This window comes from Phaseolus vulgaris, chromosome 8, assembly GCF_000499845.2.
Source record: "Phaseolus vulgaris cultivar G19833 chromosome 8, P. vulgaris v2.0, whole genome shotgun sequence".
NCBI lineage: Eukaryota > Viridiplantae > Streptophyta > Magnoliopsida > Fabales > Fabaceae > Phaseolus > Phaseolus vulgaris.
The window spans coordinates 61604360-61671355 of NC_023752.2; the positions used below are offsets into that span (position 1 = coordinate 61604360).

General features: G+C 31.6%; 6 protein-coding genes and 1 long non-coding RNA gene across 7 annotated transcripts in view; 5 read left to right on the forward strand and 2 right to left on the reverse strand.

The window, feature by feature from the left end:
* Nucleotides 1-1878, forward strand: part of LOC137826923 (uncharacterized) — an 8785-nt gene extending 6907 nt beyond the window's left edge. The window contains exon 2 of the long non-coding RNA XR_011083623.1: nt 1572-1878. This is a non-coding gene — a long non-coding RNA (uncharacterized lncRNA). The remainder of the gene's footprint in view (nt 1-1571) is intronic.
* Nucleotides 1879-14074: 12196 nt separating this feature from the next.
* Nucleotides 14075-15783, forward strand: LOC137826921 (F-box/FBD/LRR-repeat protein At5g53840-like). Its single transcript, XM_068633078.1, has 3 exons — nt 14075-15105; nt 15221-15379; nt 15469-15783. Exons 1-2 carry the CDS (start codon nt 14110-14112, stop codon nt 15356-15358), a joined length of 1134 nt encoding a protein of 377 aa, XP_068489179.1. The 5' UTR covers nt 14075-14109; the 3' UTR covers nt 15359-15379; nt 15469-15783.
* Nucleotides 15784-34383: 18600 nt separating this feature from the next.
* Nucleotides 34384-40082, forward strand: LOC137824208 (trigger factor-like protein TIG, Chloroplastic). Its single transcript, XM_068629735.1, has 13 exons — nt 34384-34763; nt 35434-35517; nt 35887-36015; nt 36617-36705; nt 36909-37095; nt 37466-37556; nt 37666-37820; nt 38275-38367; nt 38460-38552; nt 38929-39009; nt 39111-39260; nt 39476-39571; nt 39846-40082. The coding sequence occupies exons 1-13, from the start codon at nt 34464-34466 to the stop codon at nt 39921-39923; spliced, it is 1626 nt and encodes a 541-aa protein (XP_068485836.1). The 5' UTR covers nt 34384-34463; the 3' UTR covers nt 39924-40082.
* A 51-nt stretch (nt 40083-40133) lies between these two features.
* Nucleotides 40134-44039, reverse strand: LOC137824209 (phosphatidate cytidylyltransferase 1-like). The gene is made up of 11 exons (XM_068629736.1): nt 43890-44039; nt 43317-43570; nt 43062-43213; nt 42621-42762; nt 42011-42167; nt 41720-41767; nt 41553-41639; nt 41312-41440; nt 41168-41224; nt 40657-40740; nt 40134-40463 (listed from the first exon to the last, which is right to left on the reverse strand). Exons 1-11 carry the CDS (start codon nt 43965-43967, stop codon nt 40383-40385), a joined length of 1269 nt encoding a protein of 422 aa, XP_068485837.1. The 5' UTR covers nt 43968-44039; the 3' UTR covers nt 40134-40382.
* A 6532-nt stretch (nt 44040-50571) lies between these two features.
* Nucleotides 50572-55333, forward strand: LOC137823965 (65-kDa microtubule-associated protein 1-like). Its single transcript, XM_068629365.1, has 10 exons — nt 50572-50765; nt 51413-51500; nt 52258-52461; nt 52562-52813; nt 52933-53148; nt 53400-53555; nt 53633-53944; nt 54282-54369; nt 54491-54639; nt 54828-55333. The coding sequence occupies exons 2-10, from the start codon at nt 51429-51431 to the stop codon at nt 55125-55127; spliced, it is 1749 nt and encodes a 582-aa protein (XP_068485466.1). The 5' UTR covers nt 50572-50765; nt 51413-51428; the 3' UTR covers nt 55128-55333.
* A 1947-nt stretch (nt 55334-57280) lies between these two features.
* Nucleotides 57281-60178, forward strand: LOC137827289 (protein HOMOLOG OF MAMMALIAN LYST-INTERACTING PROTEIN 5). Its single transcript, XM_068633576.1, has 6 exons — nt 57281-57550; nt 57688-57788; nt 58132-58241; nt 58573-58648; nt 58786-58926; nt 59037-60178. Exons 1-6 carry the CDS (start codon nt 57457-57459, stop codon nt 59949-59951), a joined length of 1437 nt encoding a protein of 478 aa, XP_068489677.1. The 5' UTR covers nt 57281-57456; the 3' UTR covers nt 59952-60178.
* Nucleotides 60179-65023: 4845 nt separating this feature from the next.
* Nucleotides 65024-66996, reverse strand: part of LOC137826667 (indole-3-acetate O-methyltransferase 1-like) — a 4559-nt gene continuing 2586 nt past the window's right edge. The window contains exons 3-4 of the mRNA XM_068632734.1: nt 66578-66853; nt 65024-65794 (exon numbers count right to left, since the gene is read on the reverse strand). Coding sequence (XP_068488835.1) covers nt 65438-65794; nt 66578-66853 — 633 coding nt within the window. The 3' untranslated portion in view covers nt 65024-65437. The remainder of the gene's footprint in view (nt 65795-66577; nt 66854-66996) is intronic.

The following is a 66996-nucleotide window of genomic DNA, read 5'->3' on the forward strand; positions in this document are numbered from 1 at the left end:
GATAATATATATATTACTATCAAATATTATATCACAAAAATATATCTTTTCACACATATTTTTAAAACGAATATACTTTTACACCAATTTTTTACTTACTTTTAACAACTAGGTAACACATATATAATTATTGTTTAAAGATAGAAAAAAATAAAAGTTTCACAAATACGATTTTGACTATTTTAAAATATAAATAAGTAAAATATTTATATATACTTTAGTTTAATATTAAAATATTTATATAAACTTTTAATTTTAATAATAAAATATTTAAATGTCATTTTAATTCTAACACTTCTACTCTAATATTTTTATTCATCCTTACAAATATTACTAATTTTCAATATAAATGTTGTATATTTTTTCAATCAATGATTTTGAATTTTATTTATGTATAGAATAAAAATTAATAAACTGAAAAATATATATAATTATTTCAAAAATAATTTTTTATTATTTATTCTTTCACTTTATTATATATATTTCAATAATTGAATAAGAACAAAAATAAAAATATATATGAACTTTGTTAATTCGTATTTGTCTGTATATGTACAGTGTGTAAGGCTAATCAAAATTCAGAAAATATAAGACGGTAAACAAGTCAGGTGTCATTCAAACTATATTTTAAATAGATAAAAAAAATTGTATGATATAATCTTATATCACAACTAATATATTATTGAATTATTTTGATAATTTAAAAAAGTAAATAAAATATTTAAAAAAAAATTAAGACACCAAATTAATTTTAACTTTTAAATATAGCTATTTAAACATAAATTTTAACACGTGTAAATGTTTTAATAAAATAATATTTATTTTTTAGTTTTATTAAAATTGTAATTATTTTTTTTTTTCTAAATTCTTTTGAGCCATAATTAAATTGATCATGTGAAATCAGGTTTGCTTCAAATTATTAGATCACGCATAAAAGATACATTTGAAAGTGTGAAGGAAGAAAAAAAGGAAGTATGAACAAAGATAAAAATTGAATGAATTAATTGAATTTGAACTTTGTATCTAGACATAAAGAAAAAAAAAAGTATTTTTAAGAGAAATAGGAGATTAAAAGGAAAAAATATTGCAACTTTTGTATTTAAAGTTAAATAGTATAAACACAGATAAGAAAAATAAAATAAAGATGAGTACTCATACTCAAATATAGATTTATTATTGATAATAATTTTAGATTGTGTGAGACTAAGATATGGGTACAATAAGTAAATAAAATACAAAAGATATTACTAATTTAATCTTTTAAAGATTGTGAGTATCTTCTCTAAAAGAATTAACACAGTTAATTTAATGTCACCAATATAAAAAAAGTCAATATTAAATTAAAATTTATATAAAAATATTGAACTAAAGAATTATTTTTTAAATTATTTTTATTAATAATTACATCTTTATTTTCTAGGTTTATTTGTTAAATATTTTTATCACATAGAAAACAAAATATAATAAAAAAATCAAAATAAAAAAATTGAATTTTTTTGAGATAAAGTTAAAAATAATATTTGTTAATAAAATGATACGAGAAAAAGTAACATGTAATCTTACAAAAATAGGTATCTGAGGAGCAGCGAAGCAAAGAGAGAAGAAAATTCAGAGAAATGAAGAGAACAAACGTCTCACCCTCGAGAAGAGAAGAAACTCTGAGCTCAGCAAAAAAGGAAACAAAAAGTAAGAGTGGTGGAGTAAATAGGAAGACAGACTTTTACCTTATGAGATTATCTATCAAATACTTTCTACTCTAGATGCAAAATCGGTTGTACAAACAAGTGTATTAAGTAAGCGGTTGGGGTATATTTAGGTTTCCTTACTCGTGTTTAACTTGGATGATTCATCATTTAAAAATTCTTTATTTTTTTAGGATTTCTTAGATAACTTTATGTCTGATACAAATTCTTTCACCAATGTTTTCAAACTTAGTTTAGAGTGTTATAATGACCTTAATGATGGATAATTGGTAGATTCCATCATTGATCTCGTTATTGATACACAATTCATATCCAAAATCATTCAGGTTCTTACAATCCTTGTTGAGTGTGTCGTGACAAATCTTTATAAACTTTATGTGTGTCATTCTTTCATTATTCTCTACTCCCCAACTTACCATGTCTTGGATATATCAGATTTCATAGTTAATGAGATGATTGATGATGACTCTGTAATCGAGTTTGTGACACTAAAATTTGGATACTACGACTTTGATTTGTATTATTTTTTCACTTAGATTAATCTTACCATTGTATGAAAGAAATACAAAATTGATGTAGATTGAGAATTTATATATATATATATATGAATGAATTGAAAGTATTAAACTAATCGATTAGTTAATTAAAAAGTAACTTAATTAAATTGAATGATTAAAATATATATTTTAATTTTATTAATACTTTTTTATTTTAACATTGTGATTATTTAGTTGTTTAATCTTCTAACTAACCAATATTCAAATTATGATTTTAATAGTTGAGATAGTGATATTGATTTACCTTTATCACACTCTATTTTCTATTTCTTTTAGTGTTCTATTTTATTTATTTAGTCACTTTGAAAAACAAATAATTTAATGTAACATTAATTTTTTTTAAATAATTGAATATACATTAAATTAATATTTAAATTTATAGACAAATTTTAACTTCATCTAAAAGATTATATATATATAAAAAATATAATAATTTTATAAATGTGATTTTGACTATTTTAAAATAAAGTATGAGTAAAAATATTATATAAACTTTCTTTAACAGTGAATATTTATATGAATTTTTTCATTTAATATAAAAATATTTATATAAAATTTTAATTTTAATAATAAAATATTTATATAAAATTTTAATTTTAATATTAAAATATTTAGGTTTTATTTAATTCTACCACATTTATTTTAATACATTTTTTTCCTTACAAATATTACTAATTTTAAAAAACTAAAAGATTAAATATATTTATTTTTAAGTGGAAAAATACTAAAATCAATGCACAAAAATATATATTTTAAAGTAATTATTTTAATGTTATACATATTTAAATCAACCTTTATCATTAAAATTAATTTGATCACATATATTAATTAAATTAACATTTCAAAATTAATTTTATAAAAATCAAAACCTAGTACAATTTTGTACAAACAACATAAGTCTCTAATAACTCATGTATCATATACTTATAGAATAACTCTTCTTCCACTGTTAATTCATTAAATTAATGAAACATGTAAGATTAGGCTAATTAGATCTCTGCTTTTAATAAAATTAGTTTTAAACTGGTAAATGTGACTAATATATATGTGTGTCAATTTACTTTCATTGTAAAACTTAACATGCATTAGTAAAAAAATTAGGTTAACATTAATTTTTTTATATATATTTTTAATCAGAAATTTTACTTTTCTCACAATAGAATTGCACGACACCAAATGTTTCATTTATAAAAAGAATTATCATAATATTGTTTCAAGAAAAACTTGTATCAAAAGAAATGTTGTATATTTTTTCAATCCATAATTTTGAATTTTAATTTATAGAATAAAAAACAATAAAACTGAAATATATATATATATATAATTAATTGAAGAATACTTTTTATTATTTATTCTTTCACTTTATTCATATATTTCAATCAATAATTAGTAACAAAAATGGAAATATATATGAATTTTGTTAATTTGTTTTTTTATGTAACTGATAAATAGGTCAAGCCTGATTCAACCCATCTTTTAAAATAGATGAAAAACTTGTATGATCTAATTTTATATCACACTAATATATTATTGAGTTATTTTGATCATATCTTTTGAAGAAAAAAAATTAAGATAATTCTAAATTTAAAAAAGTACATAAAATATTTAAAAAAAATAAGTTACATCAAATTAATTTTAATTTTTAAATATAATTATTTAAACATAAATTTTAACATGTATATATATTTTAATAAAATAATATTTATCTTTTAGTTTTATTAAAATTGTAATTATTATTTTTTCTAAATTCTTTTGAGTCATGAATTATGTCAAATCTAGTTTGCTTCAAATTATTAGATTATCCATCAGAGATACTGTTGAAAGATTGAATGAAGTAATTGAATTTGAACTTTGTATCTTAACATAAAGAAAAAAGTATTTTTTAAGAGAAAGAGGAGTTTAAAAGGAAAAAAAAAATTGAAAACTTCTTGCCTAAAGATGTATTGTTGTTTAGATAAAAATCAGTTTAACTTTATATTCTACTCTCATCTTCATTTAAAAGGTGACTTAGAGGTTTAAATTAAGGACCAGTTAAGTTAAATGGTATGAACACACAAGATAAAAAAAAATATGAGAGAACAAGACTAGAACCCTGCAGAACACTTCTTGTTGTTGCAACCTTCTCGTCTTTCTGGTCTCACGGTTAGGCTTCTTTCGGCTGGATCTTTGATTTGGACACAATGGGAGTACTTGCGAAGACACTCTGACGATCAAGTCAGTCCAAGAGCTAGGTATCAAAGGAGTAGGGAGTGAATAGTTACCTCGAGTGTTGTGTCTCTCCCTCTATTTATACTACTATAGATGAGTTTTGACTGTTATGGGTCTGCTTTTGAGTCCAGTTGGAGGCCCAATTGCCCCTTAATCATGTTTTACGTTTAATCTCGTTTATTCTCGTCTAATTACGTGTCTGGCTGTAATTCTTGTCGGCTAGTCAGTTATCCAGCCATCCGGTAGTACATATGCCCCCCAGACTCGAATGCAGTCAACGTAATGTAGAGTCTGATGAACCTGCAGTGTTGCCTCCAAAAGATTTTTGTGGCCGACAGGTCGCGTAGCCGGTAGCTAATGTGAGTGAGTAGCTTAGCGACTTCCCATGTTGTGTGCCATATGTCCGAGAGGGCGAGTGAGGAATGGTCACTGTTCTCGAGGCGCGTGAACGTAGCACAATGTAAGGGGTGGAATCTTGCATGATCTGAACCGTTAATTAGGAGTTGATCTAACGATGGGGGATAGTTGTGACGGTTCACCTTCTGCTTTTTCGTTACCTATAAATAGTGGTGGTAGTGTGGCATTTTCTTCTGTGTGATCCGTGAGCTAGCTCTGAAAGCTCGAGGGTCGAGTTATTGGTTCTTGCTATCTTGACTTATCAAGTGAAAAGTCTTTCGGAGGTAACAATGTATTTTCTTTCGGTTACCAGCTTATTTTCGTCTGTGTCTGAGGGTGCGAGCAATAGGGGGTCATTGGCCACAAATGTCGTTTCTAGTGATGCCGAGAATGTGGAAGGTTCTTCTCATGTAGCCGGTCCTCTGAGCCGAGAGCATACGGAACCTGCGGTGTCTTAGTCGAGTGGGTATGAGGGTGAAGAAACCCGAGAGGCCGAGTATTTGTGGGTCAATGAGAAAGTTCATGAGGTGTTTTCGGAGTTCACAAAGGTTTCCATGCTCAAAGATTTTGTGGAGAGTGTAGATATTGTGTTAGAAGGTGTGCCTAATGGTTCTTTCGCACTTCGTAGGTGTCGAGAGTTCGAGACCGTTTGTTTGGGTATAGGGAAATAGCGTAAAGATTTATTTTATTTTTACTCATGTTTGATTTCGGACATTGATGTCCGCTTTCCTTTTGATAACTTCACCATGGAAGTGTTTTGCATCTTGAACGTAGCACCTTCGCAACTGCATCTGAATAGCTAGGCTTCGCTCCAGGCCTTTCGATTGTTGTGAGGTGTTAGGAGTCAAGGCAACCGCCATGTCCTTTTTACACTTTTTTGGTACGAGGCCGGATGACCGAATAGGGTGGATGTCTTTGGTTGGTCAAGCGAAGAATAGCCTCTTTGCTCCTTACACGACTTCTTATAAGAACTTTAAAGGTAGTTTCTTTAAGGTTGTCGTCGAGGAGGAAGGTCGACCGTTCTTCTTTGACAGCGAGACTCCTAGGTTCCCATTCTATTGGACAAAGGATCCAACGCGCTTCAATGTATGGTCGAGGTCTCTGATGACCAATGACGACCTAGAAGTGTTGTCGATATTGGACCCACTTCCACGCAAGATTCTGACCCGGCCTCTCGTTCGTGCCTACTTGTCGTCTGATAAATGTGCTGATGTGGAAGGTATGTGTTTTTACTCGTCTCAGCGTTCGTTTCATTATGACTAACTTATTCTTTTATCTCGTTCAGCTATAATTGCAGGCTTGGTACCGCCAGGTGGGAAGAAAGATTACTTTTGGGAACTGCGTTTGAAAAGGCAAGCACGAAAGGCCGAGGGAGGAGATGTGTCGGGAGGATCGGCAATGCCGATTGCCGAGGCCGCTATTCCCCTCACCACGGTGCCTGCTGCTGAAACCAATCGTCCTCCCAACCCAAAGAAGAGGAAGGAGGATCATGGGAAAGATCGTGGCAAATCCTCTCGGCGTCACGGGGATCGTTCTTCCTCGGGGAAGTCTCCCAAAAGAGGTCGAGTGGCCGGCGGGTCGAGTTCAAGTGACCCCGACTTCCTTGGTCATGAGCTCAACGTGGCCGAGAAGGTCACCGTCAAGCTGAACCCTTATCATCAAGACGCGTACCTCTCGGTGCGCCCTTCCCAAATGCACGACACGTTTATGGAGTTGTGCTCTCGGACTCTCGTCCTCGACAAGCGAATGACATCGAACTTAATGAAAAGGGATAAGAATATTGCCAAAGTGGAAGGTCTCCGAGTGAAATTGGATGAGTCGACTTCCAAGTTGCAATCGGCATTAATCGAGAACACCAACCTCTCGGCTCGAAATCAAGGCTTGGAGGCCGAGATGAAGAAGTGGAGGGAAAGGTGTGAGTTGGCTGAGAAGACAGAGAGAGAGGTCGCCGACAAGGCGGATGAAGAGATACGGGACCTAAAGGAGAGCATCTCGGATATGGCATTGACCAACCATAGGTCCAGAGAGAAAATATATAAGTTGTTGAAGAAGCTAGAGGTAGCCGAAGATAGCGTTATAGAAGAACACGAGCTCGACTTTAAGAAGGCTCTCCAACAAGCGGCTTTCTTCTACAATGTTCCCTTGGACGAAGGGAAATTTGATGTCGATAAGGACTTCTATGAGGGTCAGCTCATGCCGATAGACCAGATTCCGAGCTTTACTCAAGTAGAGGTCCCGGCTCCCCCAACAGCTTCTGAGGTCGAGCACATAGAGTCTAATAGCTAGTTTTTTTATGTATGGGTCATGTGATTGACTTTTTGGTTCTTGTAAACATGTGACCCCTTTTTGTGTAGACAATACGGCTTGCCGGTTATTTTGGATGTCACTTGAATGACAAGTTATTTTAATTTTCAGTACTATTTTTTGTTCTTTTTCTCTTGATCTCTTGGTAGTGTACATATGTTCATTGTTGCTTACATTTGATTGCTCTCGGCGGTGTTTGGGCCAAGAGGTTTTGTTTTGTACTCTCAGCAGGGATTCACTTTGGTGAATTCTTCCTTGGCCGAGAGGTTTTCTTTCGCACTCTCGGCGGGGATTCACTTTAGTGAATTCTTCTTTGGCCGAGAGGTTTTTCTTTCGTACTCTCGGTGGGGATTCACTTTGGTGAATTCTTCCTTAAGCGAGAGGTTTTCTTTCTTACTCTCGGCATGGATTCACTGTTGAATTCTTCCTTGGCTGAGAGGTTTCGTTTCGTACTCTCGACAGGGATTCACTTTGGTGAATTATTCCTTGGCTGAGAGGTTTTCTTTCGTACTCTCGACAGGGATTCACTTTGGTGAATTCTTTCTTGGCCGAGAGGTTTTCTTTCTTACTCTCGATAGGGATTCACTTTGGTGAATTCTTCCTTGGCCGAGAGGTTTTGTTTCGTACTCTCGGCAGGGATTCACTTTGGTGAATTCTTCCTTGGCCAAGAGGTTTCGTTTCGTACTCTTAGCAAGGATTCACTTTGGTGAATTCATATATAGCTGGCAAGTCTGATTTCATTAAGTGTGGTGCCTCGTTAAAACCTTGTTCAATAAAAAACCCTTGGGAAAAAAGATTGAAGGTAGGAAAGAGTACACCTATGATACATATTAGCTAAAATACATTTTTAAATGACTGGCGTTCCACGTCTTGGGAACTTCCTGGCCATTCAACTGTTCCAGGCGGTACGCGCCGTTTTGAAGATTCTCTCTGACTTTGAAGGGGCCTTCCCAATTTGCATTGAACTTTCCTTCCGTCGGGACCTTGCGAGCTTCTCCCTTCATCCTCCAGACCAGATCTCCCTCTTGGAACGCTCTGGGTTTAGTCTTCGAGTTGTATCTTCTTGCAACTATCTGCTTGCAAGCTTCTTCTCTTATCTTGGCCTTGTCACGCGATTCTTCGTTTATCTTCAGGTCATGGAGTTCTCTTCGAATTGTCGGTTCTCCGACTTCTAGGCAGCATGGCATTTGTGTCGTAGGTGAGGTTGTACAGGGTTTCCCCAGTTGCCGAATGGGGGGTTCATCGATAGGCCCAGAGAACTTCCACGAGTTCTTCTACCCACTTACCTTTTACACTACCGAGTCTTTTTTTTAATTCATTCAAGATGACTTTGTTGGCCGTTAGTTTGCGGGTGTTCCACAGAGCTTGTCTTGTGTCGGATACCCAAGCTTTCATAGAATTCGACCAACTTCCAATCTGTGAATTGTCTTCCGTTATTCGTGATGATGGTATGCGGGATTCCAAACCTGCAAACGATGTCTTTCCATACAAAACTCTGGACTTGTCGAGCCGTGATGCTTGCGAGGGGTTCTACTTCTATCCATTTTGTAAAATAATCAATTGCTACCAACAAAAACTTTCTTTGTCCAGTTACTGGTGGGAAGGGGCCCACTATATCCATTCCCCATAGAGCAAACGGCTAGGGAGAGCTAATGCTTTGGAGATTGTGAGGGTGAAGGTGGATTAGTGGATCGTGTTCTTGGCAACTTACGCATTTCTTCACAAAATCGGCGCAATCAGTTCTTAGTGTCGTCCAGTAGTATCCAACCATCAGGACTCTAGTTGCTATCGTTCATGCTCCGAAATGTAAGTTGCATGCTTCTTGATGTAGTTCTTGCAAAATGTATTTTGCCTCTGCTTTCGAAACACACTTAAGTAGTGGGGTAGAGAACCCCCTTCTATATAAATCTTTTCCTGTCATGATAAAATCATAATCTTTTTTTGTGAGAGATCAGTCATGGCTTTCTTTCCCTTCTTCTCAGTCTTTGGTTGTTTTTTTCATGTCGGATACCCAATCTTCCTCTCCTTACTCTGTTACCATGCATTCTCCGATGGGGACTGACAGAGTTGGTAAGGTTTGTTGGATGATAGTGGCATGTCAACCTTTCGGCTTAGTGGTAGCCAGTTTTGACAGGTTGTCAGCCCTGAGGTTGTCTTGTCGTTTCACGTGACTTACAACGACACTTTGAAATTGGTTGATGATACTAACAACTTTGTGATAATACTTCAGGAGCAAGGGATCTTTAATTTGGTAATCTCCATTGATGTGTCCGACCATAAGCTGTGAATTTATCTTACATTTTACCTTTCGGCTCCCACGTCCTTAGCTAAAAGTTTTCTGGCTATGAGTGCTTCGTATTTTGCTTGATTATTGGATGTTAGGAACCCGAAACGTAAAGACCGCTCAATTTGTATGTTTTCTGGTCCTTCTGTGACGATTCTGGCTCCTCCTCCTTTCTTACTTGAAGAGTCATCGACATGCAGTGTCCACGTGGTTTCGGGCTCTCGACATTGTTGCAATTCTTCCATGAAATCTGCCAAGCATTGGGATTTGGTAGGCCCTTGTGGTTCGTACTTGATACTGAACTCAGATAACTCGACTAACCAACCAATCATTCTTCCCGCCAATTCGGGTTTCTGCAGTATCTTATTGATCGGGAAGTCAGTTCGCACTATGATCTTGTGACTTTGAAAGTACTGTCGGAGTCTTCTGGAAGTGTGAACGAAAGCTAGAGCTACCTTTTCAATTACTTAATACCTGGTTTCGCCATCTTGTAGCACTCGACTTACGAAATAGATTGGTTTCTGCTCTGTTTGCCTTGTACAACGGTGGCGCTTACGGCTTCCGGCGATGAGGCCAAGTAAACCAGCAAAGGCTCTGTGCGGGTTTACTCAGAATGGGCGGTTGTGCTAATGTCCGCTTTATGGCTTGGAAAGCCTCCTCACAATTTTTGTTCCATGTGAAGCTTTCTGCTTTCTTCATAAGCTTCAAAACTGGTCTGATATTGTCTGCTAATCTAGGCATGAACCTGGACAATGATGTCAACCTTCCTACCAGCCGCTGGACCTCTTTCAGGTTGTTCGAACTTCTCATAGTTTCCAGGACTCGACATTTGTCATGGTTGGCCTCAATTCTTCGGCTCGTCAACATAAAGCCTAGGAACTTGCCCCCCTCCACTCTGAACACACATTTCTTCGGGTTAAGACACATGTTATACTTCCTTATCTGCTGGAAGACCTCTACCAGGTCATTCACATGTTGCTCAACGCTATCCGATTTTATGATTATGTCATCAACATATACTTCCATAGTTTTCTCAATCTGCTCTCGGAACATTCAGTCCATCAACCTTTGATAGGTTGCTCCGGCATTCTTCAGGCCGAATGGCATAATTTCGTAACAGAAATTGGCTCTGTCGATAATGAAAGTTGTCTTTTCCCGGTCTGTCAAGTTCATGCGTATTTGGTTGTATCCGGAGTAGGCATCAAGGAAGCTCAACATTTTATGGTCGGTTGCCCCGTCCACCAATCGGTCAATACTCGGTAATGGGTATGCGTCCTTTGGGCAAGCTCTATTAAGATGAGTATAATTAGTGCACATCCGCCACTTTCCGTTATTCTTCTGCACTAAGACTATATTCAGCAACCATGTAGTGTAATGTACCTCTCGGAAGAAACCATCATCTAGAAGTTTTTGGGTCTCCTCCTCGGCTATTCGTCCTTTCTCGCCAACCAATTTTCTCTTCTTCTGGGCTACTGGCCTGACCTCTTTACAGATCGATAACTTGATAACTTGTGAGAAATTATTCGGGGGTCTATACCCAGCATGTCGGTCGCCGACCATGCGAATAAGTTTGTGGTGTTAAATAGAACAGCTGTGATGATGCTCTTTTCTTTCTCTCCCAAGGTGGATCCCAATCGTGTATTTTGTCCTTCCCGGCCTACTAGACATAGCACCACCTCTTCCTTTGGCTCTACCTGAGGTTCGTCATTTGGTCTACGATCCAAGTCATCACCTAGAGTTATATGATGAACCTCGGCCATATGGGTTGGTGTTGGTGGCAGAAGGATCTTTAAACTTGCGGCGTAACATTCTCTTGCGGTCTTTTGATCGGCATGAAGGGTGACCACCTCTCGGCCCCGGCTCGGGTTGTCGGCGGGGAATTTCATGGCTAAGTGAGGTGTCGAGAATATAGCTCCTAATTTATTGAGGGAGGATCGTCCGATTAGGATATTGTAAGATGTTTTGGCATCGACCAACAAGTATCTGATCTTGATTGTCCGACAGTCTTTGTTTCCTTCGCCAAACTTGGTGTCTAAGTCAATGTATCATCTAGTGTTGACTTTTTGTCCCGCAAAGCCAATAATTTGCTCATCATATTGGACAATGTCGTCATCTGATATGCCCATTTTATTGAAGGTTTTCCAATACAACATGTCCACAGAACTCCCTTGGTCTATCATAGTTTTCATGATGACAAAGTTGGTTACCTCAATAGTGACCACCATGGGATCGTCGTGTCTTGGGTTTATGTTCCTGAAGTCTGCATTTGTGAAAAGCATAGGCGGCAGGTCTCTTCTATTACTCTTGTTAATGGAGTATACAAAGTTGACTGCTCGGAAGTGCCTTTTTCGGGAGGACGAAGTCGTACCTCCCCTGCGAAACCCCCGGATATTGTGTTTATTACTCCCGTATGGGCATGGCTCCTCGGAGGTCCCTTCCTTCTCGGCCTTCTCATCCTCGTCGTTCGTTCCCTGTGGTTTTTCTACCTACTTCTTGCTTCTTTCCAGCATTTGCTCCGGTTTTTCCATCTTCATGACTTGTTCGGACGAAACGTCGCAAATGACCCTCTTGTATGAGTTCTTCGATCTTATCTTTCAGAGCCCAACAATCTTCTGTAGTGTGCCCAAAATTGTGATGGTACCGGCAATGTTTGGTATGATCCACACTCTACAGGGTGGGGGTTCTGCTCGGTGCTCTAAGATGATCGGCATTGAGTGTTTCTTCCATGGCTTTTGATCTTTCGGCTATCAGGAGAGTGTAACGGGTAAAACGTGGTCCTTTGGGAAAGTCTCTAGGCTTCCCGAATTGCGTTGGTCTATTTCTATCTCCCCTCCTGTCAGGTTCATCAAATGTCCGAGAGCTTTGTTTCAGAATTCTTTCAATTCTTCCAGCTGCATGTATTTGGTGGCTCTCTGGCACTCATCCAACGTTGCGGCCGGCTGCATGCATAAACTATCTGAAAATGGTCCTGGCTTTAGTGTAGTTACCATGTGGTGCATTGCCACTTCGGGACTTAGGTATCGTATGTCCAAAGCCATCTTGCTAAATCTGTCCAGAAAGGCTCTCAGGGACTCCGACGTTTCTTATCGAATATTCACTAAGGCGATCAACGTGAGGTGGTGAGGTCAGCTGGTAGTGAACTGAGCTCCGAACTTAGTTGTAAGTGTGTCAAAACAATCTATGGACTGGGCCAGTAGTCGGGGTGGACCAGCTTAAGGCAGCCCCCTTAAGAGAGGTGGGAAATATTCGGCACCATAGCGCATCTTCTGCTGTGTGCAAGCCAACCTGGGTCAGGTACGCATTCATATGTTCATCCGGGTCCGTGGTTTCATCGTATTTATCCAACGTGAGATTGTTCCAAGTTCCCGGCAAATGAACTTCAAGGATGGTTTCAGAAAAGGGGCTTCTCCGGAGAGCCATTCCTAAGGCATTAGTTGAGGTCGGCCTGATATTTTTTTGATATGAACTTTCGACCTCAGGTACGTCCGTATCTGCGTTATCACCCGGGGGATATCACCCACGGCTTCCGGGATGTCCGACTTCTCAACGAGCTTTTGTTTCATCTGGGCATTCTCCTTTCTCAAAGTTTCCATCTCCTCTTCACTCCTGCGTTTTATTCCTCTAATCTCTTCTTCACTTTTCTTTTTTAAGAACTCCATCTCCTTTTGTATCTTCAAGATTAGTGCCATAGGATCTGGCTGACTGGCTTCCTCTTGCGCATTCCTGTTGCTCGTCATGTTCCTCGTAGTTACCATGTGGATATTTCGCGGGGTTTCCTTTCGGCCCCATGGTGGGCGCCAAAATGTTCCTACAAGACTAGAACCCTGCATAACACTTCTTTCCCGATCTCACGGTTAGGCTTCTTTCGGCTAGATCTCTGATCTGGACACGATGGGGGTACCTACGAAGACACTCTGACGATCAAGTCAGTCCGAGAGCTAGGTACCAGAGGAGTAGTGAGTGAATAGTTACCTCGAGTGTTGTGCCTCTCCCTCTATTTATACTACTATAGATGGGCTCTGACTGTTATGAACCTGCTTTTGAGTCCAGTTGGAGGCCCAATTGCAGCTGAATCATGTTTTACGTTTAATCTGGTTTATTCTCGTCTAATTACGTGTCTGGCTGTAATCCTTGTCGGCTATCCGACCATGCGGTAGTACAAGATAAAGATGTATTATTGATAATAATTTAGATTGTATGAGACTAAGGATAATCACATAAAGAAGTTGCAAAAGATGTTATTAATTTAAATTAATTGAATCTTTTAAAAAGTGTGAGTATCTTCTTTAAATTCTTAGTTAATCTAATCTCACTATATGTAAGGAAATCAATATTAAATTAAAATGTATATAAACATATTGAACTAAAGAATTTATTTTAAAATTATTTTCATTAATAATTACATCTTTATTTTTTAAGTTTACTTGTTAACTATTTTTATAAATTCTTATTCACATGATAACAATGTAAGAAAATTGTGGGAAAAAATAAAAAATATATATATAATAAAAAAATCTAAATAAAACAAAAATTAGAAGAAAAAAATTGAGATAAAATTAAAAATGATCTTTGTCTGCAAAGTTTCAGAAGAAAACATGACATGCAACTATAAAAGCAGGTGTTCTGAGAAGGATGAGAGTGGAAAAAATTCGTAGAAATGAATAGAGGAAACTTTTTATTCCCTAGGAGAAAAACTGCTGTGAACTCGGCAGCAAAAAAAAATAGTAGTAGAGCAACTGAGGATAGATTGAGTCAGCTGCCAGACGAAATGTTATTAAAGATACTTTCTTTTTTAGATGTAAGGTTTGTAGTTCAAACCTGCTTCTTGTTGAGCAAAAGATGGAGGAATATTTGGGCATCCTTACCGGTGCTCAATTTGGATGACTCGTCATCTGAGGATTTGGTATCTTTTGAGAATTTTGTACATAGTTTTATGTCTGCTAGAGATTCTTCTAGCAACATTTACAAACTTAGGTTAGAGTGTGAGAATGAACTTGAGGATCACGAATTTGTAGATTCTATCATTGATTATGTTACTGATACACCATCCATATCCACAACCATTCAGGTTCTTACAATCTCTGTTGAGTCTGTCGTGACAAATCTTCCTGAACTTTCTGTGTGTCATTCTCTCAGTGTTCTTAATCTTAGTTACATAGCTACTGAGACCACAAATTTTGACATTCCTTCTCTTAAGAAATTGATCCTCCGTGATTGTCGATTTGAATGTGGGATGGGAGATTCCCTTGACCTATTTGAAGAGTGTGTTAATCTTCAGTATCTCTATTTTCACTCATGCGTCTATTATGGCGATGTCAAGAGTTTCATAATCTCTGCTCCCCAACTTATACAGTTGGATATATCAGGTTTTAGAGTCGATGAGATGTTTGATGAGGACTGTGAGATCGAGCTTGTGACACCAATGCTTAAATATTTTAAATACGATGACTCCAATTTGTATTCTTTTTCCAGTGATATTGATCTTAACTTTGTGGAGAAAATAGACATGGATGTACGTTGGGAGACTAGCTATACTCGTCATGGTGTATATGAGGAGGATGAGGAAGATACTGATCCATTGTATCGTCTGATCGAGTTATTTGAAATACTTGGACAAGCAAAATTTATATCTTTCTCAACTGAAATCATTCAAGTAAGTATTTCTTTTATCAAATATGATATTTCAGTTAATAATTAGTTGCTATCTTACTATAATTTAATATTTGAATTACAATGTTACATAATGTGATCATTCATATTATTCGTAGGTTTTATCTAGGTTTCCTGAAATATTGGAGGATCAATCTTCTCCCTTCACTAGAATGCAAACTTTTGAGTTAATCAATGGTACCACTTCTGGTATACCTAGTGTTGTGCAAGCCTATTTATTTGGTGAAACTTCTTGATTTGATTTATATCAATACAAGGTATGAACAAAATAAAGTTACATGAAAGTGTTTTTTTTTAAACAAAAATCACATAGGTTTTTTAATAGTGTCGTGTTTTTTTGTTACAGGTACAAGAAGGCAAAAAGAGGTTGATTGAAGATTGCTCATGAAGAACTTTGAAAGAATTTCATCTCTGGATTAGAAGTTGTGTTTTCTCTGAATTTTCATAGGTTTTTTTTTGTGATTTTGTTATGAACGGTTGGTTATTTTGTTATCCTGATGTAAGAGACATGTTTTGATGTTTTTTTTCTGTTCTTTAATGTCGAATTTTACTTTTTGCATTTGATTCCCAATTATGTGTATCACGATCAGACAGATTTGGTTTTATCAATTTTATTTTGTTTGGTTTTGTTACATAAAATTCACAGTTTCTATGTTTCTTCTAACCAACCGCTTATAGTTTATATGTTTAAATCCTATATTAAACAATAAACTTTTATTATTTTATTTTCTTTTATATTCTTCTGAGTTTTTTTATCATAAACTTTTACGTTTAAAATAATTCAAATAACATTTATTAATTCGACTAAAAAAATAACTTCATTAAAGTTTGTACGTGGAAATAATATGTTTTACTTAAATATATTGATTTAATTTTCTTTTAAATATAATATTATTCACTTATCCTTTCTTATTTCTTAGTACACATAATATTAACTATTCATTTAAAATATAACATTAGAAATAGTTATATGGCATCACATGTTAAAAAAAAAGTGTGTACAAAATACACATAAGAGTCCATTTTGTTTATACTTTCTAAATCATTCTTTATAAAAAAATAAAAGTCAAATGTTAAATCTAATGAGACAAATCTTCTTGCCCATATGCATCTATTTGATGATTAATATCATATATTATAAATACATATATATTTAAATTAATCTTCAATGTAACACTTGTACTAGATCGTTTTCAACGTTATAATTATATAAATTGTATTTAACATAAAAACCAAAAGAAAAAGAAAAGTAAACTCAATCTCGAATTGTTTACCATGACACTACCATGTCATAGGAAGAGAAGTTAAATGACCTCTATAAAATATAGTCTTTTAATTAAATGAATGTCTTTCTTAAACATCTGTGTCATAATTAAATTAACTATATATCATCATAAAGTTTAATTATTTTTTAAGAAATAAACAATGCATTTGGTTTGTCTAATTCTAAGGAAATAATGAATTATTTTAATTAACTTAGATAAAAATTTGAAGACCATAATTTGACTCAGCTGTAAATATAGGTATTTTGATAATACGATCAATGGTTAACAATGGTTCTGATGTAGTAAAAAATATTCTCTTTAACAATTTAATAAATTAATATTTTAATTACAAATATTTGATTTATAATTTAAAATACTATTATATTATTATAATAAATTATCAAATGAATGCTTTTTAGTGTCAAAGTAACATCTTTAAAATTTGAATTCAATAGCTTATTACTGTTAAAATTAAAAATATACAACTAACCATGTCTAATAAAAACACTATAAAAAATATTCTTACAGATGAAAATATTTAATGTTTCATAAACAGTTGTGTCATAACAAACTATACATTGAATTATTTTGAAGAAATAAACAAGCAATTGGGTTGTCTAATTCCAAGGAAATAATAAATTATTTGAATCAACCTAGATAAAAATCTGAAGAGTAGTGCTCGTAATTCGACATCCTATAACCTAAAAAAGTTCACCTAACAATTCAATTACATTTATTATTTTAATTCAAAATATTATTATATATATATTACCACAGTAAATTACCAATGAATGTAGTTTGCTTTTTCAGTGTCAAAGCAACAACATCTTCGAAAATTGAATTCAACAGCTCATTGCTGTTAAAATTAAAAACACACTACTAAGCATGGCCAATAAAACACCATAACTATTGTTTTTACAGAAGAAATCACAGTGACTTTATGCAGATATTTGAAGCAAGTTGATGTTCATCTCTGTCAGAAGCATTTGAAACTAGGTGGAGAGTAAAAAGTGAAATTGAATGGTGTTGACGGAATATTTTGAAGGTTGCAAAAAACACAGAAAATAGAGAAACGTGCAGCAGAGTATTATCACACTCAACCTTTGGATTATGTGACAGAATTTATTGCCAATTAAGTTGCATGGTTTGCACAGAGCAAGTTGAAGGTGTGCATATGCAGCAGCCAAACAAAACGCATGCAAATATGTATCAGCAGACCCTACCTTAATATGTGTGAACTCTCTTATGACTTGCAGAATCTTATTTATTACAAAGGACAAATTAGGTCAGTTTTGGATATGTTCAAACTATTTATAATAATAATAATAATAAATAACTTTTGATGTTTTTGAATGTTTAAATCTAACCGTTAACTGTTTTCATCATTTCTTATTAAACAAATAGGTAATGTACTAGACTAAACATGTAATGCAAAGACATAATGTGTAATAGAATGGATTTTGCAAAAATCAGATGAAACTTTTGTCAAGTAGAGTCGTTGGTCTTTTTAAATTCTTTAATATTCGTTTTTTTAATCAAATGTTGAAATGAAGATGTTTATGTTTAAGATATTTATGTTAATTTAGGTATAATTAACATATTCCAATTGGTGTTCTAGAGTGTTCTCTGTGATTGTCTCGAAAAGGGAAAAAACATTAAAAGCAATATTTAATATTTGCACATTCAGTCGGTGGTATCAAGAAATATCTCTAAAAAAAAAAAATATATATATATATCTCTTTAATATGTTGTATGCACACCATTAATAGTTTTAGCTTGCATAAGAACTGTACCTGTATATAATAAGCTGATTATAGCATACGAAATTTATCTACAAGTTTTGCTCTATCTATAAATTTTAATTATATACAAACTTATATATATAAGTAAATATATAATTTTGGATAATTTATCTTTCTTTTTTTTTTAAATTTTAATATTATTGATATTTTTATTTAAAAATATTCATAATGTTTTAATAAATAAATTATTAACTATATTAATGTTTAAAAAATAAGCATTTAAATATCAATAAATATATTCATTTTATTTTTCAACCCCTTTTGCCTGACAAAGCCTCTTACTTCACTTTGTTTTTCCTTTCATTTGAGGTGGGATTTTTCTTTTTTTTCATTATTTTCTTTCCTTTTTCTGAAAAATATTGACTTTTATAGAAATTAAATACATTTCATTTCTTTTTATCTCACTTTGTTAAAAAAAATCTTTTAGCACTTCTTGTTCATTAAGTTCAGAAAATGTTCGTTGCTCGTGCCTTCTTTTTGTTCTTTTGAACATGCTTTTTGTTTTTGTTCACTTTTTCTTAAGCCCAAAATTTTCAGTGGATTATCGTGGGCCTGATTGACTTTAAATTTAACCCTTCAATACGGATCTTTCTTCCTGCACCTCCGTATTTTCTTGTGATACTCCATACCTTTTAAAAGATCAAAACATCCTTTATTAGTGGATTATTGTTGTGGGCCTGATTAACTTTAAATTTAACCCTTCAATATGGATCTTTCTTTCTGCACCTCCATATTTTCTTGTGATACTTCATACCTATTAAAAGATCAAAATATTCTTTATTTTCTTGTATATGTATATGGATGTTTTCCTGCATCCATAGTTTCTTGTGGTACTCCATACTTTTTAAAAGATTAAAAATATTCTTTATTTTATTTATAATTTTTTTTTCGAAATGAGTGATTTAAAAACTTTGTATTATAAAGTTTAATATTAAAAATACTTTCCAGATTGAGTTTTTTTTAAAAATATATATTTATTCAGATTCGAAAATATCTTCTGAAAATCAAAATATATTTAAATATATATATATATATATATATATATATATATATATTATGGATTGTATAACTTTAAAAGTATTTTTTTTTAAATATCTTTCAAATTATACAATAAGATATAAATAGAAAAAAAATTTAAAATGTAGTTTTTTTAAGAACAAAATGGTGTTTTGTCTAACCTATTGGGGTGATGAGAGAAGTTATGAAGGTGCAGGAAGAAACCCGCCTTCAATATTTACATCCATTAGCTTGATGGGCTTAATAAGTCCAAATTCAATACTTTTACATTTTTTTTTCACACAAAAGCAAAAAAGTCTCTAATTCTCTAATTTTCTAAAATTTAAATAAACTCTACTGTAAAAAAAAAATATTTATTTAAAACTTATTAATAAAATTCTATACATGCACTCATCAAATTCCAAACATTACTCTTTCAAACTTGTTACATAATCACAAATCATAACTTTTAATCTTCTTTTCTCTTAAACACTTGTATCTCTATTATGTCAATTTGATTGTAGGTTGGGAGAATCTCTTGATTCACTTAAAGATTGTGTTAATTTGAAAATTTATATTTTCATGATTGTTAGAACAATGACAAAATCAAAATATTTAAAATCTTTGTCTCTTACCTCACAATTTAAGTAAATCAGGTTTTAAATCTAACTGTGTCACTGAGTTTTTCATGACAAGACTTCAATATTTAAATACTAAAACTGTGATGTGTATTTTGTTTATTAAGGTTAATTTTTTTCTTGGATGAAAATTATTAATGTGGGTGAGTTGGTTAGCTAAGGACACTAATAGAGTGTTTCATTTAATTGAATTATTTGAGATGGGAAGAGCACCAAAGTTTGTATCATTGTCATTTGGAATAATTGAAGTGTGTATTATTTATTTTTAAAATATGATATTTAAGTTAACTGTTGTTTGTTACTATTCCTAATATATTGGGTGGTTGGTCTTCTCATTTCAATGTGTTCATAGGTTGACTAATAGTGGATATACATTCTATTGTGGAACTTTTTTTCTTGGCATATTTCCTTTATTTTGATTTTTATGTGGATGTGAATGTATAAATTAGGACAAAGTTATGTAAAACATTTTTTATAAATGTAAAAAAAAAAAAACCTTTTTTTAATATTTTTAAATGATTTGGCATGCTTGATATATAGATTTAGAGTTGTCAAAATTTAAATGCAGTGTATCACACTTGTAAAAATATAATAAAATTAATATAAATTTTAAAAAAATAGAAAAAGGAGATGAAACTAAAAATAATATTTTTTTTAACAAAGTGACCCAAAGAGAAATGAAATGTACTCCTATAAATATCTCAGGAAAACTGAGAGAAAAGGAAAAAAAATAATAAAAAGTAGAATATAGATGACAAAATGAGTTGGATTTGGTGGGCTGACCACCATCATTTAGGTGAGGTGGATTAACTTTTTGAACCCGCTAATTCGTTATGTTTTTGTTCATCTAACCTACTAACCCAACATGTCACAAGCGGATGAAATTGGTAGTCAACTCATCCCTTTTTATTTTTCACATTTAAAAAAAAAAAGATTTTATGATTTTGAAATAAAAACTTGTAGTGATCAATGTTTTTATATAACTTTATTTACATTAATTTATTTATACATCATTTGATTCATTGAAGTATTGTTGATACTTACTTTATTTTGTTAGGTATTAAACCTTTTTCAACAGAATATTAAAATTGGTTTTAATTTTATTGCTCTTTATTGTATTTTTATTGTTCAAAAAGTAATAACAATTATTATAACTAAGTAAATAGGTCTAAAAATAAAAATTATAAAAAAAAATTATAAAAATTGAAAAGTGATGGGCTAACCCACCAATCCACCTGTGACATAGTCCATTACTATTTACAGCCCATACAACCTTAATAGACCAGTTTGCACCTTGACCATTGCTTGCTGCATCATATAATTGTACCCAATTCTAATGAAAAAGACGAAAATGTTTTTAATGTATTTTTTTTGTATTGCGGACTTTTATCCAAATTGGGTTTTGATTTTTTTTTTCTGGATTTTTATATCTGGAACACAAAAAGTTCTTCCAGATCTATTTTTTCATAATGTATTATTTTCTATTTTGGATTTTTATTTTTAGAATAAAAGTTATTTTTTGAATTTTAAAATTATGTTGGATGTGGAAAGAATTTGCCTTACACCTTTTCACTTTTAACGGACCAACGACGAATTAGGTCAAAACAGATTGAACTGTCTCATTTTGTCACACCTAATATATAAATATAGTTATGGTGTTCAAAAAAGCTTTTAGTAAGTAGAAATGAAAATCCACTAGTAAAAATTGGTTGTTTAGTTATATTTAAAATTTTATAATAAAATAATAAAAATAATTTATTTCCTGTTTCTTTATAAGTGATTAAACCAAATTACTAAAATATTTGTTTTTTTTTAAAACATAACACTATGATGATTAAGGATTATACACATTTATAACAAAACATTTCATTAATTAAAAGAATTAGATTATCTTTTTAAATACATCTATCATAATCAATTACATATCCTAAATTATATTTTTTATTAGTAGTTCTACTTTTTTTTTAATTTAACCAAATTAAGAGTAATCAATTCTATATTTCATGATGCCTCTTCCATGTAATAAAACACTACAGTACACTAATTTACTGTGTTAAACATTATAACACAATACTATATTAAACATTAGTGTAACACAATGCACACAACTTTTTAACCTCTTTCAAAAAAAATACATTCACATGATTCGTTCACCAGAATAATAACAAAATTGTTATACTTTGTTTCAAGATAAATATTAAAGTAAAATATAAATATTCAACAAACATTATCTTTATTTTATCTAAATATGTGTCTGTCTGCAAACCCTCTGCACAAGAACCTTCACATGTTTTCTTCCTTCCAACTCTTTTTTCTCTTCAAACCCTCTTCATATAAAATTTAAAATGAATACAAACATATTGAATTAAAGAATTCATTTTAAAATTATTTTCATTAATAATTATATATATTTTTAAAAATATATATATATATATAATAAAAAAATCTAAATAAAACAAAAATTAGAAGAAAAAAATTAAGATAAAATTAAAAATAAATCTTTGTTAGAAAAGTGTCAGGAGAAAAAGTGACATGCAACCATAAAAACAGGTATTTTGAGAAGGACGAGAGTGAAGAAAATTATAAGAAATGAAGAGAGGAAACTTTTCACTTCGTAGGAAAAAAACTGTTGTGAACTCGGCGGCAAAAAAAATAGTAGTAAAGTAACAACTGAGGATAGATTGAGTCAATTATCTGACGAACTATTGCTGAAGATACTTTCTTTTCTAGATGTAAGGTTTGTAGTTCAAACCTGCTTCTTGAGCAAAAGATGGAGATCCTTACCCATGCTCAATTTGGATGACTCGTTATTTGAGATTATGTATCTTTTGAGAATTTTGTAAATAGTTTTATGTCTGTTATAGATTCTTCTAGCAATATTTACAAACTTAGTTTAGGTGTGAGAATAAACTTGATATAAGAAAATTGTATGTAAGAAAAAAAAAGTGTATTTACATCACTTTATGTATAAAAAATATATAATATAATTGGATACAATATCGTATAATATTGCATTTAATAATATAATAATTGCGTACAATTTGATAATTTATTATTTCCTTAATACACAAATTTGTAGATTCTATCATTGATTATGTTACTCATACACTATCCATATCCACAACCATTCAGGTTATTACAATGTTGAGTCTGTCGTGACAAATATTCCTGAACTTTTCCGTGTGTCGTTATCTCAATTTCTCAAGCTTAGTTACTCCTCTATGATTGTCGATTTGAATGTGGGATGGGAGATTCCCTTAACCTATTTGAAGAGTGTGTTAATCTTCAGTATCTCTATTTTCACTCTTGTGTCTATTATGGCGATGTCAAGAATTTCATAATCTCTGTTTCTCAACTTATACAGTTGGATATATCAGGTTTTAGGGTGGATGAGATGTTTGATGAGGACTGTGAGCTTGTGACACCAATGTTTAAATATTTTAAATACCATGACTCCAATTTGTATTCTTTTTTCCAGTGAGATTGATCTTAATTTTGTGGAGAAAATAGACATGGATGTACGTTGGGAGACTAGTTATACTCATCATGGTGTATATGAGGAGGATACTGATTCATTGTATCGTCTGATCAAGTTATTTGAAATACTTTGACAAGTAAAATTTATATCCTTCTCAACTGAAATGTAAGTATTTCTTTTATCAAATAAGATATTTCAGTTAATAATTAGTTGTTATCTTACTATAATTTAATAATTGAATTACAATGTTACATAATTTAATCATTCATATTATTTATAGGTTTTATCTAGGTTTCCTGATATATTTGAGGATCAATCTTCTCCCTTCACTAGAATGCAAACTTTTGAGTTAATCAATGATGTCACTTTTACTTCTGGTATACCTAGGGCCGTGAAAGCCTATTTATTTAGTGAGACTTCGTAATTTGATTTATATCAATACGAAGGTATGAACAAAATAAAGTTACATAAAAGTATAAACAAAAAGCACATAGTTTTTCTAATAATGTTGTGTTTTTTTGGTACAGGTAAAAAAGGTAAAAAGAGGTTGATTGAAGATTACTCATAAAGAACTTTGAACGAATTTCATTTTGGACTAGAAGTTGTGTTTTTTGTTGTGATTTTGTTATGGATGTTGGTTATTTTGCTAGCTTGATGTGAGGGACATGTTTTTATATTTATTTTTGTTTTTTAATGTCGACTTTTACCTTTTGCATTTGATTCACAATTATGTGTATCAGACAATTTTATTTGGTTTGGTTTTGGTGCTCAAAATTCACAGTTTCTATGTTTCTTCTAACCAAAAGTTCTATATGTTCAAATGCTATATTAAATAGTAAACATTTATCATTTTAATTTCTTTTATAATAAATTATTAACTAGATCTTCTTCTGAGTTTTTTTTTATCGTAATCTTTTACGTTTAAAATAATTCAAATAACATTTATCAACTCGAATAAATAAATAATTTCATTGAAGTTTGTAAGTCACATCGATACAAAATAATGTGTTTTACTTAAGTATATTGGTTTAGTTTTTTATAAACATAATATTATTCACTTATCCTTCCTTATTTCTTCTTACACATAATTTTTTTTCTCAGCCATGAATAAATTAAATAATTGAGACATTTAAGAGTGTCTAAACCTTTTACATTAAAAAGTCCTTTACCAGCTTCCTATAATTCAAGTCAATATTAGGTTAATTATTCGTACAAAATACAAATATACATTTGAGTCAATATTATCTATACTTTTCAAAAAAGATTTCTACTAAAGATATAAAGTTAGTAATATCAATCCAAACAGTTTATTAGACCATATACTTAATTGGTTCCTTCACTAAATATCACTCTTGTTTCGGCAAAATTCACAGTTTATATGTTTATTCTAACAACATCTCTATATGTTCAAATGCTATATTAAAATATAAATATTTATCATTTTTATTTTCTTTTATAATAAATTATTAACTAGATCTTCTTCTGAGTTTTTTTATCGTAAATTCTTATGTTTAAAATAATCCAAATAACATTTATCAACACGAATAAATAATTAATTCCATTGAAGTTTGTAGGTCACATCAATAAAAATAATGTGTTTTACTTAACTATATTGATTTAGTTTTCTTTTAAACATAATATTATTCATTTATCCTTCATTATTTCTTCACACACATTTTTTTTTTCTCAGCAATGAATAAATTAAATAATTGAGACACTTTAGGAGTGTTTCAACCTTTTACATTAAAAAGTCTTCTACCATTCCTATAATTCAAGCCAATATTATACAGGAAAATAAATATCATAAAGGAGCTCATCTCCTAACAACACCCCCAACGAAAATACATCTTTAGATAAAGTACATATTATGCATATCACATGGTTTCTTATCTATGTTGTCTTTCTATTACATTTAGTCAGATTCATAGTTTATTAAGCCAGTTTACTGTAAAATTTAAAATGTATATAAACATATTGAATTAAAGAATTCATTTTAAAATTATTTTCATTAATAATTACATCTTTATTTTTTAAGTTTACTTGTTAAATATTTTTATAACTTCTTATTCACATAGTATCAATGTAAGAATATTGTGGTGAAAAAAAAAATATATATATATATAATAAAAAAATCTAAATAAAATAAAAATTAGATGAAAAAAAATTGAGATAAAATTAAAAATAATCTTTGTTAGCAAAGTGTTAGGAGAAAAAATGACTTGTAACTCTAGGTATTTTGAAAAGGATGAGAGTGAAAAAAATTCGAAGAAATGAAGAGAGGAAACTTTTCATTCCGTAGGAGAAAAATTGTTGTGAACTTGGCGGCAAAAGAAAATAGTAGTAGAGTAACAACTGAGAAGAGATTGAGTCAGTTACCTAGTTACCTCACGAACTCTTGCTTAAGATACTTTCTTTTCTAAATGTAAGGTTTGTAGTTCAAACCTGCTTCTTGAGCAAAAGATGGAGGCATATTTGGGTATTGGTGCTCAATTTGGATGACTCGTCAATTGAGATTCTGTATCTTTTGAGAATTTTGTAAATAGTTTTATGTCTGCTATAGATTCTTCTAGCAATATTTACAAACTTAGATTAGAGTGTGAGAATGAACTTGACGATCACGATATAAGAAAATTGTATGTAAGAATATGTAAAAAGAAATAAGTGTATTTACATCACTTCATGTATAGGAAATATATAATATAATTGGATACAATATCGTACAATATTGCATATAATAATATAATAATTGCGTACAATTTGATAATTTATTATTTCCTTAATACACGAATTTGTAGATTCTATCATTGATTATGTTACTCATACACTATCCATATCCACAACCATTCAGGTTATTACCATCTCCGTTGAGTCTGTCGTGACAAATATTCCTGAACTTTCGTCGATTTGAACGTTGGATGGGAGATTCCCTTAACCTATTTGAAGAGTGTGTTAATCTTCAGTATCTCTATTTTCACTCTTGTGTCTATTATGGCGATGTCAAGAATTTCATAATCTCTGTTTTCCAGCTTATACAGTTGGATATATCAGGTTTTAGGATGGATGAGATGTTTGATGAGGACGAGCTTGTGACACCAATGCTTAAATATTTTAAATACCATGACTCCAATTTGTATTCATTTTCCAGTAAGATTGATCTTAACTTTGTGGAGAGAATAGACATGGATGTACGTTGGGAGACTAATTATACTCATTGGTGTATATGAGGAGGATATTAATTCATTGTATCGTCTGATCGAGTTATTTGAAATACTTAGACAAGTAAAATTTATATCCTTCTCAACTGAAATCATTCAAGTATTTATTTTATCAAATATGATATTTCAGTTAATAATTAATTGTTATCTTACTATAATTTAAAATTTGAATTACAATGTTACATAATGTAATCATTCATATTATTTGTAAGTTTTATCTAGGTTTACTGATATATTGGAGGATCAATCTTCTACCTTCACTAGAATGCAAACTTTTGAGTTAATCAATGATATCACCTTTACTTCTGGTATACCTAGTGCCGTGAAAGCCTATTTATTTGGTGAGACTTTGTGATTTGATTTATATCAATACGAAGGTATCAACAAAATAAAGTTACATAAAAGTGTTTTTTATAAACAAAAAGCACATAGTTTTTCTAACAATGTCGTGTTTTTTTTGGTTATAGTACAAGAAGGCAAAAAGAGGTTGATTGAAGATTACTAAAGAAATTTCATCTTTGGACTATAAGTTGTGTTTTTTGTTGTGACTTTGTTATGGATGTTGATTATTTTGCTATCTTGATGTAAGGGACATGTTTTGATATCTATTTTTATTCTTTAATGTCGAATTTTATCAATTTTATTTGGTTTGGTTTTGGTGCTCAAAATTCACAGTTTCTATGTTCTTCTAACCAACAGTTCTATATGTATGCTATATTAAACAATAAACCTTTATCATTTTATTTTTTTTATAATAAATTATTAACTAGATTTTCTTTTGAGTTTTTTTTATAGTAAACTTTTACGTTTAAAATAATCCAAATAACATTTATCAACTCGAATAAATAAATAATTCCAATGAAGTTTGTAGGTCACATCGATAGAAATAATGTGTTTTACTTAAGTATATTGGTTTAGTTTTCTTTTAAACATAATATTATTCACTTATCTTTCATTACTTCTTCATACACATAATTTTTTTTCTCAACAATGAATAAATTAAATAATTGAGACACTTTAGGAGTGTCTCAACCTTTTACATTAAAAAGTCTTTTACCAACTTCCTATAATTCAAGCCAATATTAGACAGGAAAATAATGAAAATACATCTTTTGATAAAGCTCCTATTATGTATATCACATAGTTTCGTATCTATGTTGTCTTTCTATTACATTCAGTCAGATTTATAGTTTATTAAGCCAGTTTACTTCCTTTATGTTAATCATTCGTACAAAATACAAATATACATTTGAGTCAATATTATCTATAATTTCCTTCTATCATGTGGCTCGTGTTTTCCTCCCTGCAAACCACCAAAAATATTTTCTACTAAAGATATAAAGTTAGTAATACCAGTCCAAACAGTTTATTAGACCATATACTTAATTGGTAACTTCACTAAATACCACTCTTGTTCTGGCAAAATTCACAGTTTCTATGTTTCTTCTAACTAACAGCATGTTCAAATGCTATATTAAACAATAAACATTTATCATTTTATTTTCTTTTATAATAAATTATTAACTAGATCTTTTTTCTGAGTTTTTTTTATCGTAAACTTTTACGTTTAAAATAATCCAAATAACATTTATCAACTCGAATAAATAAATAATTTCATTGAAGTTAATGTGTTTTACTTAAGTATATTGGTTTAGTTTTCTTTTAAACATAATATTATTCACTTTATCATTCATTATTTCTTCATATAATTGTTTTTCTTAGCAATGAATAAACTAAATAATTTAGACACTTTAGTATTTAAGAGTGTATCAACCTTTTACATTAAAAAATCCTTTACTAGCTTTCTATCATTCAAGTCAATCTTAGACAGGAAAATAAATATCATAAAGGAGTTCATCCCCTAACAACATCCCAACGAAAATACATCTTGTGATAAAGCCCATATTATGCATATCACATAGTTTCCTATCTATGTTGTCTTTCTATTACATTCAGTCAGATTTATAGTTTATTAAGTCAGTTTACTTTCATTTATGTTAATCATTCGTACAAAATACAAATATACATTTGAGTCAATATTATCTATACTTCCTTCCATCGTGTGGCTCGTGTTTTCTTCCCTGCAAACCACCAAAAAAATTCTCTACTAAAGATATAAAGTTAATAATACCAACCCAAACAGTTTATTAGACCATATACTTAATTGGTAACTTCACTAAATACCACTCTTGTTCTGGCAAAATTCACAGTTTCTATGTTTCCTCTAACTAACCGCTTTGTATGTTCAAATGCTATATTAAACAATAAACATTTATCATTTTATTTTCTTTTATAAAAAATTATTAACTAGATCTTTTTCTGAGTTTTTTTTATCGTAAACTTTTACGTTTAAAATAATCCAAATAACATTTATCAACTCGAATAAATAAATAATTTCATTGAAGTTTGTAGGTCACATCGATAGAAATAATGTGTTTTACTTAAGTATATTGGTTTAGTTTTCTTTTAAACATAATATTATTCACTTATCATTCATTATTTCTTGATATAATTGTTTTTCTTAGCAATGAATAAACTAAATAATTGAGACACTTTAGTATTTAGGAGTGTATCAACCTTTTACATTAAAAAATCCTTTACTAGCTTCCTATAATTCAAGCCAATCTTAGACAGGAAAATAAATATTACAAAGGAGTTCATTCCCTAACAACATCCCAACGAAAATACATCTTTTGATAAATCCCCTATTATGCATATCACATAGTTTCCTATCTATGTTGTCTTTCTATTACATTCAGTCAGATTTATAGTTTATTAAGCCAGTTTACTCTCATTTATGTTAATCATTCGTACAAAATACAAATATACATTTGAGTCAATATTATCTATACTTTCCTTCCATTGTGTGGCTCGTGTTTTTTTCCCTGCAAACCACCAAAAAAATTCTCTACTAAAGATATAAAGTTAGTAATACCAACCCAAACAGTTTATTAGACCATATACTTAATTGGTTCATTCACTAAATATCACTCTTGTTCCGGCAAAATTCACAGTTTCTATGTTTCTTCTAACCAACAGCTCTATATGTTCAAATGCTATATTAAACAATAAACATTTATCATTTTATTTTCTTTTATAATAAATTATTAACTAGATCTTCTTCTGAGTTTTTTTTTTTTATCGTAAACTTTTACGTTTAAAATAATCCAAATAACATTTATCAACTCGAATAAATAAATAATTTCATTGAAGTTGGTAGGTCACATCGATAGAAATAATGTGTTTTACTTAAATATATTTTTAGTTTTCTTTTTAACATAATATTATTCATTTATCCTTCATTATTTCTTCATACACATAATTTTTTTTCATAGATGAATAAATTAAATAATTGAGACATTTTAGGAGTGTCTCAACCTTTTACATTAAAAAGTCCGTTACCAGAAAAATAAATATCATAAAGGAGCTCATCCCCTAACAACATCCCAACGAAAATACATATTTTGATAAAACCCCTATTATGCATATCACATAGTTTCTATGTTGTCTTTCTATTACATTCAGTCAGATTTATAGTTTATTAAGCCAGTTTACCCTCCTTTATGTTAATCAATCATTCGTACAAAATACAAATATACATTTGAGTCAATATTATCTATACTTTCCTTTCATCATGTGGCTCGTGTTTTCCTCACTGCATACCACCAAAAAAATTATCTACTAAAGATATAAAGTTAGTAATACCAGTCCAAACAGTTTATTAGACCATATACTTAATTGGTTCCTCACTAAATATTACTCTTGTTCCGGTTAAGCATTACCAAAAAAATATAACATTAGAAGTAATTATATGATGTTCAGAAATCACATGTTAAAAAAAAAAGTGTGGACAAAGTACACATATAAGAGTCCATTTTGTTTATACTTTCTAAGTCATTGTTTATAAAAGAACAAAAAGTAAAATTTTAAATCTAATGAGACAAATCTTCTTGCCCATATACATCTATTTATGATTAATACCATATGTTATAAATACATATATATTACACGTTATAATTATATAAATTGTATTTATAGAAACCAAAAGAAAAAGAAAAATAAACACAATCTCGAATTGTTTACCATGACAATACCATGTCATAGGAAGAGAAGTTAAATGACATCTATAAAAAAAAATCCTATACTCTTTTAATTAAAGGAATGTTTTCATAAACATTTGTTTCATAATTAAATTAAGTATATATATATATATATATATATTTAATATGTTGTATGCACACCATTAATAATTTTAGCTTGCATAAGAACTGTACCTATGTAATAAGCTGATTATAGCATTCGAAATTATCTACAGATTTTGTTCTATCTATAAATTCTAATTATATACAAACTTATATATAAGTAAATATATATGATTTTGGATAATTTACATTTCTTTTTCTTAAAGTTTTTAATAGTATTGATATTGTTATTTAAAAAATATTCATAATGTTTTAATAAATAAATTATTAACTATAATAATATTTAAAAAATAAGCATTTATCAATAAATATATTCATATTATTTTTCAACCCCTTTTGCCTAACAAAGGCTCTTACTTCACTTTGTTTTTCCTTTCATTTGAGGTGGGATTTTTCTTTTTTTCATTATTTTCTTTCCTTTTTCTGAAAGTATTGACTTTTATAGAAATTAAATACATTTCATTTCTTTTTATCTCACTTTGTTAAAAAAAATCTTTTAGCACCTCTTGTTCATTAAGTTCAGAAAATGTTGGTTGCTCGTGCCTTCTTTTGTTCTTTTGAACATGCTTCTTTTTTTTTTTTACTTTTTCTTAAGCCCAAAATTATCAGTGGATTATCGTGGGCCTGATTGACTTTAAATTTAACCCTTCAATATGGATATTTCTTTCTGCACCTCCATATTTTCTTGTGATACTTCAAACCGATTAAAAGATCAAAATATCCTTTATTAGTGGATTATTGTGGTGGGCCTGATTGACTTTAAATTTAACCCTTCAATATGGATCTTTCTTTCCGCACCTCCGTATTTTCTTGTGATACTTCATACCTTTTAAAAGATCAAAATATCCTTGACGTGGGCCTGATTGACTTTAAATTTAACCCTTCAATATGAATCTTTCTTTCCACACCTCCGTATTTTCTTGTGATACTTAATACCTTTTAAAAGATCAAAATATCTTTTATTAGTGGATTATTGTCGTGGGCCTGATTGACTTTAAATTTAACCCCACAATATATGGATGTTTCTTCCTACACCTCCATAGTTTTTTGGGGTTACCCCATACTTTTTAAAAGACTAAAAATATTCTTTATTTTATTTATACCTTTTTATTTCGGAATGAATGATTTACAAACTTTGTATTATAAAGTTTAAGATTAAAATACTTTACAGATTCTATATTAAAAAATATATATATATTATAGATTACAGAGTATTTTCAGATTTGAAAATACCTTTTGATTCTGTAAATCGAAATATATTTTTCAAAAAAAAGAATATTATGGATTGTATAACTTAGAAAATTATTTTCTTAAAAATATCTTCTAAATTATACAATTCAGAAAATATAAATAGAAAAAAATTTAAAATTATAGAATTCAAAGTGTAGTTTTTTAAGGATAAAATAGTGTTTGTCTAACCTATGGGGGTGATGAGAGAAGTTACGAAGGTGTAGGAAGAAAGAACCCTTCAATATTTACTTCCCTTAGCTTGATGGGCTTAATAAGTCCAAATACTATATTATTACATTTATTTTTCACACAAAAGCAGAAAAGTCTCTAATTTTCTATAATTTAAATAAACTCTACTATAAAAAAAATATTGATTTAAAACTTATTTATAATATTCTATATGCACTCATCAAATTCCAAACATTCCACTTTCAAACTTGTTACATAGTCACAAATCATAACTTTTTTCTTGGCATATTTCCTTTATTTGATTTTTATGTGGATGTGAATGTATAAAATAGAACAAAGTTATGTAAAACATTTTTATAAATGTAAAAAAATGACCCTTATTTTTTTTTAATACTTTTAAATGACTTGCCATGCTTGATATATAGATTTAGTGTTGTCAAAATTTAAATGCAGTGCATCACACTTATAAAAATATAATAAAATTAATATAAATTAAACAAAAATTATAAAAAGGAAATGAAACTAAAAAAAGTATTTTCTTTAACAAAGTGGCCTAAAAAGAAATGAAATGTACTGCTATAAAAGTAAGTATCTCAAAAAGAAAGATGAGAGAAAAGGAAAAAAAAAATATAGATAACAAAATGGATTGGCATCATGGTGAGGTGGATTAACTTTTTGAACTTTTTTATTTTTGATATTTTAAAAGAAGATTTTATTATTTTGAAATAAAAACTCGTAGTGATCAATATTTTTTATATAACTTTATTTACATTAATTTATTTATACATCATTTGATTCATTGATATATTGTTGATATTTACTTTATTTTGTTAGGTATTAAACCTTTTTCATCAAGCAATAACAATTATTATAACTAAGTAAACAGGTCTAAGACAAAATAATTACAAAAATATTACAAAAATTAAAAAATATAGACTAGCCCACCAATTCGTCCTGTGATATAGTCCGTTACTATTTTAAGCCCATGCAACCTTAACAGACCAGTTTGCACCTTCTCCTTTTAATGGACATTAATGGACAAACAACGAATTGGGCCAAAAGAGGCCAAATTTCTCATTTTGTCACTCTTAAGATATAAATACTTATGGGCTTCTTCTTTCTGCACCCCTATGTTTTTCTTCCTGCACCCCTACAATTTTGTAAATCCCAAAACTGACCTTCACCTTTTATTTAAAAAAACTAGAGTTTTCTAGGTTACCAGATTCATCAATCCGGGAGTGTGCTACGGATTCATCAATCTGGGAGTGTGCTATGGATTCATCAATCCGGAAGTGATTCGTGTTCTTTTTCAAATAAATGGGTGTTTCGAAAGCAACTTGTTGATTTCCGGATTGCTGAATCTGGAAGTCTAATTTTAGTTACGGATTGATGGATCCGGAAGATTACTGGATTCACCAATCCGGAAGATTACCGGATTCATCAATCTGGAAGATTAACGGATTCACCAATCCGGAATGCAAAAAAATAAATGTGGATTTCTTATTCCGTAAAATTACCGAATTGCATTGTCCAGAAGAAGAAAAATTAGTGTGAGTCTTATGTGTATTTTGGAATTTTTAAAAAATAATAGGGATATTTTTGTCTTTGCATTACATTGTGGGGGTGCAGGAAGAAAAACGTAGGGGTGCAGGAAGAAACTGCCATACTTATGTTGTAAAAATCAAAACTTTTAATATGTTGGAGATGAAAATCCACTAACATAAATTGGTTGTTTTGTTATATTTTAAATTTTATAAAAAAATAATAAAAATAAATTATTTCCTGTTTCTTTATAAATGATTAAACCAAATGACTAAAATATTTGTTTTTTTTAAACATAATAACACTATGATGTATAATTAAGGATGATACACATTTATAACAAAACATTTCACTAATTAAAAGAATTAGATTATCTTTTTAAATACATCTATCATAATCAATTATATATCTTAAATTATAGTTTTTATTAGTAGTTCTACTCTCTTTTTAATTTAACCAAATTAAGAGTAATCAATTTACTTTATATTTCATGATTCCTCTTCCATGTAATATAAAACACAACAGTACACTAATTAATTTATTGTGTTAAACATTATAACACAATACTTCATTAAACAGTGTAACACAATGTATACAACTTTTTAACCTCTTCCAAATAAAATACATTCACATGATTTTGATACATACTATAATGTAAATTGTTCACCAGAATAATACATATACTTTGTTTGAAAATAAATATTAAAGTAAAATATAAATATTCAACAGACATTATCTTTATTTTATCTAAACAACAGTGTCTCTCTGCAAAGTAAGAGAGGCCATGGAACTCTGCACAAGAACCTTCACAAGTTTTCTTCTTTCCAACTCTTTTTTCTCTTCAAACCCTCCTCTTCTCCCTGCTAATGCCAAAGCTACGGTCTTCAAATTCAATTCCCTAAAATTGTCATCCTTTTCGCCTCATATTCATCTCTTTCAACCTTTTCACTCCCCTCACACTTCTTTTTCTTCCCCCTTCACAGTCTCAGCTGCTTCTTCCTCTTCCTCAGTTGCAGTTGGCACAGAACAGGACCGTCTTCCGGCAGAACTGAATGTCACAGAAACAGAGCAGCTCAATTCCACTGTATGATCATTTTTTTTTTCATTCTTTTGTTGCATCCTTTAAAGTGGGTAGATTTCTCATGTCCATGTTCATGAGTTTTATTATAAGCTTTATTTGGATGTTGCTTAGATGTTCAATTCAACAAGCAGCATGTGAGTCAGAATTTGTCATTTGTTATATAATTTATAATGGGTAATAGTAATTGTGAAATCTGTGTAAGGTGTAAGCATAATTAAGGCTTTTTTGAAGAAAGATAAAATTAAGGTGTTATTGGTTTATTTTATTTTCTTTTTTTCCATTTACGTTAATGTATTCTGTATTAACCTCGTGAGATGTCTAATGTGTGTGTATGTATATATATATATATATATATATATATATATATATATAATTTAAGAAATATAGTCAAACTAGAGTGTTTATTCAATGACTTGCACAGGAGGGTATGTGGGGAGTGTGCAAGTCAAAGTGAATTTGGATCCTCTCAAGTTATTTGATAACAACATTAAAATACAATTAATAGTTTGTGTGTATTTTTCTCTTCAACATTACCATATTTTGTTACATAAAGAGGAGAGGGTGTAGATTTGATTCTATATTTATGGAAGCATCATTAATCAATTGCAAACGAAAGCCTTAATATAGATTCATATCACTGAACATTTACTTCTGCATCTCTTTCCCTTTGCAGGTTAAATTGCATGTGGAGGTGCCACCATTGGTATGTGAGGATTGTTACAAAAGGGTCATAGCAGAGTTTATGAAGCAAGCAAAGGTGATATTGGGTTACATAGTTATTCAATACAATGTTATTATCATATTCTGGCTCAAAGAAGACAATTACAGCAAATTATTGTAGTCTGCAAATACAGTGCTCTTTATTTTTGTGTCAAAGGGGATTTTCAGTTTATAAGTTCTAATTTCTAAATATATTATTACTATAATCTCTCCTGTCTCTGTATTGTTTTTCATTGGAAATTTATGGTTACTAAACTTCACAATCTTAAGGCATGGACTCTGTCCTATCATATAATAATTTACTGAATCGTCATACATAAGTACTTTGCTTGAGATTGTCATGGATCCAAGTTTCAGAGGACCACATGTTGTCTTATGAGCTAATTTAGCATGGTTTTAAATACAGGTTCCTGGATTTCGCCCTGGAAAGAAAGTTCCAGAAGACATTCTTATTAGTTATGTTGGGAGACAAAATGTCCACAAGGCTACTATTGAATCTATATTAAGAAGGACAATTTCACATGCTATGACATCGGTATGTTGTGATACAGTCTCTATTTTACTATGTTTTATATCCTTACTTTTTCTCTTCGTATTACTCTATTAGACTGTTTTGGATTCATTGTGTTTTACTTGTAATTATATCTTCGAGAGATTCTTGTTCCTGGGAAACTTGTGCGATACACCGCAGATAAGTCCTTACGGACAATGATCGCCCATGTCTCAAGAAATCAACATTGTTCGTGTTTTCAAACTTTATTTACTACAATTATATCTGTTATTAATACCAATTCTGTGTCATAACTACAGAGCAGTCACATCCATCACAAACATTATAAAATCTTCACACTTGAAAGACAAGCTTATCAGTTCATGCACATTGCACGAGCACAAACTGATCATTGACCTTTCCTCATTACCCTGTTTATTTAATAGTGCTGTCTAATAGTACATTTATTTAAACTCTCCCAACAAAATTGCCTTTGATCTGAGGACTTGATACTGATAAACAGATTAAAAAATTTCTTAGTTTCCTGTTCTTTTTGTTCGAAGATATTACTGAATAAAGTAGATCATTAGATAAAGTATTATTCTGATCTTACACTTAAGCATTTGATAATTAATTTTGTTTATAGGTTACAGGGAGGGCTTTGCAGGACTCAGTACGTATAGTTACCAAGTTTCCTGAGATGGAGAAGACATATTCTTCTCTTGGATCTCTTAGGTAATCTATAGGTTAAACTTTTTGAAATGTATTTACCATTAGACTTGTTATTTTCATTTCCCTTTGCTGCATCTGTAATACTAAAACTATCGTCTGTCATAATATAGAGAAAAGGAAGATTATCTTTAAGAAGGCTAATATTGTCAGCCAATGACTTCTACGGGCAATTATATTAATTATTCTCACTGATCTCACTTTTCCAGATATGATGTCCTTGTTGATATTGCACCAGAAATCAAATGGATTCCTGATGATAATGCATACAAAAATTTAAAGATTGTTGTTGAGATAGATAGTGATATAGATGCTAAAATAACATCTGAACAAGAATTTAAAAGGCGTTACAAGTCCATTGGTGCACTGAAAGTAGTTGCTGACAGAGGGCTACAGGTGACTAAATTTAATTTATTCCATTCTGCTACTATTTATTTTTGCTTCTTAAAATGATTGTTTACTAGAAATGCTATTTATTTGGAACTTGTATGAATCATTTTATTCATAAAACTTAACAAACTATAGAGATTTCACATGCGTGTTTTATATTTAGTCACAATTGATACCATGAAAGATGTTAACTGATTATTTTCATGCTAATTTTTTATCTTTACTATGTCAGACTAACAAATAACTGTTATAAGACATTGTTTCCTTTGTTATCTATTTACTATTATCTTAATAATTAATATTTGTATGAATTGATATTGACTAGTCTATCCAAAACTAGCTGGCTGCAACAAAATATTTCTTTTGCTGTTCACAGGTTGGTGATGTTGCTCTCCTTGACATCTCAGCAACAACCATTGATCAAGACGAATCAAATGTTAAAAATATTCCTTCTGCTGAAAGTAAAGGTCTGGTGTTGTGCTTGAAGAATGATAACGAACTGATAAGTGATGGAAGTCTTTGCTTTTTGTAATAGATCATGTATATTTTTCCTCTAAACTTATATTAGTTATGCAGGCTTTAATTTTGATACAGAAGATGGGGACAAGGTATTACCAGGTTTCCTTGATTCAATAATTGGAATTCATCGTGGTGAATCAAAATCTTTTCCTCTTGTATTTCCTGAAACATGGACGCAAGAAAATCTTCGCGGTGTTCATGCTCAGTTTACTGTAAGTTTCTACGGCTGATTGGCCGTATATATTATATACTTTATGACACTTTTTCATCTCCAGCTGATTGCGAGTACCATCTTTTGTCTTTGCATTTACCTCCTAGAAAGAGGCTGAAATCAAGAAATGTAGTTTTACCTTTCTTGTTCAACTTGTGTAATTGTTGCCCCATCATACAGTAATCCATTGAGGCATGTTGGCTAAATGCAGTTGCTGCTTTCCATTTGAGGGTTTGTTTATCCCTCTGCCAAAATTCAACTATACTTCCTCTCAAAGGGATTCAAACTTTTCCTAAATATTGTACACAGTGCTCAACCCATTTTCATGGGTACACACATTTGTATCATGTACAAATGCATATTTGGTTTCTCATATTTTCTTGTAGCTTGCTTAAAAACTCCTTTGGCTGCATATACTGCTCATGTTTATTAAAAGTCTCTTTCATTCATAACAGGTTGAATGCAAAGAACTTTTTTATAGAGATTTGCCAGAACTGGATGATTCTATTGCTGATAAGCTTCTCCCTGGATGCAGCACAGTGGAGCAGGTGACCTTTTTACCCTTGCTTTGATTGTTAACTAAACTGAGGAATTATGTTGAGTTGAATTCAGAGTAAAGTTCTCCAGCATGAATTGTCAGGTCAAAGACTACTTGTTACAGAGATGCCTAGAGGTGGAGCAAACAGCTAGAGAACAAGCAACTGATAATGCTATCTTAGATCGGATTTCTAAGGTAATATTACATTAGATTGATTCTGTCTTATCTACTAGTTTATTAGCGTGTACCTTGCACCGTGTTTTCTATATGTGTGCATAATGAAGCACACTTGCATCTGACATGGATACACTAGAGTAATTATCATCATTATCACTATTTTTGTTAGAGATATATCCATTTTAGAATTTGGGTTAAAAAGTCCAACTCAGTTTCATAAAATTGGTTTGTGAAGTGAAATTCAAGCTTTATTGGCTCTATTGAAATTGTCTTTCTAGTTGATGTGGGATTAAACACCACCATTGAGATTGCAACTAGAAAAGATTAGGACTGTATTTAATTTATCTAAACCATTATCAACAAGTTGATAAAAGATCTGTGTTGTCATTTTCAGATGGTAGAGGTTGATATACCTCAATCCTTGTTCGAGGAACAAGGTAGGCAGCTTTATGGAGCCAACCTATTAGAAATACAGGTATTGATTGCAAGATGCATCATTTTCAGGCCAATCAGGCATTTAAATTTTTTTACATTTTTATTCACAATTTAGTGAAAAAACACTCTGATCTTTGTCAGGCAAAAATGAAACTAAATGAGCAACAGCTGGCATCTCTCTCAAGTCCAAAGGCTGTGAACCAATATCTTGAGCATCAGAAGGAAAATATAACAAATTTGATAAAACAGAATCTGGCAGTGGGTGATATATATAGGCGTGAAAATCTGCAGGTAGCATGTTTGATTAAGATGTGTCCGTTATATATATTTGCTCAGGTCATGCTGACAACAAATTTTTTTCCCTTGTCAAGAGATGGAACAAGTGTACCAATTCTATGTGATTGAGAAAAACATTTGCTTTGCATATCAGTTGTTTTATAATTAAGCTGTCTAGTATATCGATCACTTTTGCTACAAAATGATTTGTATTTTTGTATGTTTTGTAGTTTGCTACCGAGGACCTTGTCAAAGAGGTTGAGAATTCCATTGCTGAATTCAAACGTCAAAATCAAGAATATGATGAGGAACGGGTGAAGGATCAGGTTTGCACCATACTTCCATGTTTGTTTATTGTTTTGGCTGCTTCATCGTTTCATATATATACAGAACTACAAATATCTTGAACCGTTTTCAAATGGTCCATGTAGGGATAGCATTTCATACTGCATACCATTTTGATTAACTAAATTATATACAATGTCTTGACAATTGTAGGATAGGTTGCATTTTCAAAAGAGAAAAAATTATGCTTTGGGCCAAACTCTCTTTCCTAATTTAACAGATTGATTGATATGATCTTTTTGATCTTTCCTGAAGGTTCAAGAAATACTAGAAGGAGCTAAAGTGCTTGAATGGTTGAGAGAACATGCAGAGATTCAATATATAACTAGATGAGAGATGAGCACTAGCCAAAAAAAAAAACAGGAAAATGAAATTGCAGGTTCATTTGAAAGAATTTTGTTTCAGCGGATGTATGTTGTGAGAAAAAAAAACTATTCTTGATTGAATTTTGAAGAAAATTAAGAATAGAAAAATGTATTACATGTTTGTAAATTGAGACTTTTACAGTGAATTAAAAATAGATAGCACTAACAAAAAACAGTATTGAAAAACACCAATATATTTCTCATTAAAAATCCAATTTAAATGTCAATGTTAAGCCCTAAATGGAAAAGAAGGAATGTATTGTCACATGCAAGAATCCCTACACTCTGTACTTAATATAGTTCAGCAGTTAACAAAAAGGTCTAAAAAAAATTATTTACTAATCTACACCACTTGTTCCAACAGGGTCTTAATCTACAGATATAACACCAATTGAAGCATGCTTTTATTAAGTGTGTAGTGAACTTGTCATAAACGCCTTTCTTGCAACATCTGCCCAAGTTTTGAGTAGAGAGCTAGCTGCTCCTCTGAACCAAGGTTCCTCATTATCTGCATAGATAAAACATTGCATATGAATTTACAACAAAACACTATGATGTTACACTTATGGGCAATGATCACAGCCAAATGTAATCTGTTTTTGACTTAGATGTGTGCAACATTGTAACGGAAATGAAACAGCACCCTCTAATTTTCACATGATTGAAAATTAACCAATAAAATGCTTAAACCAGAGACGCACCTGGTCCAAAAGCATTTCTACTGAATAGTCTTGGCCAGCAACAAATGATTGATGGTAAATGTAGACAAAAACAGCCATTACCATCTGAAAAGGATGCATAACGCAGTTTAAAACACAACATTCACAACAACTGCCGAAATATTTGTGTCTTTACTTTATTGCATGTCAGAAAGTAGTACATAGTTTATGGTAAAATTGAAAGTGCTTTAAATGGTTAAGTGATAAGCATTACAAGCATATATAAAGACCACATATAATTTTATTAGCAATGAATTAATTGCACTATGAAAAGTCAAGATTATGGAATATCCTAGCTCATCCATAAGAAAAGGGTAGAAATAAAATATAAGAAAATACTCCCAAATACTTAAAGCATGAACTTAACAATCATAGCAGTTACTCACTGTAATTCTATAAAAAAAAACTGAATACTATCTTGAATTAAGTAATAGCCTATTCAGATATATGCTAAGGATTGTTATAGTGTACAATTATCAATCTCAGAGCAAACCTGGCAGTCCATTCTGTCTGTAAATCCACCATGTCCTGGTATACTGTCACCAAAGTCCTGTAATCAATGAAAGATATCAATGGTGTTACAATGTTTGGGAGTTTCAAACAAAATAAATCTCTAGGATAAAGAGCAAAAACAGACTTTGATTTTAAAAGCTCTTTTGAAACCACTGGCAAAAAAACCTCCAAATGGCGCTATGATTGACGCAAATAGTCCCATCCACAAGGCATGCCACTGTACTGGCAAAACTGCTATCTCTTTCCAAGGAAGCTACAAAATGTTGCAAAATGAAAAGCTCAGTCTTTAAAACTCTTAATTTTATGGAGAATAATACGTGATGTGTGTAGTTATGGAGAAACTGCTAAATCTCAAGAAGTCTTACCGAATGAGAAATCAGTCCAGGCAATGGAATGTACTCTGGCTTAAAAATCGGGTCAGTGTCACACTGAAGCCAACCAGTTGATAAATCCTGAATTTATTTCACCATCATTAGGAAGGAACAACATTGATATTTCCTCCAAGATGATTGCACTCAATCAAGATTGTTACCTTCCTTGGACATGTTAACCACTGGAAGCGACCCAAGAAGTATGCAAACTGCACAAACACAGGTGACATCATCATGTAAATCAATTACACTGAAAAGTATCATTGAATCAAAATAAAGAGGAGGTTGTGAATCAAACACATGATCTAGTAGAGTACAGTTATAAATAAAATGTGAATTTTAAAAAGTTTTCTGGGATGGTAGTTGGTTAGCATCTCTCCTGAATGAGTTCAGTTGTTAAGGACAAAAGGAATGAACTAAAGAAAAGCAGGATGTTACTAACTGATGCTTACTGTAAACGCAGCAATCATGGTGGCAACAGATGCTCCAATGAAACCTTCCCATGTTTTCTTTGGAGAAAGCTTGATCAGAGGTGTTCTCCCAAAATAGAAACCGAAGAAATATGCTCCAACATCATTCATAGCAATTAGGGATGCAGGGAAAATAAACCTTTCATAATAATTTAACAAGTTAGATTCTAAAAAAAAATTGAAGTATGTAAAACACAGTGGTTAGCAATACCAGATGAGCTACTGATATTATAATCTTTTTGAATTTCTATTGAATGGAGAAAAAGCATGGATGGTGCTTTAGTAGAAAAGTGAAACTCTTTAGGAGCAAACAGAGAAAACAAGAACTAGAGAAAGCTACCAGGGAAAAACAGGATGCATTTTATTAAATGAAATTGCTAGAAATTATTTCTTGTTGATTGATTTAATGTATCCTTTTTTGTAAGTAACTGTGGTCAACAATTTTCTGATAAATATAAAAGAAGCATATAATCATATTTGTAAAGATGTTTTAAGTAAGCTAAAGTTACATAAAATAGGAAATAATAAACTAAGAGAAGGAATTAAAAAATGTAGATTACATCATCAAGTAATTCAGCATAAGTCATATTACCAGAATATCCCTTCAAATATGTTGGCCACAGTGAATGCAGACTGGGTAAACACAACAATGAGTATCATATGTGTCCATGCATACTGCCCAAACTGATACTTGTAATATCTCTTCTTCAATGAAAGAATAAACCATACAAAACCTGAAATCACAGATGAAATGAACATACCATACAAAACAATACAAGAATGAAATATTTTATTTATATTACAGGGCAACAAACTTTTGAACCTGCAAAAGACTATATCAGATAGAAAAATTATGTTACTCAACAGGATTGATTCAGATTTATAAGAAATATGTCCAATAAAGACAGGACATATAGGTATGTTGCTTGAATATATATAATTATCTATGTGTGCTCTCTCTTACCAAAATTTGGTTGACAATAATTGAGATAGGATACATCAAGTTCCTATGAATAAATTTGGAAGCACTAACCTGCAATATATAAGAAGTAACATATAACCATCTGATACTTGATCAGATTGCTCACAAGCCTATACAAGAATTTGTCTGAGGTCACTGTATTCACAAGTTGTTGACTGAGGATACGGCCATATACGAAAAGCATTGCTGTGAAGAAAAAGTGCCTGGACATTGCATTGGGAATCTTATATTTGTAAAACACTAGATATTAAGCATTTCTGATATACACAATTATCATTTAGAAATTAGAACAGCACGCATGCTTACCAGTTCAAGAGCTTAAACTTAGGGAGACGTTTATCTTGAGTTGCTCTTGTAAGTAGATTGAAGAGCTCACTGGCCATAAATATTTGGATAACAACAACCATGGCCCAGATGTAAAGATGACCTAAGTAAATGATTAGTGAGACACTAGCTAACATCCACAGAGATGAGCATGCACGAATCCACATTGATCTGTATTTATATTTATCATCCACCAGTAAAAAGTTTCCATTTGATTTGTTTATCTCTGCAGGAATCTAGCATAAAAAAGAAGCTAGCATAAGTTTCAAATTCTCCCAAATGAAACAAGTTAAATGGAAGTCCGTATTCAATCATTACTTCATCAACTACACCTAGATGTATCTTATACATATTTCTGCACAAGTTAAAGGGAAGTTCATACTCAACAATTATTTCATCAACTACACGAATCAAATGTTCTCTAAATTGATAATTTTGTGTTTTCTAAATTGACAGAATCTAGATAACAGGTCTTTCAGCAGCATAACTTCGCATTAAAACTTGAAATAAATGTTTCCTCAATCACAAGCAGACATGTTAATTCACTACACCAACCTCATTTGAGCGTCTCCTTAGCCGAAAACTTGGCGTTCTTGGCGAATTACAGTTATGATCCATTTGTATATCTCTCATTGGCGAAGTGATTGTTCAAACACTTTTGGAGTGGTATACATGCACGGACTGAGACCTCCCCTGAGACATTAGATGGCAAAAAGTTGTAAAAGCAAATGCAGACATCCCTAATAGGAATCCTAGGAATGTATCAAAAGCTTGCATATTTCTATCCACAGCAAAAGGGATAGCCAAAAAGGTGCAAACAGATTCATTGGGATTAATAGTAATTAATAAGGAATGAAATTAGTTTAGTTTACACTAGGTACAAAATGATCTTGATGTATTTATGTGTTTCAATCGAATTTAACAATGTTACCTAGTAGAGTGAGCGTTGATTGAAGATGTTTTGGAACAACATAAGCATGTGGGTAGCATGTAACTAAAGTTACACAAAAATAGATCATTGATTGTGACAGAGAGAAATGGCATAACAACTGAAACAATAAAATAATAGAAACTATAGAAGAAAAAGGAAAATGGAGGTGAAAATTAGGAGTACATACTTGGATTGAAGAGGTAGAAAATGAGAACTGGGAAAAATTGACGATGAGGATTGAGATGGTGGTGTTAGATGTGGATTTGCTGTGTTTCAGGGAAACGAGAATAACAGAAAGCATATCAGAAGTAGACATAGTAGGAGAGAGAACAAATTACGAGAGTTACGTAATGCTCCACATTCACCACTAATTAATCCAGGGTTACTTTATATTATACAAAAACACTAATAAATATATTAAAAAAAAACTATGATATAACTCTATTATTTAGAGAGTGAATATAGAAAGAAAAGTTAATTGTGAACTATTCATATGAATATATCAAGAATTAATTATAAGAATAAAAAAATGTTTTTATCTAAAATATACTTATTTTCCTTAAAATAAATATTGTATAAGAGTTATATGATAGTATATAAGTAAAGTTGTAATGAAGTGTTAAAAATAAATATCTTAATGTGAAGAATATGTTAATTTGAAGAAATATTTGGAGTGTAATTAGTGGGAACATTATTCCATTCCTGGGGCATAACAACAATGGTACAAGTGGCAAACCTAAGACTGGGACCACCATCACAGTATCTATGATGCGACCAAGTGAGAGAGTAGTAGGTATGATACGAGAGAGAACAATTTACAAACATTTCTGCTAATAAAACAGAATCAATTTAATCAGAGATTAAAATTTTTATAATATAGAGTTAGAGTTTATTGGATTTATCGTATCATTCTTTATTGAATTGTTATCGACTCACTCGTAATATATAATGTCTCACGTGAGTTGATAAACTCACAACAGATTTCTAACCAAGATATGGAAATCAAATAAAAAAGGAAAAAAAAACACGATGAAGATTAGAGTATTAATTGTTTTGACATGTTAGTTTTAATACTTTATAAGTAGGATTTGTCAAAGAGATTAGTAGGTCTGTATATCGAGATGGGAAGAAAATGGGTTTAGATTAATTTTTTATAAGGATTGAGGTATTTTTGAAATATTTTTAATTTATTGATTCGTTTTTGGATAAAAAAATTAGAGGATCAATTGTTAAGCTAATAAGATGTAATGTCTTATGTATAGAAGTAAAATTGTGAAAAAATAATGGATGATAGAAAGGCATGTGAGTGGCTTAGAAATGGTGGATGAAAATAGGGAAATTGTGAGATTATTGTTGATGCATTATACATATTCCCTGCGTAGGTCACATGTGGAAGTGGCCCAACCCACATGTGTCTTCCCTTGTTGCCATTTTCTGACGCAGCTGCATAACATAACGTGTGTTGGAAAAAATCTATGTGTCTATTTACCACCAACCATCATCTACTGCAATCTAAACAATTCAAGATAAGTACAAAATAACTAAGAGTGCCTTTTTAGTTTTCTTTCTTATCGTATAATTGCAATCTACTTTTTAAAATAAAATTTTTTATAATTAGTCATTATTATACCATTTCACATGTCAGCTATGTTGACTAATTATATAGAAGGACTATATCAAAATCCATATGTTAACAAAAACGATACATAGGTAGACTATATCTATTCATAAAGAATTCTAAAAACAGATTAGATGGTAGTCTATTATACCAATGAAAATATTTTTTATAAATAAATCTTAAATTAACCAACTTATCAACATACGTATTTTCTTCACGATAAATATGAGTAACTCTAAACCTGATTTTTTCATAATAATTAAGACAAGTATTTCATCGATTACGAAACATTCGAGAAATATTGGTCATAACAGTAAACGCAGTACAAAGCAAAACAGAATCACATTCCAGCCAGACATTAGTAAGTTCTATCTTTCAACTTATAAATAATTTGTGATTAAATTCCTATACTTTCAAAATGTTTATATATAATTGTTTATACATGCTTTTTCAAATAAATCCACAAAATTATGCACAATGACTAAATTATGATTTTTTTTTTTTAAATATGAAGACGTGCTTATTTTTTAAAAATAATATACGGTAGCAAAATAAGTTTATCAATTTGTCTTGTTAGTCACCCATTAGTCAAAACCCTTATTCAAACAAAGTATGAGTTTTCATATTATTACATGTTTGTTTGAGTAATGAATTGGCTTTAAACATGATTTTAGTTTAAATCCAAAATCACTAAATTGGTATTTCACTCACTTTAGTACATTACATTAGATTGGCACTATTGTGGTAAACTATCGAAAATATCGATCTAGTATAAAAATAAGTAAAAGACAAAAACCATTTTTTTTTAAATTAAGAACAAAATTAAAAGGAGGAATGTAAAGAGTAGTTTATAAAATAAAATCCTTAATATGGAGGGATCCCCGTGAGACCTTAAAGAGTGACACAACTTTTATACCTTTTTTGGTTCATATTTAAGTTATTGCCTAACCGACCATTACACATTCAGAGGTTGATGAAGCAAAAAGCTACTAATTTATTAGTCCTACTTTTTTCTAACTAATTGTTTTTATTTGCACCATTCATAAAATACTTAAAAACCTTACTTTCACATAATTATTTATGATTTAGTTTTTATTTATTTGTTTCTAATTATATAAAAGAGATTTAAACAACACTATCTGTAAATTGGTCTGAGTAGAAAAGAATATATGAAATTTTGAAAGAGTGAATTTGAAGTATTTTAAGAGAAAATGTGAAAAAATCTAAGTTATTTGGATTTTTTTTATCAGTAAAAGAAATAAATAAATAAATTATAAACCACTTAAGGTGATTCATAAAACACTTAAACCTTACTTTCACATCATTATCTATGATTTGAGTTTTTATTTATTTGTTTCCAATTATATAAAAGAGATTTAAAGAGAATTTGAAGTATTTAGAGAGAAAATGTGAAAAAATTTAAGTTATTTGAAAAAAAAATTATCAGCAAAAGAAATAAATAAATAAATATGAACCAGTTAAGGATGATCCAACTTATATACATACCAACTACCAACTGCTCTACTCAAAGGAAAGATCCAATAATCTTAGTAAAATCTATCAACTCAAAATCAAACAACGCAAACTAAAAACTAACAAAGACATTGGATCATAAACAAATAGGTCAACAGATTAAGAGATCAATCAAAAAAAGAAAAACAAACATAAGCAAAATTAGAATTAATCTAAAACTAAACATTTAATTGAGGCAAAGAAAATATTTTAGAATAATCAATTGTTCCGTCTTTAAAAATGTGTTTATTCTAGTGTCTTTAAATCTTACTAATAATTACAACTCAAACACTTTTTTCAGTGACATTTATATAATCTAAAATATTACACAAATTAAAATGTAAGAAATATAAATTTAAATAAGGAACCAAAATGGAATGTTAAATGTTGTCTCAAAATGTTGAAAATAAACATACAAAAAATCAAAGATTGATGAAGTATTGTTTTACATATGACCATTACGCATGCACGGATGAATCACTGCCTGATTTTTTATTTTTATATATATTTTGTTAGTTTGGTGATTTTACAATTGATTTTTCAGTAGTTAGCATTTTTCTTAAGAGTGTTTGAAACATTATAATATTATTTAAATAGAGGTGACGTGACACATTCTAATAACGTCAAGAAAAGGAAGAAATAATTCCCTTCTATCGAACATGGAGTAATCATAATAAAATTGGTTAATACACGATTAGTGCTTAATGAAATCACTGATTTTACAAAGGGTAGTGTATTTTTGCGGCCACATGCAGTACATGCAATCATAGGAACATAATATATGAGAACAAATAAATAAAAAAAAGATGAAACATAGTGCAGGAAGTGATGATATAATTATAATTATTGTAATAATGAATGGTTACGTAGAATGAGAATGGAAGGAAAGTGATGAAGAAATGAAAGTGTTGGAATTATGGACTAAATTAATAGAAAAATATTAAAGCAAAATGTTATTTTAACAACTATAAATAAAAAATAATAATAATTTTAATTTGAAATGAAAAGAATGATTGTCTTTTATTATTTTTTTTTTCTCTGTTACTTAAACAATCTCGTCGTGTTCTCTTTACTCATTTGTTATTTGTTTTCGTGAACTTCAGATTCGAATGGTGTTTGTAAAAGACATTCTGACATTCAAGTAAGATTTGATATTAAGATTTGGATGTCGGTTTTCGGTGTAATTAATAATAAATAATGACGTATCTAATTTTTAAAATTTGTATCTATTTATATGATTATTATAAATATTTTTGTTATTGAGTCAAATTAAAAATTTAAATTATAATTAAAAATGTATTAACTAATACTTCATCATATATTAATCTTGTTAATTTTTTTGAATGTGATAGTTTCGACCGAATGTTGAACTTTCAATTATTTGTACGACCCGACCAATACAATTATAAGTTAAAAAACATTAATTCACAATTTTGATGAAACCAATAAAATTTTAAAATGATTTTATTTTATAAAAAATGTTTTTCTTTTCAATATTAGAAAGAGAGTTGCTGGATTCGTGATGACACCTATCTCTGACTGCGACCTTTCCCTTTGCCCATGTCTGGGGTTTTCACATCTTCTGCTTTTTTTCTGTTTAATAATTATTCACATTTTTTCCAAAAAAGGACAACGTTCCCCATTTCTTACTACCAATATTACCCCTGCTCTTCACATTTATCACGGTATTGCCCTCCAAAAATTACCAACCTACTCCTCATGGGATTTACTCAGTCACATTACAATGAATTAGTTTTGTAAAAATAAATTAGACTAAAATTTATTTAATAATATAATATTAGGCTCTTTTAATAAATTTTGATAAATCTATTATATTATAATTGTTATCAAACTACTCACAATGAAAACAATATTTTTACTTTTAAAAATAATTTTGTAAAATAAATTAAATTTAAACTTAATTATTATTTACCAAAATAGTAGAAATAAACAAATAAAAATCTTAAAGAAATAAATATATTATTGATGATGCAAAAGTAGTGACAAGACCCGCCCACGTAGCCCACATACGGCTGTGTGACATGGCAATGATTGAGATTCGAGAAAAATATTTCTAACACTAACACTCACATTTTTCTTTTACATTTTATAACTCTTTTTAATGATAAAATATTATATTTAATTGATAAAAATAAAAATAAAAAATATTTTAAAATAAAATAATAATATATGTTTTCTTAATTTTCAATATAATTGATACTCAGTCTTAATAAAACAATAAAAATATTAGAAGTTGTGATTTTTTACCGATTAAATCCATATACGACTAATAGAAGTCTCAATATTCCGTCAGAATCTATTGACATGACTAAAACTCTAATCGAGTATAATAACAAAAGACTCATAATAATTATATAAATAGTTATAGATTTTAAAAATAAAGTACGTCATCATTTAGTACTAATAACATCGAACATTGAATATCAATATCTCAGTTAAGCGTTTGAATACCTTTTACATATACAATCTAAACTTAGAATACACGAAGACGAGAAACAGAAGAGTAAAAAAACCATTTTAAGAAGAAGAAAAATGCAGACCAGCCGACCGAGAAGGAAGTCAATCATTCTCTTGATTCTTCCAGTTAAAGAAGAATATATATACTAAACAAAATTAAAAACTTGCCATATGTGCAAGGTACATATTTCCTAAATAATTGTAGATTTTTTGCAATATATTTTTTACTACTTTTGATATGTCTGGCAAGTATGAAAGGCATTTTATATTTTTCTACATGTGAAACATTTATTTTCATTTAATTTTTTGATAACATAAGTCATGTTTTATCGCAGTGTTTTACTTGAGTTGAAAGTCTTGGCTTAATAAATGTTCACACATGATGATGGGTGAAACCGAAAGACTGTTTCATTTTGAGTCAATGGTAATTTAATTTTGAAGTGTTTATGCTCTTTTATCAAACAAATTTTACATTAAAACTTTCTTAAATATGCTACAAAAAACAACCAAATTTAAATAATTACTTAAAAAGCCAAAATGATGTTTTATGCAATGGTAATATTAAGAAAAATTATGATTATTAGTATTACGAAACACGTGAAACAAGACAAAGATAGAGTCAAAGTCAACATTTTTGAAACAAATTGAGGAGTGGCATAATGGTAAATAACATGGAGAGTTGGGTCCATTTTGTTTTCACACAGTGTACTCTGTGTTTTGTTTTTTCATCTTCTCTTCTGATTTCATCTTCTCTCTAATCTTATTATTATATGCACACGCTACACAACAAAATCTCACTCTCTCTTTCTCTCACACTCTTTCACGAACTCACTCACTCACTTGTTCGCATTCTGTTTCAGATCTGAAGCGACATAACCCTAAGCTTCGCGCGGTACGTATTCTTCTCTCTCGCCACCTTCTCTTCATCTTCGCATTCCCGAGATCTGCTTCTTTCTCATTCCATTCTTTCTCTCTCATCTTTCCCTTTCAATCTTTGCTATTCTCTGTAACTTCACCGTCATGTGCTTTCTTTTCTTGTTACTTGTTGCTGCTGATCGTTTCGTTATTGTAGCTTTCGTTTCCTCATTCTGCTGTTATTGTTAGCTTAATTAGCTTGCTCTGCATTGGATTATGCTCTGTAGTATGTAATGTAATGGAAGGAACCTAATTTGTTTGGATAACTTTTTTTTTTGTTGCCTTAAAATAATGATTAGTCATTATTATTTATTTTGTTAAAAAAGACAATTATTAATTATTGCTCTTGCTGTTGAGAATGAGAACCTTTTTGGCTTGTCTTTCAGAAGATCGCTATCTGAATTCGTTAGTTTAACTTTTGGGATGGGTAATTTGGGTTACTGGAATTTTACAGTTGACCGTAAAGGATTGTGGGTTTGCATTTCTCAGGCTACGGTTGCATTTGCCTTCTTCTACATAGCGCATGTCTGTTTCTCTCTTGATCTTCATGGAAGGGGTGTTTATTTGTCTTTTATGGTAGGTGAAAGGAATTTCGTGTGTTGATTTTATTTTTTTCTGGTGCAGACGGCTGGGAACATCAATGGCAGTGACGGAGGCTCAAAATCCTCTTCTTGGGGAAAATACCTGTGGTTCCTTGTTAAAAAAGCTGCAGGTTAGTTTCTTCATTCGGATTTTCATTTTGTGCACGGTCTTCAGAATAATATTAGGGAGTGTCTGGGAAAGATTAATTTTAAAGATTTCAGCTGTTTAAAGACAGTGGCTAAAATTTGTAAAAAGCTTTCTCTCTAAAATGTTAAGCTGATTTTACAAATTTGAAAAATTGTAGCTTATGAATAAGGTAAACTATGTTTTTGCCTTAAATTCCTAAAATATTAAATACGTCCTCCAAAAGTTTTTCATATTTTTTTTCCTTTAAAATTTAAACATATTTTTAGTTCTTGTTAATAATAATTATAATAATAAATGGAAAACTTATGTGGATAACGATATTTTAATTGTATATTTACCAAAATTATTTAAATCGACAAATTCATGTGTTAAATTTGTCGTCCAGCTAAGTTTTCTGTCTATATTTATTAGAAAAAAAGAACAAAGTAATATATTTAAATTTTAGAAAGACGAAAATCATACGAAAACATCGTGGACGTTTAATATACTTGACGGGGATACAGAACACATTTTACCACCTACGAATATTTTCCAAAAGTTTTTATTTTTCCCTTTCAACTTCATATATACTCTTTATCCCATGGACTAAAAGTTGATTTTTTTTGTTGCACCTAGTTGAAATTAATTATTTTAGAACCCATTTTTCAGCGAACTTACATACATAGAAACTGTTTCTGTTTACATTGATTATGAAAAGAATCGAATATACTTATAATTTAGATTATCTTTATTCGCTGTAGGAAATTTGGGATGAGGTTGGTGAGAGTGACGATCAACGAGACAAAATGCTTCTTCAGTTAGAACAGGAATGCTTGGATGTGTACAAGAGAAAGGTTGAGCAGGCTGCGAAGTCAAGGGCACAGCTACTTCAAGCTTTGTCTGATGCTAAGCTTGAGCTTTCCAGTCTTCTATCAGCACTCGGAGAAAAGAGCTTTGCTGGAATTGTTAGTAACTACTTGACCATGTCTTATATTGGCAATACACAACACACAGACTCCGTATTTTACTTTTGTCTTCTTATGCATACTTTTTTTCCTTTCACAGCCTGAGAACCCTTCCGGAACTATCAAAGAACAGCTTGCAGCTATAGCACCAGTACTTGAACAGTTATGGCAACAAAAGGAAGAAAGAGTTAAGGAGTTCTCTGATGTACAGTCCCAGATCCAACAAATATGTGGAGAGATAGCTGGGAACTTGAACCTTGATGATGTTTCACCTGCAGTTGACGAGTCTGACCTCTCCCTCAAGAAGTTAGATGAATATCAATCTGAGCTCCAAGAACTTCAAAAGGAAAAGGTAACTCTGTTATAATGGGCAATAATAATGTATCAGTTAGTTAAAAATTTGGAAACCCCATCTACTTTCGCTGATAACATGTTATTGAGAATTTTGTTCCATTGCGCTTTGATTGACAGAGTGAGAGGTTGCACAAGGTTCTTGAATTTGTGAGTACTGTGCATGATCTGTGTGCTGTCCTTGGCATGGACTTCTTCAGTACTGTAACAGAGGTACATCCAAGCCTAAATGATTCTACTGGTGTTCAATCCAAGAGCATAAGTAACGACACCCTAGCTAGGCTGGCTAAGACTGTCTTAACGCTGAAAGAAGATAAAAAACAGAGGCTGGACAAGGTAATGCCTTTAGAACATTTTTTTCCTTAATTTTTATTTGGACAATGTCTGTTAACTATATTTCCAATGTTAGCAGTTTTCGTATATTTTGGCTATTGGCTTGCTAATCATGTTTATGTTTTCAAGAAATTCCCATCAATTTTGACTGTGACACCCAAAATTGATATCAACTTCAAATGTTTTGCATACATTTCTGGTGGACTTTTATTATAATGCCATTTAATTTGACTTCGACTCGGATTTGTTTGCAGCTTCAAGAATTAGCTTCTCAGTTGATTGATCTTTGGAATCTAATGGACACTCATCCAGAGGAAAGGAGTCTATTTGACCATGTTACCTGTAATATGTCAGCTTCTGTTGATGAAGTCACTGTCCCTGGTGCCCTTGCTTTGGATCTGATTGAGCAGGTACTGAAGACCTTCTTTAAGTTTACAGATTCGGGCTCCAAATATGATATTAACTGTTTTATTTTTCGTTCATACAGGCTGAAGTGGAAGTTGAGAGACTTGATCAGCTGAAAGCCAGCAGGATGAAGGAAATTGCTTTCAAGAAGCAAGCGGAGCTTGAAGAGATATTTGCCCGTGCCCATGTAGAAATAGACCCAGATGCTGCACGGGAGAAGATTATGGAATTGATCGATTCAGGAAACGTTGAACCAGCTGAATTACTGGCTGACATGGACAATCAGATAGCAAAAGCAAAAGAAGAAGCTTTAAGTCGAAAAGATATATTGGACAAGGTTGAGAAATGGATGTCAGCATGTGAAGAGGAGAGTTGGCTTGAAGACTATAATCGGGTATTTGCAATTTCCCTTTCTACTTTTTTTTCTGAATGACTGGTTGTGCACAGTCTTGGTGTGAGAGTGTATCTAATCCGAATCGTGATAACAAAAGTTGTAAATTATCTAACCAGAGTCAATCTTCATTCATCTTTATTCTATAGTTTACTTTTTCAGTTTCAGTAATTAGTTATTTCACAAGTAATTGAAATGTTTCATGCCCTGTTTAAAAAAATACGTAGATTAGCTTTAGCTTTGCTACGAGTTATGGTCATTACAAAAGATAGTTGCATAATCTTCCTCATTTGGATTACGATTTTTTTCTCTGACACAATTACACAACCTTGTAAAACAGGATGATAACAGGTATAATGCAAGTAGAGGAGCACACTTAAACCTCAAACGCGCAGAGAAAGCTCGGATTTTGGTCAACAAAATTCCAGGTATTTACTGAAAGAAAGTACAGCCATCATCAGATGTTATTATTCAATCTGCTCTCAGTGTATGCAAGACAAATGTTGTCACATTATTGGAATGATTTTGTTTCTTTTGGTGAAATTGCAGCTTTGGTCGATACATTAGTTGCTAAAACTCGTGCATGGGAAGAAGATCATGGCATGTCATTTACATATGATGGCGTTCCTCTTCTTGCCATGTTAGATGAATATGCCATGCTCAGGCATGAACGGGAAGAGGAAAAACGGAGGATGAGGGTAAGTTTCACCAATAAGATGATTAGGATGACTCATTGTCAGATTGATTTAAGCACTTAATAAAAGACCACAAGTGTGCGAGAAAAAAATATAACTATCAGCTGGGCCTGTTTCTGTTCACTATTCTATACTTATTAAACATACAGTGGTATTCAGAGGTCATAATATATTGACTTTGCACTCTGTAGGATCAGAAAAAGCACCACGAGCAACGAAACACAGAACAAGAAGCCATCTTTGGCTCAAGACCCAGCCCTGGTAGGCCAGTTAGTTCTGGTAAGGTAGGAGTTACTCGTGCTAATGGAGGAGCTAATGGTACACCTAACCGACGGCTGTCGCTTAATGCTCATCAAAACGGAAGCAGGTCCACAACAAAAGATGGAAAAAGAGATATCAGACCAGTTGCTCCAGTGAATTATGTGGCCATATCAAAAGAAGATGATGCTTCCCATGTTTCTGGTACCGAACCAATCCCGGCATCACCCTAATAATGAGATCTTCATTTTCAACCCTATAATTTCATCTTTGTAGCATGATCAAATACTAGTTACTGCTTTAGGAATTATAATATGGAGTGACAAGTAATTAGAGAGGAACTGTTTTGAGCTGTGTATGTTCAATTTGCCATTTGGAGGTTTTCTCAATACATGTGCCCTTTAATATGAAAATATAGAGCTAGTCTACCTTTTTCCAATGCCTGGCTCCTCCTATTCATTGGTTTCTTTCACTTTCGAGTGTGTCTGAAACTGTTTGTGAAAGAATGAAAAAAAATGCAGAAGCAAGAAATAGTTCGTTCTCACTCAAAGCCCCTCCATCAGAATGACAGAATCTGAAACCAAACACGATGTTCGTCCTTTATGCAGTCAGACAAGTTTCAGAATCCGTGTTTTCCCCTAGTGAGATGTTTTGGCATTGTGCCCCTGTTTAAGTTATTTGAGCCATGGAATAATATTAATCAAATTCACTCATTATTTACTTTGCATCGAATTAATAACTACAAAAGAAGGAAATAAAAGGGCATCTTATTGCTTCTAAACATGTTGAAAGTTCAATGTCAATTCTACAATTTTTTCTTTCACTGTTGGAATCTCTGGTGCGTGTTCAAGATATGATTCTAATAGGACCCAAGGTAGTATCATTATTTCATAAGACTTTTGAATTGTCTTTTAAGTAAAAAAATAATAATAATTATCTTACTAATAGGCATGTGTTATCACCAACATATTGAAAAGGTAGGATTTGAATTCACTTTTCTCATTCTTTAATGTCTCTAAAAATACCTACAAAGATCGAAATTGTAGTGGGATGAACTTTGAATATTTGTTGAATGCATCTTTGGAAGGTAACTTTTTTTATAAAATATTTGAATACTTTGTAATAAAGTATATTATTTGGATAAACAATTAAAAGAAATTAAAATTTCATAAATAGAAAAGTAATTTGATTAGATAAAGTTAGATAATTTAAAATTTTATAAAAAAAATAAAAAAACTGAAAATTTTCATAACTTTTTTTCTTAAATTACATTGGTGGTAACATTTTAGCTTAGCTTTCCTTAATACGGGATTCATTTGATCGACGTCGATTTTTGTTCCCGTATGTCAATATAGTTCCACATCATTAAGGAATTAAGACCAATGACAATTTATATACTCCCTCCTCCCTTCATCCTTTGAGGCACCTTTGAACACCAACCTTCAGAAATTTGTAGTGATTATTTTTTGGCAAGATCAATATCATTAAAATATATTTTTTTGTATTTTATGAAAATTAAAATAAAAAACTAAATCTATAAATTTTAAATTATTTTATCCAATTTTTTTTTTAAAATTAAATAATATAAAACAAAAATATTCAAATTTGCTGTATTTAATTTTATAAAAGTTATAAAATTTCTTAAGAAAAACAAGACTAGGTTTTAACTGGTATTGTCACCTCAATGTCATGTAACAACCACATAAATAAGATCTCTGAAACATTTAATGGAAGTTCTATTTAAGGCAAATTCTTCCTGCGACATATTAATTTCAATATGTACATAATTTACTATTGAAAATGACAAAATATTTCTTTACAATGCCGAAAATAATCTTAAAAAAGAGTGAATAAAAATTACTTTTAAAACTCTTTTTCTAGAAATATTTCAGATTTAAATTTGTGGAACATTTTTTATTATTTTCAATTTTTGATTTTGGATTTTTTTTTCTGAAATGTAATTTCTTTTTTAGTTTTGAATTATGTTTATTATTTTGGATTTAAAAATTCAAAATAAAAATATTTTAGAAAATTTAAAAAATAATAGGGCCTAGGTTAAAATTGATATGGTTAAAAAAATATTATCTCTGTTTAATCCACTCAAAACTTTAATCAGAATAAAGTTATTGTCTTTTTATTTAATTCATTTTTCAACTCGCTTAAACTCAAATTAACTGAATTAATTGAATTGTATGGTTTTAAAAGTCCACCATAAAAGCCATCCTTTCCATCAAAGATTTTTCAAGTAACACTTTTAAAATGAATTAAAAATTAAAAACACATACAGTTTTAATTTAATAAAAATAACAAACATATATATATATATATTAATTTTCAAGTAACCAACATAAATATCCACCAATTTTTAAAATTTAAAATTTTAATTAATTGAATATTTTTCTTAACTGCTAAGCTCTTTCAGTTTTTCTTTCTTAATAATTAATAGTTGCTTCGGCGGGGAAAGACGGTCGAACACATCACACAAGCTCGGATTAAAGCCAAGAAACGACGCCGTGTGGTATCTAAGACCTTCTCCGTTTTGAATCTCTCTGAAAAATTGAGATGGCAAACGAAAACGAACCCGCGAAGCTGCTCCTGCCATATCTTCAACGCGCCGATGAATTGCAAAAGCACGAACCACTCGTCGCTTATTACTGTAATTCTCTTTTAATTCCTCCTTCTTTTTTTGGATCGACACCTATTTTTCATTATTGTGAATTTTCTGTTTCTCTGATCTGAAATACTCTAATCCATTCGTAATTATTATGATTAAATTGTTTTTGATCAAATTAGGTCGATTATATGCGATGGAACGGGGGTTGAAGATTCCGCAAAGTGAGCGCACAAAGACCACCAATGCTCTTCTCATCTCGCTCATGAAGCAGCTTGAGAAGGTTCTGAGTCAAACTTTGTTGATTGGTTGTGCTGATTGTAATCGTAGTTAACTGAAACATAAAGTGACTTGCAACTGGCTCAATAAGTAATCATCTGTGATAGTTTAATTGATCTCGTGGAGCCCTAATTTTGATGTTGAAAAGATGAAGGAAGTCTAATTTAATCTATTCATGTTAAATAAATGTGTTTGAATGTGAATAATAATGAATTCGTGTTTGAGTGGCAATCTGCAGTTTTATTTTCCTTTGAAAGATGTTGGTGGCTGAGGTGTTTGATTCGGTACGTTTATGATGTTTTTATTTGCACAATTGATATATCGGAAATATGTTTTTTTTTTTCCAGGATAAAAAGTCCATCCAGCTAGGGCCTGAGGACAATTTATATCTCGAGGGTTTTGCTTTGAATGTGTTTGGAAAGGCAGACAAACAAGATCGTGCTGGAAGAGCAGATTTGTATGATAATATTACTGTTTATTTGTTCTTTTAAATGCTAGGATTGAAATAAATAAGCGTTTTTAAGCTTATATGTTAGTTTGTTCTGTTGCATCAACTTCGATTACTTTTTATCTCAATTTTGTGTTGAGGTTTAGAAGGGATATTGTATGTTCTTGTTCCTTTCTCTTGAACATGATAATAGCTGACTCGCTTTACATACCAAGTATCTTTCTTTTGCCAATTGTTTACCATTCCCTTAACATGTCATTTGCATAAGTATCTTGCTTGAGTGTTTTGAGTTTTTCATCTGTGATAAGTTTTTGACATATATTCTTTTGACCTTTTACAGGAATACAGCGAAAACATTTTATGCTGCCAGCATATTTTTTGAGATTCTTAATCAATTTGGAGCAGTTCAGCCTGATGTGTGTATTTCATGAATTTGAACCTTCCTTTTTTATGCATGGTTTTCACTGTGCGTTTCTTGTTTGAAAATAATTTGCAGCAAGGATACAACTTCCTGTAACTGTATGTTTAATGCTTTTATGAGTTTCTTTTACAGCTGGAGCAGAAACAGAAATATGCAGTGTGGAAAGCAGCTGATATAAGAAAAGCTTTGAAAGAAGGAAGAAAGCCCACAGCTGGTCCGCCTGCTGGTGATGAGGATCTGTCAATTCCATTCAGTTCTTCAAGTGATAGATATGTATGATTCAAAACTTAACATGGTGTCTTCTTAGTTTGAGCAGTTAGAAAAGCATAAATAAATTGATGGATTAATATAAACAATTAACTTTACTCTGTTTATTCTTGCAGGACCTTGGGACTACTGAAACTACTGTTTCCAGTCCTGGACCAGCATCTGATTCATCACCTAGTTATCATAATCCTGTTAACTACCAGAATCCACCAGGCATTCATCCGGCTCCTAAATTTCATGATACTGTTAATGAACAGCATTCTGGAAATAATCAACCATCTATGCAATATCATGATAGAGTGGATAACAATAAACATTCTTCTGTTGTTTCTCCATCATCTCACTCTTACACACCTGGAGTTTATCCTTCCCAAGACTATCATCCTCCTCCACCTTCCCATGACTATCATTCTCCTCCACCTTCCCAAGACTATCATTCTCCTCCACCTTCCCAAGACTATCATTCTCCTCCACCTTCCCAAGACTATCATCCTCCACCACCTTCCCAAGATTATCATCCTCCTCCACCATCCCAAGATTACCATCCTCCACCTGCCAGGTCAGAAAGTTCGTATTCTGAGCTCTACAACCATCAGCAATACTCATCGGAGAATTCACAGCATTTAGGGCCTAACTACCCTTCTCATGAAAATTCCTCCTATTCCTATCCCCATTTTCAGTCTTATCCAAGTTTTACAGATAGCAGCCTTCCATCAGTCCCATCAAACTATACTTATTATCAAGGGTCAGATCCTTCATATTCTTCCCAGTCAGCTCCGCTAGCCACAAACCATTCAACAAGCGCTCAACACAGTTCCAGCAGCAGAAATGGAACTGTTGTGGAACCTAAATCAAATACTCAGACATACCAGTATGACAGTAACTACCAACCAGCACCTGAAAAAATAGCGGAGGCACACAAGGCTGCAAGATTTGCTGTTGGAGCACTGGCATTTGATGATGTCTCAATTGCAGTAGACTACTTGAAGAAATCACTTGAATTGCTGACAAATCCATCCGCTAGCCAGTAATATTTATGTAAATTGAAATATTGATTTCGATGGTTTTTCTACCTATTATTTGCATGCCCTGTTTTGTAGATTATATGCATCATGCACTTAAATTTAGGGAACATGACCTAAACGGAAATCATAAAATTGCTGGACTCTGCTGTCTTTCCCGTTTATCTGGTTGTAATTATTGAGTATGGCTTGTTTTTCAAGGAATTGTGATACATACAAGATGTCTGCTTGATGAATTTGAGTTGTCCGTCTAGAACAATTCTCTTTTTCTCTTTTTGGGTATTGCCTCCGAACTCAAATTCAGGTTCACATTTATTTATTCATGCATCCCCTGAGGATTTGAGTCTCTGCTGGTAAGTTCTTGAGTACATCATAACAACTTGTTGCTCAAGAAGTTCCATTTCAGAGATTATGCAATGTGGAATGGCATAAAAATCTGACATTTTCTTTAAAGGATAGCTTGGCAACATTTTATTGACAAAAATTGCCATATAAAATCTAAAGTTGAATAATTAACCAAATTATACTTAGACATCCGTTTCTTTTCAAGCAAGGAGCGTTGGGTGTTATTCTGAAAGTTAATTTGGGTAATAATCTGAAGATCCATCAGTGGTATCGTCTTATGGCGGTGCAAAAGAAATGTTATTCCTGTCTGTTGTAGCCAACCGTGTTGTGTCGTGACGAGAGTAGGGCATTGACAGAGACTTCCTTCACTCTGATATCATCAGTTACAGAAAGCCTTCGACGCATGATCATCGTATTGACCCTTATTATTGTCATTTTATTGAACTGTTTAAACAAACAGATCCATAGAATGATACCACACCATAACTTCTCCGAAACATGTTCACCTTTCACATTTCTGTTGGGGAGCATTGCTTTGAAACTGAGTTTCTGTGTCCGCACCGTGCAAAAGAAGGCTGCAGCACATCTAACAGAGAAGAAGAAGCAACCCTTTTTATGGTCCTGAAAGCGTAGTTGCGTGGTCTGACATGAGGACCTTTTTATCCTTTTGGAATTGGAAGGCTTTTGCCTCTGAGAACTTCACCCCTTTATCGGACAACTATTCTGCATCTTTGGTCTTTTGCCACAAGCCCAAGAGAAAAAGGAGACTCCTAAGTAGTGGTCCAGTGTGTGGTACAGAAAAGAAAAGCAAATAGACAAGTACGTCTTGTGCTTCTTCTATCCACCTCACTTTGTTTTTTTTTCTTTTTGGGTTCTTCTTTCCCACTTACAGCAATGTTAGGGTCGTTCACCTCTTCCGTAGGGTACATGTTGGGCTTTTATTATTGTTTGGTACAAACATTACTATCTCTATCGGGAAAAGAAAACTACTATTTCCATGGAGTTTTTAATTATAATTAATCTTTTAAAAGCGATAAATTACAAAATAATCTAATTCAATCATAAAGTATCACTGGAATGTTTTTTTCTGCTTGTTTTTCTTTTTAAAAACAAATATAAATATAAACCAAAATTTAGAGAAATCATCAACAACAAAAAAAACTTTACGAAATAAAATGGAATTGTCTAATTATTGTCCTGTTTCGGGATAGCTGCTGCAGCTCTAATTGCCCAAAGCTTTAGTTACAATAGTCAGAAGCTTTAGTATGGTCGTTCAGCGACGGGACCATTACTGATTTCATTCTCTTCAGTTTAATGTTTTTGCCCTATGAACCGGTTACAAACAAAGTGGGTAGGGTAAGGATAAAGCAATTAATATCAGTTGTTGATGGGAAAATTCACAATGAGTATTTAAGCACATTCATAATTTATAAATGGATGTGCACGTATTGTTAACCATTAATTTTCTTAAGGACAACCAATATTACTTTATCATTTGAATGAGACGAATCCAAATATCCAAGGATGAGTTATGTTGAATCTGTCCTACGTAAACCATTTGTTTCAAACAAGAGTATTGACGATCTCAAATCCAGAACATTCAGTTGAGGTCGGTTAAACTTCGAGATTATTAGTAATCGTATCCTTGTAAGTTTCATGGGGCTCTAAGAAAATGAGTGAGCTCCACGTGTAGGAGATATTCCGACGCTCGAGTCAATAAGAGTATAAAATATAATGAGTATAGAGTAAAATATGAGTCGAAAGTGCTTCCTGTGTTGTTGTTGTACTTTTCTTTCCCTTATATAGAGTAGTGCTCTCCCCCTTCTCTTTGTATCTGGTCTTATTATTAACTTAATTCAATAATAAATAATGTCTCCTATTTAAGGCTGATTATCCAAGATCCCTTGATTTGTGCTGATATGACATTAATGTCTTTAAATATGAATATCGATAAACAATCAATTTTATACATAATATCGGGCTCAACCCATAATGCTAGAGCTCCCTAGCTTCCGACATAAGTCAATGAAGCTAATAGCCAAGTTTATTCTAACGATCTCCAATCAACTTACATATCACTTAAAACGGTACACCATCCAATTGTAAGTTCAATTGAAGTAGATTAGCATGGTGTCTTCCAATAATGCAAAATATTAAATGAACTTTAGTTAAAAGGCAGTTTCTTGGTCAATCCATTTGATATGGCAAACTGACAACTTTAGAGGAACAGTTGAGCACAAAGCTTTCTTATAATTGAAGTCTCAGGCTTTTGCTTCATTGATAACACTGTTTGTCAGTCTTGCAATCTTGTCTTCAACTTGGATACTCATCAATACTATTCCTGCTCCAATTCTACAGCTAGCTTCGTTTAGGGCTACCCTTTTACCTTTTCTGGGAGAAAATTCGTAGTTTAGCTTAGTAGATGCAACCAAGGCAAATACTTCTCATCTCAGAAATAACGTTAACTCTATTTCTTCAAGTTAACAAAATCTTTAGGTGTTTGCTTGTTAAGCTTCCTTGGCTTCACCGCCAAACTAAATGTCAAAAGCCTAACACTTATTTTGGCAAATAAAATGGGCAATTAAACTAAGAATTTTTTGTCTTCATTTTCATACAAATACTAGACAAGACATGCAGCTATATTGACTCATTATATGAACGATGAACCACCACAATGCTCTCTAATGTATACTCATGTAAGTGGCTGAGATATTCAGAATTTTTTAGTTTTGGTCGTGACATTTTATTTACCGAAGGTATTATTCTTCCTTATTTAATCGTCTGTGTAAAACATAAACTAACATTATTTATACCGATCGGTACTGGATGAATGAGACCTAGAGGGCTAGAAGTCTCGATATCCAGTTCAGGTGAATTGACATATTTAAAATGCATTATGATTAAGAGTAAATTAACAAACCTAACCTAGACCATACGAAAAAACTAGTAATACATCTTTAATCATAATCCAAATTAATCTAACCCAATAATTATGAGGTTATTATAAACATATAAATAATAATAATTTTTGAGTAAAAATTACGTTATTATTATGCATTTATTGATTACTGACTTGTCATAGTAACCTTTTGAAAATGTCGTCTTGACCAAGAGTTTACGTTAAAAAAGAGAAATTGACCGGAGTAGAAGGACGAGAACAAATAAAGGGAGATTAAATCAAACAAGTTCAAGAAGTGTAAGGTAGAGTGCATACCGATGAATCGAAACAAAACAAAAGAGTAAATTGTTCAATCGGTTGGAGTTGACTTTTGTACTCAGAACATTATCCATCATTTTGTACGAGAACATTATCCATTCAATAATGTTCCAAAGTTTCTTGTTCAATTAACAAATGCGGGAATGTAATATTCTTAACTCTTGTAGAATACGTCTTAGGTTTTCTACATAATAGGTTAAGCATGTGTTCATAGAATCCTCACCCTTCCCTTTTGCAACATGAGAATTAACTTTTCATGCTGTCGTTCTGAGGCTTATTTTAGACGTTCAAAATTACCCAAGAAAGACTCTCGCTACGGAAGGGTGAGTTTAATAGTATCGATGGTAGAAAATATCAAGCACAATTACTTGCTGAAGAAGAAGAGAGTGCAGAAGAGGAATAAAGTAGGGAAGCAGCAGCAACAGAAAATGGGGAAGGAACTCACATTAGAGGAGTGGCTTCTACAATCACCAATAATGCAAAAGTACGGTAACTGCAATGCTGATCATTGTGGTTTTAAACATGATTCTAACAGTGATTATCCCTCAGTAGCTACAGAAAGTACCTATTTTCCTAACTGTGGGGAATGTACCCTGTCTTTGGAGCAACTCTTAAATGATGGTGATGTAGAGATTTTTTCTGTGGGCTACACTATTTCTTCGGAGAATCTTTTGAAAGATGAAAAGGTTGATGAAAAAGAAATGGGGTTTGATTCATTGACTAGAAGCCAAAGTAGTACGGCGAGGAAAAGGGTGAGCTTTAGACTGCCAGAAGTGTCGGAGACTATCATTTTGCATCCATTAGAGAAGGATTTTAATGAGTGTTAGTGCAATACTTTCTTTCTTCAGTCTGTTTAATGTGAATTGTGAGTTTACTAGAGTTGTGTGTGTTTCAAAATAATAGCCAAGAATCCATTCTAGTAAATGATCCACCTTAAATTTGATTAAGGTTCTAAGCTGGTCAAATAATATGTATATTGGTGTCTCAGCATTTGATTTCTAACTGTTTTCAATGTCTAGAGAAAAAAGGAGCACAGGGTTATTTGAATTTGTTCCCCTTTTCTGCAGTGGTTGATTCGAGCAGAACTTTAGAGATTCTCTTTATGTGACATTACAGTATTTCTTGCTTCCGTGTTGGATTGATTTTAGTGTGTTTCCAATATCAGATGCTCAGAGATACTAACTAAGAACACTTTTCATTAGCTGATAATATCCTATTCTGTTTTTTCCTTCTTATTTTCTGTTTGCTTTAACAGGTAGGATTCCTTTGTTCCTTCTAGCTAAATATGCATACGTCAGGTTTTGTTCTTCTTCATAACATAGCAGCATATTTGGTAATACATGGTTGACATGGCTCAACAAATGGTAACAGCTAGCAGAACAGAACACAACAAGCAATACGTTAAAGCATTTGAAATAAAAGCCGTCTTTCAATGTTTTAAATTACAAGGGAACAGAACAAACAAACCATTTTTGTACCTATTAGATTGTCTTATGAAATGTTCGATGAAGATTTTAGATTGTGTAGGACAAAGAAGAAAGGAAAATGTTACTAAATTAAATGGCCTATCCAACAACCAGCTTGTTAGGTACAAGTTCCATTCATACAACTTTCACAAGATATGCACACTGTAACACTTATGCTATGTAGAGAGAAAAATTAGTTTAGAGGCAAGGGAACATAAGTCAGAAAGTGCATAATGCGTAGGAAGTAGCTTGAGTCAGCAATATGACAGACAAACAACACGCAAAAGAGGGAGAAAACAATAGGTTGGAAGTGGTCAACCTCTCTTTTTCTCTTTCTTTTGTGCATTCTGACTCCTCCTATGTGGTAACACAACACACAAAGAAAAAGGGGGAGAGGGTGGTGGAGAAAAAGTCTTTGTCGTCTAGTTATGTTCTTCATGTAGTAACCTTTTTCTCTGAGTCTCTAATCATTGAGCAAAAGAAAGGGATGCAACTATGTGAAAGAACTGTAGTTGCTCTAATAGCTCTTTGGCATGGCTAGTGGCTCTACGCTCCACTCTAAGAAAAAGTTCCTCACTTAGTTTGTCACCTATGTGGGCATCAACAAGGACTCCTGACACGGTCCTGCAGCTGTTGGCTAGAGCTCTGCCTACTTCACTTGCATCATCTGGTTGGTTCACCACAAGTGGACTTCCTCCTTTGAACACTTCAAGCTTGTCTATGGTAAATGAACCATTCGCTTCAACCACCTCCTTGAAGTCTTGCAGGCTTGCTGCATAAACTGGAATGTTAAAACTGTCTCTTTTTTCCTGGCTAATCAATCCCTGCAATCAAGCATATAATTTGCTAAATCACCACTTTTGATAACAACTAATGTGTGTGTCTGGTTTCAATACCAATTATGTTTGACTAACAAGCTAAATAAAAATGAAAGACAGTTGAAAAATATAATGTGATAATGTGAAAATGTCCTTATATCTTTAGTGTTAAGTTGGTAAGTGAGATTTGCTTTGTGATATGTTATGTAACTGGACATTGTTCCGAGTACTCAACACATCCTTTCATGTAGGTGTGTTATAATCTGTACTTCATTGATTACAGTGCTGCAATTTGGAAGTGTAACATGGTAGAGGATAATTGTGAGAACAGAAGTGCATGTCTTTGACTCTGTTGAAAGACATTGTTTGTTGGGTCCAATGGGATATGATGATTGTATGAAAATTGATGAGATGAATGTATATCCATTTTGTCTATAGCTTTAAGACATGATGATGTGATTCAGTGTTTGTTCTAAACTCTGCATATCCAAAGCCTAATTGCTGGTCAATAGTATGGACCACAAGACAGTGCCAGCAGGCAATTAATTATTATTTCTGCCGACATGATCATCAAGAAATGGATGGCTGAATGAATGAGGGGAGGGTAATCAACGGCTGGGACCAATCTATTTGAAACGTGGCCAGTGAAAAGTGATGATAAGTTGTGGTGATGCCTACAACACTTGAGCATTTTTGGTGTTTTAATCTCTACAGTGTCTCCAACTCCTTTTTGGTCAGCCACTGTTGACACAAGCATGCATAAAAATGTTTGTGATTTATGATAATTACCTCTTGGACAAGATCATCCCAAGCATCCTGAAAGTGGGTCCCAAAAAGAAGGCCTGCCCCACCTTGGTCTGTGGGGTCCACTGAAGTTCTGGCCAAGCAAACTAGGAACATTGACCCCTCTCTCTTCATCTCCACTGACCTTGCCATCAGAAACCCTGCCAAGTCTGTTTGAAATTGTTTCTTGTAAGCATTTGCTGTGCTCTCGTCAGCTCCATGGATAAACACCCTTCCTTTGTTGTATGCACTTGACCTCTTCTCCACCACACTTTCTGGCACCTGCACTCTCCAAACCAAACAGTCATCATCACTCAAATATGCACTGTTCTCTACTACACACTACAAATATTTGCTTATTGTTATGAACAAGAAAACTCTTCCTGTTCCTGTTACACCATGCAACTTCAATTTCAAGCAGTTCT

What these genes read in the sequence shown, in the direction of transcription:
- LOC137823965 (XM_068629365.1), top strand. Translation starts at nt 51,429, where the DNA reads ATGGCAGTGACGGAGGCTCAAAATCCTCTTCTTGGGGAAAATACCTGT. An exon ending in CTTTGGATCTGATTGAGCAG is followed by an intron (nt 53,556 to 53,632) that starts GTACTGAAGACC and finishes TCGTTCATACAG; the next exon opens with GCTGAAGTGGAAGTTGAGAG. An exon ending in GGCTTGAAGACTATAATCGG is followed by an intron (nt 53,945 to 54,281) that starts GTATTTGCAATT and finishes CTTGTAAAACAG; the next exon opens with GATGATAACAGGTATAATGC.
- LOC137826921 (XM_068633078.1), top strand. Translation starts at nt 14,110, where the DNA reads ATGAATAGAGGAAACTTTTTATTCCCTAGGAGAAAAACTGCTGTGAAC. An exon ending in TCTCAACTGAAATCATTCAA is followed by an intron (nt 15,106 to 15,220) that starts GTAAGTATTTCT and finishes TATTATTCGTAG; the next exon opens with GTTTTATCTAGGTTTCCTGA.
- LOC137824209 (XM_068629736.1), bottom strand. Translation starts at nt 43,967, where the DNA reads ATGAGAGATATACAAATGGATCATAACTGTAATTCGCCAAGAACGCCA. An exon ending in TAAGGAGACGCTCAAATGAG is followed by an intron (nt 43,571 to 43,889) that starts GTTGGTGTAGTG and finishes TTTTTATGCTAG; the next exon opens with ATTCCTGCAGAGATAAACAA. An exon ending in CTGGACTGATTTCTCATTCG is followed by an intron (nt 41,441 to 41,552) that starts GTAAGACTTCTT and finishes AACATTTTGTAG; the next exon opens with CTTCCTTGGAAAGAGATAGC.
- LOC137824208 (XM_068629735.1), top strand. Translation starts at nt 34,464, where the DNA reads ATGGAACTCTGCACAAGAACCTTCACAAGTTTTCTTCTTTCCAACTCT. An exon ending in AGTTTATGAAGCAAGCAAAG is followed by an intron (nt 35,518 to 35,886) that starts GTGATATTGGGT and finishes TTTTAAATACAG; the next exon opens with GTTCCTGGATTTCGCCCTGG. An exon ending in TCCTTCTGCTGAAAGTAAAG is followed by an intron (nt 37,557 to 37,665) that starts GTCTGGTGTTGT and finishes TTAGTTATGCAG; the next exon opens with GCTTTAATTTTGATACAGAA.
- LOC137827289 (XM_068633576.1), top strand. Translation starts at nt 57,457, where the DNA reads ATGGCAAACGAAAACGAACCCGCGAAGCTGCTCCTGCCATATCTTCAA. An exon ending in CGTGCTGGAAGAGCAGATTT is followed by an intron (nt 58,242 to 58,572) that starts GTATGATAATAT and finishes GACCTTTTACAG; the next exon opens with GAATACAGCGAAAACATTTT. An exon ending in GTTCTTCAAGTGATAGATAT is followed by an intron (nt 58,927 to 59,036) that starts GTATGATTCAAA and finishes TTATTCTTGCAG; the next exon opens with GACCTTGGGACTACTGAAAC.